At 36.1% G+C, this 72,089-nt stretch overlaps 1 protein-coding gene and 1 pseudogene across 3 annotated transcripts; one reads left to right on the top strand and one right to left on the bottom strand.

The window, feature by feature from the left end:
• Positions 1–21,347: 21,347 nt before the first annotated feature.
• Positions 21,348–23,010, bottom strand: LOC107179112 (annotated as a pseudogene).
• Positions 23,011–36,022: 13,012 nt separating this feature from the next.
• On the top strand, positions 36,023–60,112 carry SEM1 (SEM1 26S proteasome subunit). Of its 3 annotated transcripts, none has more exons than XM_042966807.1 (3): positions 36,023–36,209; positions 53,788–53,881; positions 59,943–60,112. In XM_042966807.1, exons 1-3 carry the CDS (start codon positions 36,134–36,136, stop codon positions 59,983–59,985), a joined length of 213 nt encoding a protein of 70 aa, XP_042822741.1. In that variant the 5' UTR covers positions 36,023–36,133; the 3' UTR covers positions 59,986–60,112. The 3 variants fall into 3 exon arrangements, with proteins under 3 accessions (XP_042822741.1, XP_042822735.1, XP_042822729.1); XM_042966801.1 differs by lacking the exons at positions 36,023–36,209; positions 59,943–60,112 and adding exons at positions 36,222–36,552; positions 53,246–53,358 and having other exon boundaries at positions 53,788–53,870; XM_042966795.1 differs by lacking the exons at positions 36,023–36,209; positions 59,943–60,112 and adding exons at positions 36,222–36,552; positions 53,243–53,358 and having other exon boundaries at positions 53,788–53,870.
• Positions 60,113–72,089: the final 11,977 nt, after the last annotated feature.

Genomic DNA, 72,089 nt, shown 5'->3' with positions numbered 1-72,089 from the left:
CAACCCCAATGCCCACTCCTTCACCAATAGAGAGGCACTCTGATTTGCTTAATATGTCCCTGGATATGCACATACCTTTGAAAACTGTGTCAATATGTGCATTGTTTTTGTCATTTAACATTATTTTTTAAAGATCTATCCATGTTGCTGTATGTACACCGAGAATATGCTTCTATTTGCTGTACGATATTCCAAATATTCATTTGCTACATTTTATTTATACATTTTCCTAGTGATTGCACCTAGGTTGCCCCAAGTCACTCTTATCACATACGATTTAATATGAACATCCTCATATGTAACTACTAGGGATCTCCAAGAATATCTTCTGAGGTATAGACTCAAGGAATGGGACTGATAGGTCAGTAAATAGAGAATATATATATGTATATATAAAATTAATATAATACATGTTTTTATATATCTGTATACATATGTGTATATCTGTACATGTATTTAAATATAAGTAGTGACAGACTACTCTCCAGAATGGCTATTCCTGTTTCCATTCCTACCAGCATTGCTCCGGTTTTCCTGTTTCCACGTACATCTCACCAATACTTAATATTATCCTATTTCTAGTTTTTGCATCTCTGATCAGTAAAACATGACATTTCATTGTTTTAATATTATTTTTTTTCCTCTTGATTATCAGTGAGGTTGAGCATTTCTTTGCACATTCATTGGCTATCTTCCATTTTGTGTATCACTTCTATAGCCACGGTTCCTTTTCTCTGTATTTTCATTTTTTTAGTTACTAGGCACTCTCTTTAGAGCCAGTAAACATTTTTCCCAATGACCTCTCTATTAGCCTTGTCTATGGTGCCCTTCACTGCGTAGTAATTCTTAAATTTTACATAGTTGTAGCCATCAATTTTGGGCAGTATTGTGTGTACTTCCTTGATCAAGAAGCCATTCCTCAGGATGAAGTTAGAAAACATTCCTTTACATCCTATTTATTAGCTTCATGGTTTAATATATAAGCTTTATACTTTATGGTGTGAAGGAGAGCTACTTTATTCTTCTTTATATGGTAAACCAGCACAGTCAGAGTCATATGTTAAAAATCTGTTTTTCTCTACTGCTTTGTAATGCTTCCTCAATCATATTCTAGTTTTTATATGTTTATGGTCTATTTATAAGCTCTCTGTTTGATCACACTGGTCTCTTGTTTATTCTTTGCCAATACCACATTGTTTCTATTGCTAAGAGTCAGAGGTATATCTTACTGTCTGAGGTGAATCATCCTGCTTTGCTCTTCCATTTAAAAATTGTCAGTGTGATGTGGGGACTTTTATTCTTTCATACATTTTATTACCAGTTGGTTAAATTCCTAAAAACACACTGCTATAATTTTATTAATATTTTCAGGCCAACGTTGAAAGAAAAAAATGTCATTTTATTTACTCAGACTTTCTTTTTACGTTCTTTTTTTTTTTTTAATTTTTTTTTTTTTTAATTTTTGAGAGAGAGAGACAGAGCACAAATGTGGGAGGGGCACAGAGGAGGACACAGAATTCGAAGCAGGCTCCAGGCTCTGAGCCACCTGCACAGAGCCTGATGCGGGGCTCGAATTCACAAACCGTGAGACCATGAATGACCTGAGCCGAAGTCAGACGCTCAACCAACTGAGCCACCCAGGTGTCCCTCTTTTTAATTTTTTAAAATATTTTTATTTATTTATTTCTGAGACAGAGAAAGACAGAGCATGAGTGGGGAAGGGGCAGAGAGAGAGGGAGACACAGAATCTGAAGCAGGCTCCAGGCTCCCAGCTGTCAGCACAGAGCCCGACACAGGGGTCGAACTCACAAACCATGAGATCATGACCTGAGCCAAAGTTGGTCACTCAACCGACTGAGCCACCCAGGTGCCCCTAGGTGTCCCTCTTTTTAAATTCTTAATACAGCTCTAAAATTTTCCTTGAAGATTTGTTCATTATAGATTTTAGTTCTTAGGCTCTACGGTTTTGAATGTTACTATAAATGGTATCTCCTTCCTATTAATGTTTTTTGGCTAATTATTGCCAAAATTGAAAGTTGAAATTTTTAAACTAATTTTGGCAAATTTGTCAAACTCTGTCAAAATTCCCAATACTTTTATATTTGTCTGCTAATCCCTTTGAGTTTTTTATACAGATACGAAAAATAATAGTTGTTGTTCCATTTTAATCTTATACCTCTTATTTTGTTTCTAATATTATTGTTTGGCCAGCATTTCTAGTATTACACCAAATAATGGTAAGCACTGCAGCCAACCTTCAAAACTTCTCTATTCAGGAGGCGCCAGGGTGGCTCAGTCGGTTAAGCGTCTGACTTCAGCTCAGGTCATGATCTCACAGTTCCTGAGTTTAAGTCCTGCATAGGGCTCTGTGTTCATAGCTCAGAGCCTGGAGCCTGCTTCAGATTCTGTGTCTCCCTCTCTCTCTGCTGCTCCCCCACTCATGCTCTGCCTCTCTCTCTGAAAAATAAAAATAAACTTAAAAAAAAACCCAACTTCTCTATTCAGTATAATGTTGGCTGTAGATTTTTAGTAAATAAGCTTTATTTAGGGAAAAAAATTCCTTTAGGTAACATTTATTAAAAATAATCTTTATCAAATTTTCCCCCAGCTATTGGAATAACAGATTTTTTTTCTTTTAGTCCCTTAATGTGTAGAGATTCTTATGCTAAATGACCTTTGTATTCTCAAGAGAAAAACTTACTGATCATGATGCTATTGTTTTTTAAAACGCCACTTGATCCCATTAGCTAATAATTTTATTTATAATTTTTTAATCTACATTCATAAGTAAAGTAGATATATTTTTTTTTCTTACACTGTTTTCACCTGGGTTTGAAATCAAGGTTTTATTAGCTTTATAAAATTACTTAAACAGCTTTCCCTCTTTTTATATTTTCTGGAATTACTCATATAAAGTTTAACAGTTCTTTAATAATTTAGTGAAACTCAGCTGTAAAATTGTAAAAATGCTTGATTACCATAAAGAAATGTAATTGTATTAGTCTATTAAGCTTTTCTATTTCTTTTTGGGCCAATTATTCATTTTATGTTTTTTCTCAAAATTTATATACTTTATCCAAGTTTTATTGTTGCTATTCTCTATTTCACTGCTTTTTTTCTTTTACTCCTTTGATTGAATTCTTAGCTCATGTGTTTTCAGACTTTCTTGTTTTCTGATAAATATATTTAAAATCTATATTCCACATTAGCTATATTTGATTGCCCTCTGGTAACTCCCTTTGGTGAGGGAGGGATTTTCCCACCTGAAACAGTATGAAATGGCCAAACATAAGACACCTGACATGAAACATATGAGACTGGCAGTTGTGTTAGTAATATACCTACAATCCAGGAGAGGAGGACACCACACACCATGGAGGGCTACAAGGGTTGTATGTGGGAACAGAATGGTCTATTTTTTTCCTACTGGAAAAATTTGTCCAACAGCACGTTTTATGGGAATCTTATGTTATCATTTTCTCAGCCTTACATCACTGAGAATATCATAAAACCCTAAGTTCAAAGATTTTTCCTTTAACACTTGTGTTAAACAGTAACACAAATATTACTCTATTGTCTTCCATCTGGGAAAAGTTTGATAATAGCAATAGTTAAAACTGACAGAATGCTTACTATGTGCAAAAGTGTTCAGAGCAATTTACATACATCAACTCATTTAATGTTGATAATAGCAATATCATTCTTGTTTCTTTATAGATATAATACCCTGTCCCCACACTCCACTTCCATTTTGGAAGCTTGTAGAATTTTTCTGTTTTGGTTGATGTTCTTAAATGTTAGTATATTATGCCTGGGTATGATTTTTTTTCATCCACTTTACTTACCAGGTCATGGCCTTTTTATTTTTATTTATTTTTCAATATATGAAGTTTATTGTCAAATTGGTTTCCATACAACACCCAGTGCTCATCCCAAAAGGTGCCCTCCTCAATACCCATCACCCACCCTCCCCTCCCTCCCACCCCCCATCAACCCTCAGTTTGTTCTCAGTTTTTAAGAGTCTCTTATGCTTTGCCTCTCTTCCACTCTAACCTCTTTTTTTTTTTTTTCTTCCCCTCCCCCATGGGTTTCTGTTAAGTTTCTCAGGATCCAAATAAGAGTGAAACCATATGGTATCTGTCTTTCTCTGTATGGCTTATTTCACTTAGCATCACACTCTCCAGTTCCATCCATGTTGCTACAAAGGGCCATATTTCATTCTTTCTCATTGCCACGTAGTATTCCATTGTGTATATAAACCACAATTTCTTTATCCATCATCAGTTGATGGACATTTCGGCTCTTTCCATAATTTGGCTATTGTTGAGAGTGCTGCTATAAACATTGGGGTACAAGTGCCCCTATGCATCAGTACTCCTGTGTCCCTTGGGTAAATTCCTAGCAGTGCTATTGCTGGGTCATAGGGTAGGTCTGTTTTTAATTTTTTTGAGGAACCTCCACACTGTTCTCCAGAGTGGCTGCACCAATCTGCATTCCCACCAACAGTGCAAGAGGGTTCCCTTTTCTCCACATCCTCTGGTCATGGCCTTTTTAAATCTAAGGTCTTATATATATCTTTAGTTCTGAAAAATTCTTGTTTATTATATCCTCGAATATTTCCTTTCCTCCACTTATTTGGATTGGTTTTGTGGGTTACATTTTCTAGTTTTATTGAGATATAATTGACGTATAACATTGTATAAGTTTAAGATGGACACTTCACATATGGAATTTAAGAAACAAAACAGATGAACATATGGGAACAGTGGGGGGGGGGAAGAGGAGAGAGGGAAACAAATCACAAGAGGCTCTTAACAACAGAAAATAAACTGAGGGTTAATGAAGGTGGGGGATGGGTTAGATGGGTGATGGGTACTAAGGAGGGGACTTGTTATAATGAGCACTGGGGTGTGTATGTAAGTGATGAATCACTGAATTTTACTCCTGAAACCAGTATTGCACTGTTTGTTAACTAACTAAAATTTAAATAAAAAGTAACAAAAAAAAAGATGGACATGATGATTTGATACATTGATATATTATAAAATGATTACCACAGTAAGGTTAGGTAACATATCCATCACCTCACATAACTACCTTTTTTGTGTGTGCTGAAGACATTTTAGATCTACTCTCAGTAACTTAAGTATATGATAAGGTACTGTTAACTGTAGTCACCACGTTGTATATTACATCCCAGAACTTATTCATCTTATAACTGGAAGTTTATACCCTTTGACCAATATTTCCTCCTTTCTGTCACTTTCAGGTCTTGGCAACCACCCTTTTACTGTTTCTATGAATTTGGCTTTTTTAGATTCCACATATAAGTGATATCATACAGTATTTCACTTTCTCTGTCAGACTTATTTCACTGAGCATTATAATCTAAAGGTACATCCATATTGTTACAAACGGCAAGACTTCCTTCCTCTATTTGTTTCCTCTTACCTTTCCTTTTATATTTTCTTGCCTGTTCCTTTCTAGGAGAGTTCTCCAGCTCATCTTCCAGCTTACTAATTTATTTTCAGTTTTGTTGAGTTCTTTCTTTATTTCAAGTCTCATGTTTTGATGCCCAGTTTCTTTCACTGTTATATTCATTCTTACAATGATTTGTGTCTGTTTTGTGTTCCTAATAATCTCTCTTATTTCTTTGAAAAATCTTTATTATGCTTAAAAATTTTTTTCTTCCATCTGGTACATTAAAGGTGCTTCATCTAGTACAGGTTGTTCAGTTTGTCTTTTTTTACAGTGCTTACACCTCAGAAAACGTCTACTTTGGCTGGTAATGTTTCCAAACTGAAGCAGCAAAAAGCCTAGGCCCTGTCTAGCACCATCAGAATGTTTTTGGTATTGGGGAGGGGATTCTCCTTGTAGAACAAGGTCTCTGATGTTATAATTCACTATCACTCATTCCACTTGTTTTCCTCCCCACCAACTAGGCAGCTGGCTTTGAAACCTTCCTATACCTTGGCCTACCATTTATCAAAAACTACCTCTCTGAACTACAATCACCTATTTCACACGGTATTGAAAGGAAAAGGGAAGAGAGTGTGATAAATTCTTAAGGGTTAGCCTTCTGCATGTATGGGTTTTGTTTGTTTGTTTGCTTGCTTGCTTTGTTTTTATCACTCTTCACCCAAGCTAGAGAGCTCTTCCCCATCGATTGATCCAGAGCACAGGATGGCCCCTTGCTTTGAACTGTCATGCACCTCATACCTGGACCTAACCTCTTTCTGTCTCCCAGGATCTTCAATGTCAGCTTCTAGGATCCCTCAAACTTTTGTCTTTCTCTTTTAAGAAAGAGGTTGAGGTTCTCTTTTTTCCCTTTCTCTCTTGACAGGACCAGCCAAGTATTGTCTGGTATCCTAGTCCTCACTTATAAAATGTGTCTAAGAAAACATGTCAGCCCAGAAATATATTAAGGCTGAGTTTTCACCCAGAAAGTTGTAGCTTTACAATGATAGAAGAAGGTATTTCAGACTTGAGGTGGCAGTTTTGTGCCAAGGTATGTAGCTTTTAGAAAGAACATAGCCAGGGTAAGACAGTATGACAGGCCTTGATAACTACATATACCTCAGTCATATTATTAACCTCCAGTAACTCTGCAGAGAATTTATCATTCATTTTCCTCTTTTTTTCCTCTCCTCTCCCCACTCCTCTTTCCCTCATTCCTGACTGACCTCTTTTTCTGCATGTGAAATGATCAGACGCTGCTTGCCCACAGCAATCGGAATCCACACAGTGGGGTGCAGGTAAAAGCCGATTTGCAGCAGGAAGTTTGGTGGAGGGACAGAGAAGCACTTTCCTCTGTAGTCAGAGGATTATGTCTAGACGAGGATGCCTGATTTGACTTACAAATTAAAATACTGCAATGCAATTTCCCCAACAACAATAGGTGATTCTTATAAGCAAAGCAGTATATGGTTCTTTGCTCTTCTAATTGTAATGTCCCCTCTGATTTCTTCCATTAACATGCTTCTTGCCAGAAGCAAGTCAGACAATTGAGTAAAGACAGCTGGATTAATCATTCCAAAATATCTATAGTCTACAAAAGAAAAATATTACCAGAAATCGACAATTTTTATTTTCTCCCAAAGTAAAAATGCAAAGGACTATTCAAAAAATGTTATTTTATTTGTATTCTATGTTTATGTAAATTCACAAGAATAAATGGTTTCCTATGACATCATCTTCCCTCCTAAGTAGATAATTAACTGACTGGTACACTTTCCAAAAGAAGGCTTTTACCAAATAAGGACTGTTGCAAATGCAAATGCACAAAGTGAACACTCGATGAATAGAAAAATAAGAGAAAGAGAAGAGAAAGAATATACCTAAGTAACTCCTTCTTAAGAATAATAATGTTATTCATTTACTTCAGAATTTCTTATTCAGATAGTCTCAATTTATTCAATAAAGAAAGAAGGTTTATGAGGTTATTCTTCTGCATTCTTTAACATCTAAATCTATTTCATTATGACCAGAACCTATTTCAGCCAATTAATTTATCCTTCAAAAGTATGTCATAATCATTCCCTTCCTTCTTTCTATACCACTGTCACATCCTTATCCCCTGTCCTTATCCTCTGTTTCAGTTACTATTGCTGCATAACAAACATGCCAAAACTCAATGGCTTAAAACAATTATTTAGTATTTATCATGTGTTTGTAGGCTGACAGGGGCTATTTGGGGCTCAACTGCTTCCTAACAATCTCTCTATAGTCTGTATAGACTAGCCAAGACATGTTCTTCTCTTGATGACAGCAGAATTAAGTCCAATCACACAAGTGCTTCTTGAGTCATACTAACATTCTAGCAGCCAAAACAGGTTACAACATCAAGTCCAGAGTCAAGGGGTGAGAGTGGTACGGTGGAAGAGAGAGGAAGTGAATTTTTGGAATTGTAATTTAACTTACCTTATCCCCTTATTTACATATTTTGATATATCAACCTCTTAGCCACTCTTGATGATCGTAGAATCACCCTTGTCCAATGCCTACTATGTATATTTTCCAGATTAGTCTTCCTTAAACAGCACTTTTATCATGTCATTCATCTCTTCTAAAATCATGAATGGATCTCAATTTCCAGCTGTACTTTGTCTAAAGTCTTCTTCTTGTCTTTCAAAACCCTTCATGATTTGGCTATTCTCCATTTCCTCAACACATAGCCTCCACTCTGATAAAGCTAGGCTCTCCAATATATTATGAACATCCTCATCTAGGTACTTTTGTTCATACAGATCCTCCCACCACAAATGCCACCTTGTTTTCCCCAGTCCTAATTTCATCTTCTCCACAAAATTCCCTAGGTAATTTTCCCCAATTTATATCCCTTTTACCAAACATTGCCTGGCATTATAGTAAGTGCTGGAGATACCATAGGGAAAAACACCCAGTCCCTATATGATAACAAATTGGATAACCTAGAAGAAATGGATAAAGTCATAGAAACACCCAACCTTCCAAGACTGAATCACAAAGAAATAGAAAACCTGAATAGACTGATTACAAGTGATAAAATTGAATCAGTAATTTAAAAATTCCTAAGAAACAAAAGCCCAGAACCAGACCATTCACTTCATAGATGAATTTTACCAAACATAAAGAGTTAGTACCCATCTTTTTTGAATTATTCCAAAAAATTGAAGAGGAAGGAATACTTTGAGGCCAGCATTACCGTGATATAAAAAGCAGATAAAGACACCACAAAAAGAAAATTATAGGCCAATATCCCTGATGAATGTAGATACAAAAATTCTCAACAAAACATTAGTAAAACAAATATATCGAGTGGGATTTATTCTATGGATGCAAGAATGGTTCAACATATGCACATCAATCAACATTCTACATCACATTAACAAAACAAAGCATAAAAACCATGTACGATTACATCAATAGATGCAGAAAGAGCATGTGACAAAATTCAACATTGATTTATGATAAAAACTCTCAACAAAGTGGATACAGAAGGAATGTACTTCAACATAATAAAGATCATTATGACAAATCCACAACCAACATCATGCTCAACAATGAAAAGCTGAAAACTTTTCCTCTAAGGTGAGGAACAAGACAAGGATGCCCATTCTCACCACTTCTATTCAACTTAGATAAGATGTCTTAACCATAGCAATTAGGCAAGAAAAATAAACAAAAGTCACCCAAGTTGAAAAGGAAGAAGTAAAACTGTCTTTGTAGATGACATAATATTATACAGAGAAAATCCAAAGGACTCCACCAAAAAGTTATTAGAACTAATAAATTAATCCAGTAAAGTCACAGGACACAAAACTAACATAGAGAAATCAGTTGCATTTCTATACACTAATAATATACTGTTAGAAAGACAATTTAGGAAAACAATCTCATGTACAATTGCATCAAAAAGAATAAAATACCAAGGAATAAATTTAACCAAGGAGATGAAGACCCATACACTGAAACTATAAGACATCGATGAAAGAAACTGAAGCCAATACAAATAGAATACTATTCCATGCTCACAGAATGGAAGAATTCAAATTGTTAAAATATCCATATTACCCAAAGCAATCTACAGATTCAGTGCCATCCCCATGAAAATACCAATGACATATTTTTCACAGAACTAGAACAAAGAATCCTCTAAAATTTATATGAAACCACAAAAGACCCTGAAGAGCCAAAGCAATCTTGATAAAAAAGAACAAAGCTGGAGATATACCAGACTCCCTGATTTCAAACTATATTATGAAGCTATAGTAATCAAAACAGTATGGTAGTAGCCCAAAAGCAAATATAAAGATGAGTAAAATAGAATAGAGAGCACAGAAGTAAACCCATACATATATGGTCAATTAATCTATGACAAATGGGGGAAAAGACATTCTCTTCAATAAATGATGCTGAGAATAGTGGACAGCTACATGCAAAAGAATAAAACTGAATCACCATCTTACACCATAAACAAAAACAAATTCAAAATTAGTTAAAGACTTGAATGTAGGACCTGAAACCATAAAACTCCTAGAGGAAAAGATAGGTTTAAGCTCTTAAACATATTAGCAATTTATTTTTAGTCCAGTCTCCTCAAGGCAAGGCCAATAAAAGCAAAAATAAATGAGATTATGTAAAATTAAAAATATTTTGTATAGTGAAGGAAACCATCAACAAAACTAAAAGGCTAAAAAACTAAAATATTTGCAAATCATACATCTGTAATGGCTTAATATAACAAAATATGTAAAGAACTTACACAACTTAATATCACACAACTCAACTAAACAATGGGCAGAAGACCTGAACAGACATTGTTTCCAAAGAAGACCTGATGGCCAACAGACACATGAAAAGATGCTCAACATCTATAATAATGATGGAAATGCAAATCAAAAGCACAATGAGATACAGCCTTACATTTGTTAGAAGGGCTATTATCAAAAAGACAAAAAATAGCAAGTGTTGGCAAGGAGGTGAAGAAAATAGAACCCTTCTACACACACTGTTGGTAGAAATGTACATTGGTGCAGCCACTATGGAAAACAGTATAGAGTTTCCTCAAAAAAACTAAAACTAGAACTACCATATAATCCAGCCATTCCACTTGGATATTTATCCAAAGACAACAAAAACACTCATTTGAAGAGATATACGCACATTGTAGCATCACTACAATAGTCAAGATATGGAAGGAAATTAAGTTTCCCTCAACAAATGAATGGATATATATATATATACATACATGCACCCAACACAATGGAGTACCACTCAGCTATAAAAAAGAATAAAATCTTGCTATTTGCAACAACATGGATGAATCTAAAGGGTATTGTGTTAAGTGAAATAAGTCAGTCAGAGAAAGACAAATACATGATTTCACTTACATGTAGAATCTAAAAAACAAAACAAATGAAAAAAAAAACAGACTTACAGATACAGGAAACAAATTCTTGGTTACCAGTTGGAGCAGGGGCTGGGGAGAGGACAAAGTAGGTGAAAGAGATTAATAGGGACAAATTTGCAGTTATAAAATAAGTAAGTCATGGGATATAATAATGTACAACATAGGGAATATAGTTAATAATATAATTTTGAATGGTGAGAGTTACTAGACTTATTGTGAAGATCATTTCATAATGTATAAAAATTGAATCACTATGATATACATCTGAAACTAATAGGATACTGTATGTCTATTGTACTTAAATAAAAAAAATAATGAAATAAATATAAATAAAAGTCAATAAATATATTAGGTAAAAAAAAATTTCCTAGTCCCTGTCCAACATGCTGGTTGACAATCTCTTCGGAAATAGTAAGGTGATAGAGCTGTAGAGAGGTGAACACAGAGGACACAGAAATGCATATGAGGAGCATTTAATTCCTATCTTGGGAGACTATGAAAAGACTTAGAGGACAAGTTCTCTAGAGTTAAGTCTATGTGGTAAGTGAGAGTTATTCAGCTGAAAAGGGATTAGTAGAAAGCATTAACAGTAGAAGGAACTAAGAAAGGAAGAAAGACCCAGCATATTTGAAGTGCTGCCCACAATCCTGCATGGCTGTGGCATTGAATGTGAGACAGAGAGAGGAAGGAAATAAGGCTAGAGAGGAAAGCCATGTATAAGGAATACGAAACTGAAGTCAGCAAGGAAGTAAGTAGCATGCTTAAGCAGGGACATGACATAATCAGATTAGTGTTTAGTTTTTTTGTTTTGTTTTGTTTCATTTGAGATATAATTGAAATATAACACAGTAGTTTTAGGTGTACAACATAATGATTCAATATTTGTATATATTATGGAATGATCACCACGAATCTACTTAACATCCATCACCATACATAGTTGCAATTTTTTTCTTATGATGAGAGCTTTCAACATCCACTCTCAGTAATTTTTAAATACACAATATGGCGTTATTAACTATAGTCACCATTCTGTACATCACATCTCTAGGTCCTGTTTATTTTCTATTTGGCAGTTGGTACCTTTTGACCCCTTTCACCCATTTCATGTCTCACAACCACCCACTTACTGCTGGCAAACACCAATCTGTTATTGATATTTGTGACTTCATTTTTTAATTCCACATATAAGTGTGATCATATGGTATTTGTCTTTCTTTGACTTATTTCACTTATAATGACCTCAAGGTCCATCCATGCTATTGCAAATGGCAAGATTTCCTTTTTTATGCCTGCATTCCATTTTCATATATTATACATCTACATATTATGATTACATATATAACAGTATTTATATTATATATTATAAATTTTATTATACTTATACATTATTTATAAATGTTATAAATATATAATATATATGTAATAATATAGTATAATATGACCTAATATAATAATAATATGTAATATGCCTATATCATTTTCTTTATCCATTCATCCACTGATGGACATTTAGTTTGTTTTTATGTCTTGGCCATTGTAAATAATGTTTCAATGAGTATGTGGGTGCAGGTATCTTTTTGAGTTAGTGTATTTGTTTCCTTTGGATGCAGAATTCCAGAAGTGAAATTGCTGGATCGTACACACAAGTACACAAGTGTTCTTTTTTCTCCATATCCTCTCCTGTTTTAAATTTTTTAACACAGATTAATTAGTGTGTTAAAAAGATCACTTTGGCTGCTTTGTGGACCATGGATTAAAGGGAGATAAGAAGAGAAGCAACACTCATACGTGGAATTTAAGAAACAAAACAGATGAACGTATATGGGAGGGGGGAAAAGAGAGAGGAAACAAACCATAAGAGATTCTTAACAGTAGAGACAAAATGGAGGGTTAATGGAGGGAGGTGGTGGGAGAATGGGCTATATGGGTGATGAGTACTAAGGAGGGCACCTGTTGTAATGACTGCTGGGTATTGTATGTAAGTGATGAATCATTGAATTCTACTCCTGAAATCAATATAGCACTGTATGTTAACTAACTGCAATTTAAATAAAATTAGAAAAAAAAAAAGAGAAGAGAACTAAGTCCAGTTCAGAAGGTTGTTGTAATAATCCAGGTGAGAGATGAGTATGGATCAAACTATAGTAGTGGAGAAAGTAGATTATTTCAGAGATACCTAGAAGTGGATTTAACAGGTCTTGGCTACTAAAATGAAATGAGGGTACAAGGCAAAGAGCAGTGCCACTAGTTTGGGGAGCCAGAGAGGGAAAAGAGGAGATATGGAGAAGTGGAAAGTAGTGCAGAGCAGGATGCAGAGGTGGACAATAAAGCAGGGGGGGGGGGGTGCACACCACACCTTGATGCTAATTAAAGAATGATGTTTGTTGTAGATATCATCAAGTAGGCAGATAAGGAGGTCCTTCCTAGCACCCCTGAATCACTCCACATAGGTGAACACTTATAAGTGTCCTGCTGGTGAGTGGAAGTAAGTTCAAGTTGGAATGGGCCTAGGAGGAGTGCTATGGCCCAAAGTTGCCTGAGATCCAGATCAGCCCAGTTGTGGATACCAGGGGTGGGGTACAAAGTTGCTGAAGGTAAGACTATGGGTCTATGTGTACTTTCTCCTTACTCGACTTAGAACACTGATAGTTAACAATTCCTCATTCCTTAAATACATATCCAGTGATAGTGTTCCTGAGACTTGCAGCTCAACCTTACTCATTTGATGTTGCTACACTAATAGTGTTCTACCAAACAAGAAATGAAAGAATTAACTCCAAAAAGTCAGTTTTACATTCAATAAAAATTTATATTCCTTTTAAGGAAAATGAAATTAATAATCATTTACATCTGGAGAAATAAAATTTCCTTTGCTGGAAGAATGGTCAAAATATACATATTGCATCTTAAAAACAAAGACAGACATGGAGTTTTTATGTTAATATCAGTGATATTGGAATGTTGCCCCAAAAGAAAATAGCATCCATAGGAATGACAGCTATACACTCAAGGGAGGGGACAGTGTGCTTGATGGTTTACAATGCGTTCAATTACTGGGTAGATCAGCGACTCAAGGCTTTTAGCAGTGCAAAAGGCTGTTAGATCACTTACCAACCCCTATTCCATACCCCCACCAGCACAGGATTCTTCTCTTTGGTATGTTCATAAGGACTCTGTTCAGTCTCGTTTTAAAGGTCTTACGCTTGGAGGTTTTAATCACCTTCTTTAGAAGACTCTTCCCTCCTATCATAGGAAATATGTCCTTAAGGGAAATTCACTGATACTTAACCCATATTTTACTTGTTATAATTTCCTATTACTCTAATTAATACCTTTCTCTGAGCTTTTCCTTGTGACTCACCCACCCTGTATCACCTCTTCCTCTGTGGTGTTTTTGCCATTTAGATCCCTTGCATGTGGATAGTCATCCTGAGTCTCTAGTCAGTCTTAATAGTTAGGAAATGTTTAAGCCTGTAGTACTAATAAATCAGCTCAAGGTATAATTAGAGGCTTAACTCTGCGAAGAGAAGATGTAACCCATTTGTTAATAACATCACTTAGGTCTTTTGAAAACATTCCTGCCTAAAATAACTGAGTCAAATAAAGAACTAGCCTTAAACAAAATGTCAAAATAATGGGCTTTGAGGACACTGAGAGCCCAATTCCTCTACTGAAAGTGTAGCTAAGAATGCGCTGCCACTTTCTGCTAGTTATTCCATAGGCAAGTTGACTTTTAGCTTCTCCAAAGTTGATTAAAATTCAGTTGTGATTAATATTCGCTGATGTACTAGATACTTTCATTTAATCCCCACATTATACTCATAGACAGTACACTACGGCTAAGAGATGTTAAGTAACATTTATGATACCATACAGTAGAAAGTGAAAGACTCAGGATATAAATCCACGTCTTTTGACTCCAAATCCTGAGCTCTGGAAATGTTATTCACCTGACTCGGAGATGATTACATTATTACTTAGTGGGCTTGAGTCTCTCCACTACACCCTGAGGCCTTAGCAAAATATCTGCTTTGTATTTTCTGCTGTGCCATAAAGCATCTGGGCACTAAGAACAAGCATGTTTATGGATGTATATAGAGCTATGGAATTCATATTCTCCACCTTGTAGTAATCCATACTTCCTTGCTCAACCTACTTCACATTTATTCCTTTTGTGTTCTTATACAAAATGGCCGCTGCCCCCTTTTATGGACAAGGTGCTCTGAAAAGTTTTCCAAAGAGCACAGAGTAAGTAGAAAGTGGCTGAGTTAAAAATCAAACACAAATCTCTCTGATTCCAAAGCTCTTCCTTCATTTGTTGAAAATAAATGAAGGAAGCCTACTTTGCTTCCTCATCAGGAATCTTTTGGGGGGGTGGGGGGGGCGGCGGATAACCAAAGAGTGATTGCAACATGTTTTGCAAAGTAAAATATGTCAGGGAAGAACTGATAGTATCAACAAGCTCCATAGGAATCGTGTAGATGATGAACTTTAAGACTCACTAAACTAGTTTTTCTGTTGTGTAATTCCTTTTCTTGTCACTCTCCTAAATATGCAATGTCATCTCTTATGTACTGTAACCTGTTCAGTGATAACTAGTTCTAATTTTATTGCTACTTGGGTAAATTATGTTTAAAATTAAAGTTAGTAATTTTTAATGAAGAGAACATTTTCTATGACTAAGTAAAATATCAAAAGAGCATGTAACCTGACAAAAACTACTTCAGCCAGGTAGTCAAGGTGATTATCAACAGTGATAAATCATGGGATTAAATTGGCACTTTATGTCTGTGGTCTTGCTTCCAAAGATGGTAACTTCCATCCAATTGAGAAAAAAATTAGAAAAATCTCATTAGAGGGACATCTTACAAGATACCTAATATAGATATAGCTAAAACCAAAAGTACTCCTCAAACCTGTCAAGGTCATCAAAAACCAAGAAAGTCTAAAAAATTGTCACTGACAATACAGGCTTAAGGAGAAATTATTAAATGTAATATGATATCCTGGATGATATCCTGGAACAGAAAAAAGGACATTGGGTAAAACTAAAAAAATCTAAGTAGAGTACAGACTTTAATTAAAAACAATATATTGATATTGGTTCATTAATTGTGACAAATATACCATACTAAGGTAAGATGTTAATGACAGAGGAAACTAGTTGTGGGTTATATGGGATTCTCCATACTATCCTCATAATTTTTCTATAACTCTAAAACTGTTCTAGAAAATAAAGTTTATTAGAAAAATAGCTAAAATGAAAGATTATGTAAATAGAATTTTGCTTTGAATAAATTCCTTAAAATATATATTCTCCTCCCATTCTCATGGTTTTGTTATTTTGTTAAATTTTTTCTAATATTTTAGAATATTCTAAATAAATAAATATTTATTTTTGGGAGAGCACAAGTGGAGGAGGGGCGGAGAGAGGGGGACAGAGGACCCAAACTGGGCTCTGCTCTGACAGGCTGACATCAGTGAGCCTGTTGTGGGGCTCAAACTCATGAACTGCCAGATCATGACCTGAGCCGAAGTCGGATGCTCAACTGACTAAGCCAACTAGGTGCCCCTCATGGTTATTTTTTTTTAATTGCAAGCACACAGGAAAAATAGCATTTTTTAAGTTCACAGTAAATGTGTTTATCATGGAAGTGTAAAAAATTACTTTTCCCTTGCTATCATGAACAGAGATGAAGAAACTCAGGGCTATTTTTCTTTAGCTTATCATTGATTAATTATGATCTTTAAAAAGTCATTTTTCCATTTGTAAAATAGATAAAATTCTACTTCATGGGAGGCTTATATAGTTTAGTGAAATGAAATAGATAAATAGTGCCTAAAAGAATTACTTTAGGGCTAAAGTTATAATATCAGAGCTTTTTAAAAATAATCAATGATCCATTTCACCCACTGACCAGAATATTTGACTTTCCTGTCAATGAATATGACTATAATGATTTTATTCCTTTGTTGAATTTTCTTCACACAAATCAGATGCACTTAAACTTGGCTTAAATACCAAAACATGCTGACACAAGTTGAGGACAGAATTGCATAGACAGTCCACACCCTGGCTCCTGCTCAGTTTTTAAAATCCAAGACACAGTATAACCCAGCAAGTCCCTGTTTCATGAATCAGCCCCTCGATGTGAGGGGGAAAGTCCTTGGCAACCTGACTGTGCTGTTCTAAGGTAAGAGAAGTGATTGCCTAGGGAGAAGACATCAAGGCCACCACATGTACAGACTTGCTCTGCCCAGGATATGGGGAATTTTGCTTTGCTTGGAATCAGCCCCAGAATTCAGAAGTAAGCTAACTATAGCTTGCTTCTCTAATATCCTAAAAATTCATGCTTTTCATAAGACCCTATGTGCTGGTTTTCATATCTGTCCTTGCTTTGCTCTGCTCACCATCCCTGAGCCCTTGGAGTTGACACACCATTGCTTGATCTAGTCAGGTAATGTGAACTGGAGTGAGGCAATCAGCCATTCAATTCAGTCACAGGTGTGAGTGTAGAAACAACCTCACATGTAATCAAAGGAAGTCACAAGACAGCAAAGGCAACTGCAGGTTTTGAAAAGAGACCTGATTAGGTCTATACCAGAATCTAGGTAGCTAGAGTGGGGTATGGTCACCACTTCTGTGGTGTCTGTTGTTGTTATGGTTTATGCTATCATTGCTTAATTCAAGAGAATCTCACCTGGTGGGACCAACAGGAGATAGAGAGGCTACTCTTCTGTGGGGTCCAGTCTCTGACCTAAGGTTATTTCCAACTGCTCCTTTTATTCCCTCAAGTAGGCCCATGGAACTCATGTGATTAGACTTAAGACTCATGGTAGTTACTAACAAGAATTTTATGGAACATAAATTCACCACATGACTTTAAAGTTGTAAGACTGAATTTCATAGCCTGCATTCCTTTTCTCTTTATTGCTGTGCCTACTGCATCTATCCCTAGAGATTCCTCTTTTTTCTCATCTCCAAGACTGGCTGTGAGTGGATCATGTACTCTCTAGTACTTAGTTGTTAACAGTATGGACATGCACACCATTTCTGCTTTAGAAGTTTAGACCAAAGTACTATAGGAATGCTGACACCAGAAAAGAAAAGAATGTAGTAAGCATGGGGGAAGTTGTAAAACAAAAACAAAAACAAAAACAAAACAATAAATTATATAAAAGTCTTCCAGTCATAATCCCTAGTCTGAAGTTGTGGGATAACACCCATTGGTATTCAGTTCTTGTTCATAAGGGTGAAGTTTGAAAGAAATAAACTTTTATTTCGTATCTAGGGGTAATGTTTATTTTTCAGAAACTTTCAACTAAATGTTACCAAATGTAGTGGGCATTTTCACAGGAATGGGTATTTAAGGAATTACTACCTCCTTAAACATACTGAGATACTTACATCCCTATCCAAAATTCTTTGAATGCTAAGGAGTTATTCAGTCAATATATTCAAAAAGAAGAACTTGACTTCAAATTTTACTTCTATCATTTGACTCATGAGGGTAACTAACCAGAATTTTATTGAATATATATGTGATTCTGAAACAAATGCAGAAGGCTCTGTGGCTTGGTTTCTAATTTCATTATCATCTCTCTACTCAGCAATGTTGCTTGGACTCAATGCTAGTCTAGGGTTTTTTTCCTCATTTAGATCCAGAGCTTCATCTGACAGAGTTTAGGCTTATGTTCGATAAAGTCACTAGAAAACTTTATTAATTTATAACACTAAGAACATTAATTTTTTTTCTCTAGATACTGACCTCAGAATTGAACCAAGGACAGACACAGGCCTAATGACTATGGAGGTAGGGAATAAAGCAAAGAGAACATTTTTTAAGCTGAAACAGCTTGAGGAAACTTCCCCTTACAATTATGGCACCACAGACTTATATCTGCCCAGGAGCCTAAATATTCCTGTCACTAGTCTGGGGGCCCTTAGTTTACAGACATGCCCCCAAATTCTTACTTTATAATTCCCATCTTTCTGGATGCCATATGTACCCACACTTTCTGTATCTTCACCCTCAATGCAACCCTCTTACAACCTTTGAACAATGTCTTCTACGTTCCATTTAGCTGACTTCCTATGGGAAAAAAGTGCCTATGTATATTAATTGCTGTCAGTCCCACAGTAGGACTTGCCTTTTTTTCTCTCCTTTTTAAAAAAAAATGTTCTAGCATTCATCTTATTTTGGTCTGTTTTGTATATCCAATTATTACAATTGCATACAGCAATTAACTCACCACATTTCAAATTTGTAGTTATATCATCAGTGACTAGGTACCATAAGCACAAACGAGAGCAAAATGGTATTATAAAATCGCAAAGGAGAATCATATAGGATATACATTCCTTTGTTCCTCATCCTATATATGTGAATGGGGGAATTAATATAGGTTGACATAATGGTAGGGATCTTGGCACTTTAATACATAACAGTAAATGAAGGAGTGTAATTGAACAATTGCCAATCTTGTGTTCAGTCATTACTGACTTGAGGTTTTATTTTTAAATGTTTATTCATGTTTGAAGGAGAGAGTGTGGTAGGGGAGGAGCAGAGAGAGGGGAACAGAGGATCCAAGGCAGGCTCTGTGCTGACAGCAGTGAGCCTGATGTGGTTCATGAACCATGAGATCATGACCTGAGCCAAAGTCAGCCACTCAACCCACTGAGCCACCCAGGAGCCCTACTGACTTGAGGTTTTAATTCAATGGACATTTGTTTTGTTCTAAATAGGAGTGTTTACAAATCTTTGACAGAATAGCAGAGAAGCATGCAGAGTGGGGAAATCGTATTGTAATTATTATTAATAAACACACTATAATTAATATAGCCTCTGAAGTATTTTTACCTAAACTTTGAAAGGATCCTGTGATTGGGATAACTGGATATGATAAAGAATAAAATTGGACCCTTATTTCACACCATGTATAAAAATTAACTCAAAATGGATTACTGACCTGAATCTTCATGACCTTGGATTATGCAATTGTTTCTAGACATAACCTAAAAGCACAAGTGATAAAAGGAAAAACAGATAAATTGGATTTCATCGAAAAAAATTTTTTTAAGTTTATTTATTTGAGAGAGACAGAGACAACGTGAATAGGGGAGGGGCAGAGAGAGATGGAGAGAGGGAAAATCCCAAGCAAGCTCTGCACTACCAGCACAGAGTCCAACACCAGGCTGGAAATCAAGAAACCATGAGATCATGACCTGAGCCGAAACCAACAGTCAGATGTTTAATGGACTGAGCTGCCCAGGCACCCCAAGCTTAAAAACTTTTTAATTGTAACTATGTGAGATGATATGTTAATTAGCTTAATTGCAGTAATCATTTCACAGTCTATATGTATACCAAATCATTATGTTGTACACTTAAATATATACAGTTTAAAATATATAAATTACAAGATTAAAAGCTTTTTGCTTCAATGGACACTGTTGAGAAAGTGAAAAGGCAACCCACAGAATGGGAGAAATTGCAAGTCATATATCCAATAAGGGACTTGTACCCAGAATACATAAAGAATTCTTATACCTCAACAATAAAAAGACAACCCAATTTAAACATGGGCAAAGATTTGGATAGGCATTTCTCCAAAGAAGATATATAAATGTCCAATAGCACTTGAAAAACTAAACATCATTAGTCATACAGCAATGCAAATCAAAACCTTAATGAGACACTACTTCACACCCATTGGGATGGCTATAATCAAAATGACAGACAATGACAAGTGTTGTCAAGGTTATGGAAAAACTGGAACCTTCATACATTGCCAATGGTAATGTAAAATGGTGCAATGCTTTGGAAATAGTTTGATAGTTCTTCAAAATGTTAAATATAGAGACACTATAGGAGTCAGCAATTCCACTCCTGCTGAACTCATTCCCAGTTATATCCCATGAAAAAATGAAAACAAATCCACACAAGTTCATAATAACCAAAAAGTGGAAACAACCAAAATGTGCATCAACTGATAAATGGATAAACAAAATGTGGTATGCCCATATAATTTTATATTATTTGACCATAAAATGGAATTAAGTATCCATACATGTTATAACATGGATGAACCTTGAAAACCTTATGCTAAGTGAAAGAAGCCAGACACAAAAGACCACATATTATATTTTCAATTTGCATGAAATGTCCATAATAGGCAAATCCATAAAGAAGGTGATTAGTGGTTACCAGGACCTGGGGTAAGGGGTAATGGAGACTGCTAATGGATATTGGGTTTCTTTTTGGAGTGATGGAAACATTTTGGAACTGGATAGCAATGATAGTTGCAAAACTGAATATACCAAAACCCTGGAGTTGCAGCCTTTAAAATGGTGAATTTCATGGTTTGTGAGGTAGGTATATGGAATATCCACACTTTAAGGTAAAGAAACAATGGTTCAAAAATGCTGAGGACTTTATTAGACTAATGGTTCTCAAAATGTGGTTTGCAAATCAGCAGCATCAAAATCACCAGGAAGCTTGTTAGCAATGCACATTCTCAGGTTACTCCCCAGGTCAAAGGAGTCAGAACTTTCGGAGGAGGAGCTCAGCAATCTGCGTTTTAACAAGCTCTGCAGGTAATTCTGATGACACTCAGGATTGAGAGTCACTGGGTTAGTTATAGCTTTAAAGCCTTATTGCTCTCCTGGTCACTAGATGTATAGCCTTTGGCAAGTTTCTTGACCTTTCAGTGCCTCAAATTATTCATCCAGAGAAATCGTTCTTCACAGGGTTATTATGAGGATAAATGTTTAAACACAAGTAACTTGCTTGGAAGAGAGTTTGCCACTCAGTGAGCTGAGTACTCAATAAGAATCAGCTTCTGTTATGTAACAGTACTGAGCTGATATAGGAAACAAATGTAGATCCCCTCACTTGGGGAAACTGAGTCACAGATATAAGTTTTCTAGTAGCCACATAAAAAAAAGTAAAAAGAAATGATAAATTAATAACATATTTTATTTAACTCAATGTGTTAAAAATATTAGCATTTCAATATGTAATCAACACAAAGTTTTTGGATAGCTTACACTTTCTTTTTCAAACTGAGCCATCAAAATCCAGTGTGTTTTATACTTAGAGCACGTCTCAATCTGAACTAGCCACATTTCAATTGCTCAGTAGTTACCCGTGGCTGGTGGCTGGTATACTGGACAACACAGCTCTTACTCAAATGCTATGCTCTTTTCCTTACCTAAAGTTCCTAAAAAAAATTCAGCATGTAGTCTTTGAGGATATTCAAAGAGTGGAATGATGAGGTGGGGACAAGCATAGAGCATCCTTTACTAACATATTCCATCTTAAAAGGTGATGTTGGGTTGCAGATGAGCTTTGAATCCATGTCCTCAATTGCATATTATTACACAGGAATTATCTGGTGAACTGCCTGAGAAGATTTTTTTTTTAAGCTTTAATTCACTTTATTTTTCTTACAGCTGAAGCCTGGGTCCTCTGCATGGAGACTCTGGTGTGGATCTTTACAAGATGGTCAGTAAATTCCTGATAAGGAGACTTGGTGAACACAGTCTCTTTCCAGAGGTCAGGGGTAGGTCTTGGAAATGGCATCAAAAGTGGCCTTGGCAAGGTTGCCCAGGGTGGCAGTGCAGCCCCTCGCTGAGGTATAGCAGTCGTCCATACCGGCCATCATCAGTAGCTTCTTGGGCACAGGGGCTGAGACAATGCCAGTGCCTCGAGGGGCAAGGATGAGGCACACCAGCACAGACCCACAGTGGTCATGGGACAGTGTGGGGCTTGCTGATCTTGTTCCCTGAGTAGCCTCCTTGCACAAGGACAATGGAAAGCTTGGCCACGATGATGGCCCCACAGATGGCAGTGGCTACCTCCTCAGAGCAGTTAACACCCAGACCGATATGTCCATTGTAATCTCTGATAGCAACAAATGCCCTGAACCTGATCAGCTGGCCAGCATGGGTCTGCTTTTGCACAGGTATAATCTTCAATACCTCATCCTTGAGGGATGCCCCCAGGAAAAAGTCAATGATTGATGGGCAGGGAGAAGACAGAGATTTCCTCCAGGGAATTGATCTTCATGTCCTTGACCAGGTAGCCCAGCTTGGTAATGGGGACCCACTCCTTGTCCTCCTTGAGGAGAATCTTACTGGAATAACATAGTAGACTGCAGACCTTTGTGTATTGTTTGTTCTTTTTCATTCTTGTATCCATAGAATCTAGAAAACTTGCTAGGCACATTGCAGGCACTCATCACACTTTTTTTCAATTAATGAATGAACATTGAAAGTGATTTTCTAACTTAACTTTTAATTTTATTACAATTTTTTTTTCAAATATCTGAAAACATCTAATAATTCCTTTCATATTGTCTTTACTTCTCAAAAGCAAAATCCACTTTTTGTCTTCTAAATTGATTTATGCTTTTCCTTATGTTTAAATATTTATCAAGTCCCTAGTAAAGATTAGATTTCAAGAACATGAGCCTGTAACAGAATTGCCAATATTAAGGGTTTATTTTCTGTGACAGAAGACATAGTTCATATATGTGTAAATATCGTACAAAGATCACAAATGCAATTTTGTTTGGATTTTTTTATTGCTGGTCTAAGAATAAATGGAAGCAAATATCCAGAGTTTCAATATTGATGAGTCTTCCTCATTCTCAGTAGCAGTAATTATAGGACATACTTTTACATTAAGGGCCCACATCCCTGGATAATGCTGACATTAGTAAAACTTGCAGACTTAAGTAACCTGCAGAAACACTATTGATATATGGGTGGAATGGTTTCCTAGGAAATTTGATACCTGGAATGAATTAGTTTCTTACTGAGTTCCTAGAATCCTAGAAGCAAGATATTGTGGGTAGTTAACTCAGATGGAGTAAAAGACAAGGTCGTGTTAACAACCTAGGCTTCCTTGACTCACTCTATGGTTTTCTTTATGCTCACTCCCCTCCAGCCACACTAGCCTCCTTCCCGTTCCTCAGACACACCAGGTTTGCTCTGACTTTCCTCCTATACTTAATGTTCTTCCCCCAAAATTCACCTGGCTACCTCCTTTCACTTCCAGTCTTGCTAAGATGTCTCTCCTCCATGAGTTCTACCCCAGTTGCATTATTAAATACAGTCACCTGCTGGGATTCCACCCCCTGTCCCTCATCTTTTTACCCCACTTAGCACTCATTACTTCTTATGATACACCATCCTGTGTTGTTTATTGTTCATTGTGCTAGAATGTAAGTTTCACAAGAACAGAGATCTTGTCTGTTTTGTTCACTGATGTACCCTACCCTAGAGTAGTGGTTGGCTTACAGCAGGCACTCCACAAATCTTTGTTGAATGAATAGTTCACTCATAGACCAGATTCTTTAATAGATTTCTTTTCCTTTTCACTTTTTAAGCCTGCTCTAGTATTAAGATCAGCTGGAAGGTTTTGCAAGCCTAACTGTGAAGCTGAACTCTCCCAGCCTTCTAGTTGGGCTTGCTCCCTGAAGGGTCCTGTCTCTGGAATTCATTTCTCTGGGCAGGTTGCCAGGAGTCTGAATTTGTCGTCTTTGGTGTATGATGCAAGATTTAGGGTTTTTGTTTTTCTTTTTGGAGGGGCGTGTTTCAATTTTGGCTAACTTTATTGTTTTGTCTGGAGTTTTATTCTTGTGTTGAGTTTTGTTTGTCTGGGTTGATCAAGCAATTTAGCAACTATTCTTCACAGAGCTATGGAATACTAGAAATTAGAGCTGAAAAAGACCTCATGGTTGATCCAGTCCATCCCCCTTGCCATTGAAGTCTTGCTCTGCACAATACAATGTCCACGGCTTTGTTCAATGAGGTTTTAAATGTCCTCAGAGATTCCTTTGGGCACCCACTCAACTAACCTAATACTCTCAACAACTAACAAAAATTCCTAGTGTATGTCTAAACTCTCCCTTTCTATTTTCATTTTATTTCTATGTGTCCAAGATGTCAAGCCTTTTCTCTTGTGGGATTTTATATCTTTCAAAGAAGTGTGGACTTATATTTCTGCTATATCAGTTCTTTAGCCAACTATGCATGCATTCCTACCTTCATTCTCTTCAATTTTGGTTTTGCTTAGTGAATTCTTTCAAACTCCTTACCTTTTTATTTAGTATGTGTAGTTTTACTAGTCATCCATTGAATGACTGTAACATAATGCTTTTCCTTCTGAAACCTTAAGACAAAGCACTGCCATCTACCATATGGAATTGCAAATATATCCAATTTGCTGCCATAATCAACCTAGGGTGTTTTTATTTTATTCATCAGACTATTAAACAAGTTCTATGCAATGCTCTTCCCTTGACTTTAAAATTTTGATGATAATTGTGTAATATCAGACATCTCACTTAAGCCCTTTGTACTTTTGTTTTTCCATCTGCAAAAGGAGAGAATATTGGCTTCAGCCTGCTTTGCTGTAATCTTATGAAAATAAAGATGTTATATTAGGGCTAAAGAGAGATCTTTCAGAGATAAAAACCTTTCACTTCCTAGCTTTCAGAATCAATGGAATAAATTATTGTCAATACTATGAAGTTCAAATGGCACTCTTTTTTTTCTGGTTTATAGTAATTTATGCTAGATCAATGCAGCTCAAACTAATTGTAGTAAAGGGCAGCTTTCAAAAATTTTCAAATGCCATGGACTGATTTTTTCAAAATACAAAATCACAGGGTTCAATGAAATAGGAAGAGTCAGTTTTTATATTTATCTTTTCCCAAATGGGCAATGGTTCATGGACCCTACTTTTAGTAGCCCTAACCATCATTGTCCTCACTTTCAGATAAGAATACTTTATAAATATTTCTCTTATGAAGATTAACATAGTACTTGCTTTTACCTTTCAGCTTGTTTTCTGCTTCACTTGAAAATCAACTTTTAGAAAAAAGAGCCAATTAATCATTTCCCCAAAATATTTGGTTACATGTTTCCCATTTATTTATCTTCACTTTTTTTGAAGTGTAATAATCCCTAATTTATTTCATAAAATCAAATCTGAATGAAAAATGTGTTTATGAAAGAAAAATACATCTCTTGGAGTTTACACCAAGTCAGCATCTTATAGGATAGTCTCTTGGTCACACAATGCCAGTTGCTTCACTGCTCAAACTGTCACTAGTCTCTAGCAATCCTGACCACGGCCAGGGCAACACTGTTGACAGCAGAAAACCACCAGTCCAAGAAGGTAAAAAACAATCTCGCTTATTCCACTTTGTCTGGCACTCTGCCATCAACCTGCACTTTTTGGATTTAAGACGCAGATTATATGTCACCAATAACTGGAGTAGCTATTACATAAGCTGGTTATAAGATGCCATGTGCTTTCAACCGGCATCTTTTATAGTTTGGGCATAACAAAAATTTAGTTTTAGCACTCTTTTCTGAAATAGGCTTCTCTTATTTTTAGTGGGTTTTAATTACTTTGAGAGGGAATTAAATAAAAATATACTGAAATATCATTTCTCCAGGGAATTAAAAAAATAAAGTTTATGGGAAAACATGAAATGTAAGGAAATATTAAATATAGTAAACTGCACAAATGTAACATAAGTTACACATTGGGCTTTTTATGATCTAAAAATCTATTCCAAGAAAAAGAAAAAATGAAACTTGAAGACTTATGAGCTTGTTTCAAAAAATACTAAAAATAAGTTCCAGCTGGTGTGAGAACATGGTAAAGGTATAACATGGTACTAGGGTAAATAATAGCACAGGATGGGTGAGGCATTGGCAGAGGAAAACTTTAAATGCATAACATTTTATACTGCTTTTTAAAGGAATTTTTACAAAAGTAAGAAAGCATATATACACACATCAACAGCAGAGAAAATGTATTGAAACAATATATCAGATATGTTTTCTTTACATAAGAGAAAGCACAAGGCCAATATGGATTAATCACTAATGAATTTAATAAAGTGAACAAATTATTAGCTCCTAAAGCTAGTTATTTTATTTTCTAATGTTTCAATGTGCCAGATGTTTCATAAAAATAGTTTTTATTATTTAAAATGATTTATGAAGCTAGAATGCCCAACTTTTATTTCTGTGTTAAAATTTAAGAGTTAAAAACCGTTAACAAACAGAATTTGCAGTTCAGTTAGCAGTCACTGAATGTGAAAAGAGTTCTTAAAATGCTCCTCTTTAGAGCCATTCTTGTTCCCATAGAAACCAATGTGAGATCCTGGAAAACAAGGTAAGTTCTAAAATAATCACCATTATAAATACCCATTATATAAATGTAAATACAGGCAATTGAAATGATTTAGATGATTTTGAAATTGCATATCATTTCCCAAACCATAATGATTCCTTCAGAGTGGTTCTTGTCTGTCATATAAATACAGCATTTACAAAATTTTTAAAATTCTTATGATTTACTTGTGAGACCATAATCGCCTTTTCAAACAAGACTTCGGCATGCAAATATCGATTTTTGAACATGTATTTTGGTGCAAGATGAGTATTTTGGCTGGGCTTTTCCTTTGGGTAGATTAAGTACTTACCATTATTAGTATTTGGATTTTATATAACCACTTCTTTATTCATTATTAATTGCCCTACAATGAGATCTAGATATTTTAGAGTTATTTTGCAATTATAAGTTTTCACATTTTTATTTATCCAAGCATTTTGTCATGTTAAAAGAACCAAGAAATCTTTTATTGGGATTGTAATTCTTTCCAAAGTCCAGAACCAATCATTGAGTATAGATAATAATATTAATAAAGATGTGTGAGTTGCTCACAGATATATATCCCTCTAGGAGATAAGCTTCCTAATGTTTAAGGAGCAAGAAAATTTCAGAGGTAAAGTTCCAATAGTAAGAAGCAAGCATTTTAATTTAGTATGGCTGTTGAAGGAGTTCTGGATATGCTACCCCAAAACATGCCAATTTGGTATAGTGATTATTTTGAGATGAAGGCACTTGGAAAACAACAAATGCAGGGAGAGGCTTTCTCTGAACTTCCCTCAGCTTCATAAAAAAAGAGCCTTCAAAAGTAATTCAATTGTCATAAATTCCCTCCCTGGGATTGACTCCTACCATTGGGAGGAGACCAGAAGTCAACACCACAGCCAGACAAACTTTGTCACAAACTATTATATCTCCCATCTATTCTTCTAACGGCCCATTCATTTTCCCTAAAAATAATTTACTGTCCCCTAAGTTGCCTATATCCTCTCCTTCCTCTGTTAAAGATGGCATATAAGTTCTCAAATCTCACCACTTCTTTGAGTATTCACTTTTTTTCCCTCTGTGATGTCCTAATAAACATAATATTAAAAATTAATAAATTACCTTTTCTCCTGTTAATCTACCTGTTGTCAATTCATTTTATAGACTCAGCTATTGAACCTAGTAGAAGAGTGAAAGTCTTTTCTCCCCTACACTGTTAAAGGAGCCACAAGTTATAGACTAGTCATGCAATGTTGTTAGCTGGATCAATGTTCAGAAACTCGGATATTTTCTCTTCCATTTCATCTAACCCTTGCTTCTTAAAACTTAGTGTCCAGAACAGCAATCTGAAAGCTTGTTAAAAATGTAGAATTTCAGGGGCACCTGGGTGGCTCAGTCAGTTAAGCATCCAACTCTTGATTTCGGCTCAGGTCATGATCTCACGGTTTATGAGTTTGAGCCCTGCCTCAGGCTCTGCCCTGACAGTGTGGACCCTGCTTGGGATTCTCTCTCTCCCTCTCTCTGCTCATGCACTCTCTCTCTCTCTCTCTCTCTCTCTCTCTCCCTCTCAAAATAAATACATAAATAAAACTTAAAAAAATTGTTTTAAAGATGTAGAATTTCAGGCCCTAGGTAGACTGATTCAAAAGCTGCATTTTAATGAGGTCACCAGTGGTCTGAATGCACATTAAAGTTTAGAAACACAGCTAGTCTCAAATATTTGCTCCAAACAAATTTTTGCTTTATTCCAGTTGGACTGATGGGAGCTACTAGGATATAAACTCTGAGAGGGGAGGGACTGTGTCTGCACGTGGCATCTGTCCATCATGTAGGTTTAGAATAAAATCCATAAACAACGTTAAGTAATTTTGAGAAAAGAGAATGAAAAAATATCCCTTTATTTCACAAATGACATATTTTCAAATTTTATCTTTTTAAAAGGAAATGTTCTTATATTTCATTTTGTTTTTACCCACTCACCACAAATCAAACCATTAAACATATATCATGTGCAAAAATCAACTCAAAGTAAATGGAATATTGAAATGTAAGACCTGAAGTTGTACAACTCCTAGGAGAAAACATAGGGAAGAGCTTCAAGACATTAGTCTAGGCACTAATTTCTTGGACATGATACCAAAAGCACAAGCAACAAAAGCAAAAATAAACTAGTGGGACTAAATTAAACTAAAAAATTCTGCACAGGGAAATAAACAATCAAGTGAAAAGGCAACTTACAGAATGGGAGAAAATATGTGCAAACTATAATGTAACTAATAAAGGTAATAAAGGGTTAATCTCCAAAATACATATGGAACTCCTACAATTCAATAGCAAACAAACAAACAACCCAATTAAAAAATGGGCAAAGAATTTCAATAGACATTTCTCCAAAGAAAACATACAAATAACTAATAGGTATCTGAAAAGATACTCAACATCCTGAATCATCAAGGAAATGCAAAAAACAAAACAAAACAAAACAAAACAAACAAACAAAAAAACCCGCAATGAGATATCGCCTCACATTTGTCAGGATGGCTATAATAATAGTAATAATAAAAATAATAACAACAACATATATTGGCAAGGATATGGAGAAACCGTAACCCTTACATACTGTTTTTGGGAACGTAAAATGGTGTAGCCACTATAGAACACAGTATGAAGATTTCCCAAAAATTACGAGTAGAACTACTATATGAACCAGCAATCCCAATTCTGGGAATTTATTCAAAAGAACTGAAATCAGGATCTCAAAATGATATCTGGATTCCCATGTTTACTCTGCAGCATTATTCACAATAGCCAAGATACAGAAACAACCTAAATTCCCATTGACAGATAAATGGATAGAATATTACTCAGCCTTAAAAAAAGAAAGAAATTCTGACATATTAAACAACATGGATGAACCTGGAGGACATTATAATAATAAAATAAGACACTCACAGAAGGACAAATATTGCCCTTACATGATTCCACTTACATGAGGTATATAAAATAGTCAAACTCGTAAAAACAGAAAATAGAAAGGTGATTTCCAGGAGCTGGGAGGAGAGGGCAATGGGGGAATTGCTGTTAAATGGCTATAAAGTTCAGTTATACAAAATGAGTAAGTTCTAGAGATCCTCTGTATAGCATCATGCCTATAGTTAACAGTAATGTATTATGTGTTCAAAAATGTAAGAGGGTAGGGGTACCTGGGTGGCTCTGTTAAGCATTTGACTTTGGCTCAGGTCAGGATCTCACGGTTTGTGGGTTCAAACCCTATGTCAGGCTCTGTGCTGACAGCTCAAAGCCTGGAACCTGCTTTGGATTCTGTCTCTCGCTCTCTCCCTGCCCCTCCCCCACTCACTCTCTGACTCTGTCTCTCTCTCAAAAATAAATAATAAAAATGTAAAAAGGTAGATATATTAAGTGCTCTTACCACAATTTAAAAAAAAATAGATCACAGCAGGGTTTAGAGCTAGCTGCACATCTTCAGAGTCTGACTTCATAATTATAGTTCACTTTTCTTAAAGACCTTAAAGATCTGTTTCAGGGGAAAGTGAATAAAATTTCAAAGTCCAGAAAGAATGAAAATGTGAACATGGAGCTATAGATTTATATGAAATAAGAGATGTTCTATAAACTATATCCCAAACACTTTCTAAATCTCATCCTTTCTACATTTCCCCTGCTTTATTTCCATTGCTGAAAATTACATATGGTTTAGTTTACCCCACCCTTTCAAATTTTCTCCTAACAGAGTTACACCTACATTTACCACAATTTATGTAAACTCTGTTGATGGTGTTGATAGTTGTCTAAATGTTGTGACCTGGTGTGTAGAGAAGGGTCCTAAAAGTGTGCTTACAGATTTAATTTCATCTAGGACCTGTCCCTCGGAGACTGAGAGAAAAGCTGAAACAAATAATTGTGTTCTGGATGTTAGAAAGGGCAGATAAAAAGATAGATAAGACATAGGAAAAGTTCAGTACTTCTTGATGACAAGCATGGATGCTGTTGGAAATAAACTCTTGAGGAGTTTTATGCATTGCTAGAGGGCAGAAATCAGCATTATCATTCTCTTTTCTACTTCAAACTATTACTATTTACTGCCTATTTACCACATGCCTTCTGAGTGTTTTACATGAAATAGTTCATTTAATCCTTGTAACAACCTCACAGGGAAAGTAATTATTCCTCCCATTTCAAATTTAAAAAATTGAGGTCCAAGAGGGAAAGTAATTTTCTAGGGCCCCTCAGCTGGTAAGTAGCAGAGTGTGAGTTGGGTAGAGTGACTCTAGAACCAAAGCTTTTTACATACCCTGAAAGGATGTCTTACAAACTTGATATGTAGACGTGCCTCTTCGGTCTTCATGGCTGGCTAATTAGCTGTGACCCCTGAAGAAAAAATGAAGGTGCATTTGAAATCATTCCTTCCTCCAGCTATCACTCACTTAGCACTCACCATTTCTTCCTGGATAGAGACAGATACAGAAAGGTCAATCTTGCAGAATCCATTCTGCCTCATTAACTAAATGGTCACTCTATAGCAAACTTAAGGATTCAGGTATTTGTGGTATAACTAAAACTATGTAGATCCCAAACGGAACTTTGGGGGGGGGGAGGATTTGCCAGAGACAAATGGAATCATCTACTAAAAAATCTGCTGCTAGCTTGATTTCTTCTGAAGTTAAATATAATCAACCAATTACAGATATGATATGTAAAGGCATAGTTTTGACTATAAACAATGCTTCTCTCTAACATTGTGAAGGGTTTCCTAGCCATACACAGCTAAGTCAACATTAAGATTTTATTTTATTTCTTCATTCTACCTCTTTGCCTTCTGCACTTCTGTCTACATTTACATCTTTGTTATTTTCCTATATATGTGTATGTTCAGCAGTGTAGAAATGGTTCCAAGGGTTCCTGTGTCAACTGTCTGACTCTCTACACACTGAGATGCTTTTTTTCTTATCCTTTTAAAAGCCCTTAGGAAATACAAATCAAAACCACACTGAGCTACCACCTTACACCAGTGAGGGTGGCTAAAATTAACAACTCAGGGAACAACTGATGCTGGCGAGGATGTGGAGAAACAAATGCAAACTGTTGGTGGGAATGCAAACTGGTGCAGACGCTCTGGAAAACGTGTGGAGGTTCCTCAAAAAATTAAAAATAGAACTACCCTATGACCCAGCAATAGCACTACTAGGAATTTATCCAAAGGATACAGGAGTGTTGATTCATAGGGGCACGTGTACCCCAATGTTTACAGCAGCACTTTCAACAATAGCCAAATTATGGAAAAAGCCTAAATGTCCACCAACTGATGAATGGATAAAGAAGACGTGGTATATATATATATATATATATATATATATATATATGTATATATATATATACAATGGAATACTACTTGGCAATAAGAATGAAATCATGCATTGGAGCAATGTGGATGGAACTGGAAGGTATTACGCTGAGTGAAATAAGTCAGAGAAGGACAGCTATCATATGTTTTCACTCTATGTGGATCTTGAGAAACTTAACAGAAGACCATGGGGGAAGGGAAGGAGAAAAAAAAAAAGTTACAAGCAAGGAGGGAGGGAGGCAAACCATAAGAGACTCTTAAACACAGAGAACAAACTAAGGATTAATGGGGGGAGGTAGGAGAGAGGGGAAAATGGGTGATGGGCCTTGAGGAAGGCACTTGGTGGGATGAGCACTGGGTGTTGCATGTAAGCGATGAACTATAGGAATCTACCCCAAAAACCAAGAGCACACTTTACACACTATATGTTAGCCAATTTGACAGTAAATTATATTCAAAAATAAAATAAAAAGCCCTTAGAATACAATAGGTCCGTCACTTCTTAGCACTGTGACTTTGGCCATATTACAACTTCTCTGTGCCTCAGTTCCCTCAAGTATTAAATGTATTTCATTCGTACTTAATACACAGAAAAGGCTTGGCACGGTGACTGATACAAAGTAAACACTAAATACATGTTAGCTATTGTTAACTTGTGGAGGAACTGACTTCTTCCTTGGAAGGAAGGGAAGGAAACAGAACCCACATTTATAGACTTTTACGGTTGGTATAGAGGGTCTGAGATATTTAAAATTTAAGTCCCTTATTTAATAAGAGCTAACATGTATTTATCAATTATCACATGCCAGGTATTGTGCTATGCCCATTATATATATCTATAATGTACATGTATATCTATATAGAGATAGATACAGTCATTTAATCTTTGTTATCTCTTCAAATCACTAAAATATATTTTGGAGAAATTAAGCAATTTGCCTAAACCCCCTATTTAGTAGGAAATGAGCCTAGATTTATATGCTGGTTCATCAAATATGTATTCTTATGCACTTAAGTTAGCAAAGCAATAATGTCTCTTACACTTTAATAGCTATCATTTTCCAGAGTTTTTCCATGTGCCATGACCATTTAAGTGAGAAGTTGCTCATTGTGGAATGTGCCACATGATTAAAATAAGTTTTCTCAGTGGTTCCAACATTCTGGACTTAACATCAAAAATTGAAAAAAAAAATTTTTAATTTTTTTTAACGTTTATTTATTTTTGAGACAGGGAGAGACAGCATGAATGGGGGAGGGTCACAGAGAGAGGGAGACACAGAATCTGAAACAGGCTCCAGGCTCTGAGCTGTCAGCACAGAGCCTGACGCGGGGCTCGAACTCACGGACCGCGAGATCATGACCTGAGCCGAAGTCGGACGCCTAACCGACTGAGCCACCCAGGCGCCCCTCAAAAATTGAAAATTTAACATAAAATTGTTATTTGTAAATTATTCCTTTACATTAAATATATTCAGCTTTAGGGGGGGAATCACTATATTGCTATTGATTTTTTCTTTTTCTAAGAATTCATACAAACATCAATTATATATCAAATAAATTAAATAATACACATAGGAGTTAGAATTTGGGACCCCTGACTTCTTGGCCAAATTTTTAATAACATTTACAAAAATTCAGATATACTTCACATACCATAAACTTTATCATTTTGAAGTGTACACTCAGTAGTTTTTAGTACATTCACTATGTTTTGCAACCATCATCACTATCTAGTTTCAGAATATTTTATTACCCCACAAACCCTATATCTATTAGCAGTTTGTCCCAAATTCCGCCCTTCCCCATCTCCAGGTAGCTGTTAATCTTTCTGTCTCTATGAATATGTCCTAAGGCAAATCTTTTATCTCTGCACAAAAATGGCAATCTCAGACCTGTGATTTTTTATTCCTTGCTGCCTAAATCAAACTGCCTGCCCAAAGCTTTACCTTGGTATGTTGTTCCCAGTGGCATATGTAATATATATGATAGAAGGCATGAGAGTGTGAAATTCTAAGATAGCTCATCAAGGTTAGCAAATGCTGCCATATGCATGGATTTTATTTTATTTCATTTATTTATTTTTGAGAGAGAGAGAGAGATGGAGGCAGAGAGAGAGAGAGAGAGAGCGAGCGGGGGGGGGGGGCAGAGAGAGAGAGAGAGAGAGAGAGAGAGAGAGAGAGAATCCCAAGCAGGCTGCATGCTGTCAGCAGAGCCTGACCCAGGGCTCAAACCCATGAACTGTGAGATCATGACCTGAGCCAGTATCAAGAATTGAATGCTTAACCGGCTGAGCCACCCAGGCGTCCCAGTATGGATTTTAGTATGAAGAAATATACTACATTCTTTCTACATTTCCACTGTCTACATTTACTTACAGTTTTAGTTTACTTCCAATTTACTTCCAATTTTAGATTTTCCTCATCTTTTCTCTTCTTTCTCTTCTTATGGCATCTATTTATATAATATGTCAAATTACATACACTTTGAACTTGAGGACTGCTAATGTTTTTAGTAATGAATAGAAATCAAAATAGTATTATAATACTCATCTTATTTTTCCTTTAATTTATATCTAATTGTAGGATCCCAAATTCTAGTCCAAATTTGTGCTATATTTAGTTGATCTGTACACCCATACACTCTGTTCATTTCTCAGATAATTTCCTTTTAAGGTAGACATTCAAACGTATTGCTATGTTCCACTGTGATTTATCTGTTTACATGTCTCTGAACTCCTGGAGGGTAAGGACTTTGTCTATACACCTTTGATTTCCAGTATAATGCCTGGTGCATGACATAAACTATTGTTGTTGAATGAAGGAATAGGATTTAAATATACAAACATTGTATCAAAATTTATAACACTCAATTACATGTTATATTACACAATGTCCATCTAGAATATTACATACCCATGTAACAGATCTATATAGTTCACAGCTACATTAAAAAGTTTTTAATATTTGAAAAATTCAAAATGATACATTTTGAACACCATAAAATGTTACATGTATCGAATTTTACATAGTATTATGTTATAATAACCTGTAAACTAGTTATTACACACACAGAAACACACTGTTTAACACAGTATTCACTGCGTAATTTTAAGATGGAGGCACTGAATAATGTAAAAGTTTGTGGAGATTAAAGTCAGGTAAACAAACCTGTATTTGGATTGTCTAGCACTGCCTTACTGATTTTGCCTATTTCTTTCTGAACCTGAATTTTCTGTGACTGGAAATATCTAATATCAAACCTCTTAGGGAATTGGTTTAAGGATGGAGCTAATCCATATTAAGGGCCTGACCTTTAGCCCTTCAGGAATTTTAGCGGCCACTTTATCCCTCAGACGTGAACTAAGTAAAGGTGTTTAATTTTTTAACACGAGTCTCTCTTCCAGTGAGGAAAACCTACCCGGACGCCAAATTTGTCAATTCAGAGAGTCCAGATAAAACGGTAAATGCTCAAAATAATCCGCCTCTAACTCTGACGGACTGCTAAACCCGCAGGTAGCGCTGGGCGGACTTCCACTATCCCAGCATTCCGCGCGCCGCTCCCGTTACTCTTCTATCCCGTCTCTATGGTAGAGCCGGTCTCAGAGGCGGCAGTGGTGTTGGCGACTTCGGTGAAGAAAAGTGAGAGTTCCAACTTTGCTCTTGGCCCGGGAGGGTTTTGGCGCGGAGCGTTGTCATGTCAGAGAAAAAGCAGCCAGTAGATTTGGGTCTCTTGGAGGAGGACGACGAGTTCGAGGAGTTCCCTGCGGAAGGTAACTGGCTGGGCCCGGGCCTCTGGGCCGCGCGGACGGTGACTCAGGCCTCCGGGTAGAGTCGGCGCGCTGGGCACGCCGGGCGCTTGGGCTCGGCCTCGAGGCGCCCACGGGAAGTCTGGACCCCTGCGGCCGGCTCTGTCGAAGCTGTGCACGCGCTACCCTCCGTGAGAGCTGCTTCGGGTTCGGAGTGTCACGGTGGGCCTCACCGGTGAGCGTCACCGGTGAGGCTGAATGCCTTCTGCTTCCTCTTTGGGAGGAGCCACGGTGACCTGGGTTAGCGCCGTGTCTGGGATGGTTGGTCCTTCTGCTCTTCAGTCGGGTGACCCGCCACCTCGTTCCTGTCTGTATAAATCTCTTTGCTCTTTATTTTCTCGCAGTGTAGCAGCCTGCCTTTGTCCTTAGACAAGCCAGAATTAAATTGTTGTTCCCGGTTAGGCCAATTTTGCTTACTTTTAGGACTTTAGAAATGAAGGCTGCGAAGAAGGATGGGAGGATCACGTGTTGGGTAATACACGTTATTGCCTTATCCTTGTTCCTTATTTTGGATCACTTCAAGCTAACAAGTTGAAGGGTCTGTAAGACCCTAAAACGTGTACGTTTTTATTAGTTTAATGGTTACTAAGACGAACTGTAGGTTTTTCATTGTAAATAATAGCAAATAGCTAACATTTATTGGGTGGTTACTTGTCTAAGTGCTTTGCTTGTATTAGTTCATTTTCATAGTTCTGGCAATTATTAGGTACTGGTGCTACCATTTTTCAGATAAAGAAATTGAAGTTTGGAACTATTTAAAGAAACTTGTCCAATGCCATAGCTGGCTAGAAATGATGGACACCTGGCCCAGTTGACTCCAGCGCTCTTAAATCTTTTGATGTACTGCTTCTGTTTATTTAGTAGATCGTTGTTACCAGGTGGGTTTTCAGAATTATTTGCTTAATCGGCTGGTTATGTATAGGATAAATGCTTGTAAGAAAAGACTACTGTTGGGTAGCCTTTCTGAAGGTGATGGGAAGAGAATTGGTTAATGGTGTACAAATCTGTTAAGCAGTTACTGCTTCACTAAAGTTGTGTTTAATTGTACCCCATCGTGATTCTATTGTGCATAAAACCGCATAGCTCGAACATTTGTTTTTTTATTTATGATGTACTCTATTAATTTTCCTTACAGAAGAAGACATTAGTGTGCATAGGACATAAACTAACCCAAGTCACATTTCAATTATGGGATTCATTATATATTGAGGGGATTGTTTTGTTTTTGTTTTGATAGTGGATTTATCTGTCCAGACATGTTTTCTGTACCTCACTTTAATGTTGGTTCATAATCTAACATAGAGCCATACAGTAACAAAAAACTCGCTTATTGAGGACAGGATCCACTTTTTACTCAAACTTCATATTTCAAATAGTATTTATCCATTGTTTATCACATACAAGGTAGAATGTTAGGCATTTTATTTACATTTTATAGTCTAATTATCACCATATCTGGGAGGAAACTGTGGCTTAGATTTAAAAAGTTTCCATTAAGTAGCCAAGCCAGAATCTGAAAGGTCTAAGTGACTCCCTAACACAAGCTTTTATTTTTACCTTTAGCAAAGTACGTGTCACATAGTAGGTGGTTAATAAATATTTCTTGAATGAATGAAGTTGAGAATTTACTACATTGCAAGCTCTAGAGATAACTGTGTACCTAATGATACACATGATTTTTCTCAGCAACTTTCATCAATTTTGCAGAATATGTAGTTTTTTCTTATTCTAAGTTTATGTTGTGTGAGCAGCAATTTGTTCAGTTTGGTAGTTACATAGTAAAAAGTCTCATTGAGAGGAAAAGCAGAGAATGTTTTTGTTTTTGAAGAGGAAGGCCTCTCACAACAGACTAATTTATTAGCATTAAGTAACTCACCATTTATTGGTCACCTTATAGAATATTTGCTGTCTTCAGGTTTGAATGTGTAGAACCTAATTCATTTAGGAATTTTTCCATTTAGAATGAGAAATAACATTGCAATGCCATTGTTCTGTTCAGTTTTCTATGTTTCTCTTGTTTATAATTTAGACAGGTTTTCTTTTCATGTTAATTTGAATTGAGATTTTGCTGGATACAAAATTACCCCACTAGGTGAAATCAATCAATATTTACTAATAAAAACTGCCCTTTAAAAAACAAAACTAAAAGAAAGAAAAACTTGGAGAAATATCATCAAAGAATTATTTCTCTTTTGAAACTATGTGTGTGTGTGGCGGGGGGGAAGGGGGCACTTAGCCATGGTTTAATCTCCATTGCTGCTTAGTGTGATCCATGCAGTTTTGGCATTACCTGGCAGCTTATTAGAAATGCAGCATCTCCGGGCACCTGGGTGGCTCAGTCAGTTAAGTGTCCAACTTCAGCTCTGGTCATGATCTCACTGCTTGTGGGTTGGAGCCCTGCATCTGGCTCTGTGCTGACAGCTCAGAGCCTGGAGCCTGTTTCAGATTCTGTGTCTCCCTCTCTTTCTGCCCCTCCCCCACGCACTCTCTGTCTCTCAAAAATAAATAAATGTTAAAAAAAGAAAAAAAAGAAGTGCAGCATCTCAGTCTAGAACTACTGAATTGGTTTAGACTTTTGCAGTCTAAATCTTCCTAAAAGATTTGTGTATGCATTTAAAGTTGGAGAAACACCCAAATGGCCTATTTTGAATATTTTAGTATTTAAGTTTTCAGTTCAACTATTATAATAGTCCACTTCTCAAGTTCTCTGCCTTTTTTTGGAAATTGTCTTTCTTGTGATTGTCCTTACAGTAAATGTACCATTGACAAACTCACTAACAGATACAACTTAAAATGGCCTGTAATCATCTTTTCTATGTATAGGAGGTCTGATTTTCAGGGGCCTCGTTTCCTGTCTGATCCAGAAAGTGGATGATAACCATTGTCTAGGGCAGAGACTGTTACATGAAAGCCATTACTGATATTTGACTGGTTTGACTAATGGATTGTCCATCTTTTTGGGGAGTGTTGTTGGCTACATCTCATCCTGGATAAGAACTTGTTTGGTAGAGTGTCATTCAGTCATTTTAAGAAAGGGGAATTTCTATTTTAAAAAGGAAACTAAGATAATATGTTTTCATGGAGGGCTCTTTGTTTCTTCTGAACAGTTTTTCAATGTGAGGTATAGCTGTGGGAGGAGGAGGGTAAGGGTGGTTCTCTGAAGGTACAAAGGAACAATTGCTTTTTTTTTTTTTTAACTTTTTAGTCTGTAGATCTGTGTTACATTGGCAGTTCACAGTTATTCTAATTGATGGGTGTGTAATCTGGTCCTTAAGCAAAAACCGTTTAAAAATCCTGTTTAGGGGGCCCCTGGTAGCTGGGTCTGTTAAGCCTCTGACTTCTGCTCAGGTCAAAATCTCAAGGTTTGTGAGTTTGAGCCCCATATCCGGCTCTGTGCTGACAGCTCAGAGCTTGGAGCCTGCTTTGGAATCTGTCACTCCCTCTCTGTCTGCCCCTCCCTCCCTCCCTCCCTCTCCCTCTCTCACTCTCTCTCTTTCTCAAAAAATAAATGTTAAAAAAATTTTTTTTTAATCTTGTTTAGGATCTTTGTGAAATGCATTCTGCAACTTTTTGACTGTTTAAACTGAGAATAGGCATATATTAAGAATTTCAACATACTGGGTGTGATTGATTATAATTAATTTTGAAGGCTTTGGCATGGTTAGAATTTTAGAACTGGAAAACAACTTAAAGTCTAGAGAAGATAAAACTTGTCAACCTTATACAGCTAGGTTGGTGGTAGTAGAGCAGGATCTAAAACTGAAATACTTTATAATTTATTTGAAACTTCAAACAATTTTTCATACCAGATATTGAAAGGGTATTAAAAATATTTTCATTAATCTCCTCCCTCTGACAATTTGAAGTGGGTGAGAGTAAAAGTGGGAAGAACAAGTGGGCCTTTAGGCTCTTTTATTCTCTTCTTTCTGTGCCAGAATTGAGAGGGGTTTTTTTTTTCTTTTTTTGAGGAAATAACTTTTTAGAATATTTAAAAGGAAACTGAGTTTCCTCCAGAAGCAATGATATTTACAAGAAAATTCTGTTAAATACTAAGTATTCTGTAATTTTTCTACAATCAGTGAAACTGCTCTATTATTTGATAAAATCAAGAGCAGTATACTACCTAACTTCCTACCCTCGAGAAATTGCTGACGAAGAGACTGTTATTGATGATGGTCCCCTCTGGAATAACTGAGGTACTTCACCTAACAAAGTAGAACATCTTATAGTGGTTCTTATCCAGGGAAATATTTTTGGATGTCACATTCACTTGACAGATGCAAATGTGAAATCATGATCATGACCAGAATTTAGGGGTAGAGATGAAGGATTTTAAAATGCTTGTTGTGCATAGACCAGTCCTGCACAAGAAGAATTGTCCTATGAATAATGCCAGTGAGGGGCACCTGGGTGGCTCAGTCGGTTAAGTGTCCAACTTCTGCCTGGGTCATGATCTTACAGTTTGCGAGTTTGAGCCCGGCATCAGGCTCTGCACTGACAGCTCAGAGCCTGGAGCCTGCTTTGGATTCTGTCTCCCTCTCTCTCTACCCCTCCCCTGCTCATGCTCTGTCTGTCAGAAATAAATAAATGTTAATAATGCCACTGAAAAATATTTACATGAACATTGGATACCAACTGGACTAAACCAGCGATAGGATTCCTTAGAATCTTTAAAAAAATTTTTTAATGTTCATTTATTTTTGAAAGAGAGAGAGAGAGAGAGAGAGAGAGAGAGAACCCAGAAGGGCAGAGAGAGATGGAGACACAGAATCCGAAGCAGGCTCCAGGCTATGTGCTGCCTCACGAGCCATTGGATCATGACCTGAGCTGAAGTTGGATGCTCAACTGACTGAGCCACCCAGGTGCCCCCTTAGAATCTTAAATGTAAAGGTAGATAGAACTGATACTATGTCAGATAATACACTAGTCAGTTAACTAGTGCCAAAGGGGCTCTGCTATTTTCAGTTATTAAATGTAATATAATGGACCTGTAAATAATACCATCACACATTTAAATTATTTACATGGTGGTAGCAAGAAATAGAGAAATCACTCCCTCTCTCTGTGCCCTTCCCCCGACTCGCACTCAGTCTCTGTCTCTCTCTCTGTCTCTCTCTCAAAAATAAATAAACATAATAATAAAAAAAAATTTTAAAAAGGGGCGCCTGGGTGGCTCAGTCGGTTAAGCGTCCAACTTCGACTCAGGTCCTGATCTCACACTCATGGGTTCAAGCGCCGCGTTGGGCTCTGTGCTGACAGCTCGGAGCCTGGAGCCTTCCTTCAGATTCTGGGTCTCCCTCTCTCTCTGCCCCTCCCCCACTCTCACTCTGTGTGTGTGTCTCTCTCTCAAAATTAAACATAGTAAAAAAAATTTAAATAGAGATATAATTTTTATTAAAAATTAAGAAAAAAGATAAACACAATGAATGGCGGAGAGCCTGTTGAGTGTCCATTCATGGTAATCATATGCAAGAAGAAAGTTTTTGAATCCTGAGATGGAAAAAGCACAATGAATCTAAGATCAGACCTAGGTTCAGAATCCGTCTTTCATCAACTTTTTTTAGCTTGTCAGCTCATGCTGGTTACTTAACTTCTTTAAAATACTTTTATAGTATAATATATAGCATAAAAGGGCATAAATTAAAAAATAAAAGCACTGTTTCTCCCTGCCTTTCCCCCAAAACATTTGTTATGCTCCAGGGTAGCCACTGTTAAATGTTTTTTTTTTTTTAGTATCCTTCCAGAAATTATGTATAGTGTGTTTTTATATATTTTAAAAATACAGAGGACTATATTATATATACTATTTTTCATTCTAGAGCAGTTCTCATTCTCAGTTGGTCTTTGACTTTCATGATTTTGACACTTTTGAAGTTTACAGGCCAGTTATTTTGTAGGATGTTCCTCAACTTGGGTTTGTCTCATGTTTCCACTTGATTAGATTCAGGTTCTACACCTTGGCAGGGATATCATAGTTGTGATTCTGTGTTCTCATTGCATCCTATCAGGTGGAACATGATTCACATTTGTTCCATTACTAATGATGTTCACTTTGATCACTTTTCTAAGGTAGTGTCTGTGAGACTTTTCCAACATGGCTCATTTCCCCTTTGTAATTAATAGACATTTTGTGAAACTACAGAAATACAATATTCATTAGCAAACTTTCAATTTATTCACTTGGTTATGTATATCCGTACAAACTCATGGATTCTCATTTAATGGGTTATGATTTTTTGCTATTGTCTATTTCAATCCTCAAATTGTCCTATCTTTGAACATGGAAAACCCCTTCATACTGTCTTCTGTGACCTTTTGACATATCACCATCATTTTTTGTGTGTTTTCAAGCATTCTGACACAAAAAGGTTCCCCTCCTCTAATCCTGGAATTAGCCATTTCTCCAAGGCTCATTTCTTTTAGTGGAGAATGATATTCAGAAGGCAAGATCTTAACTCCAGTTGTGGTCATTGCTTTGGGGAATGGAAGGAACTAGGAAATACACAAATGTGTGTATACATATATACACTTTTACATTTGTGTATGTGTGTATATAAAATCATGAGTTCACACGGTATCTCCATTTACATTTCAACACTACGGAGTTCATTCTCATTGATTTCCATATTTGTAACTCCCTTCCAAACAGTGAGAAACCTGGCTTTCTTATCTTAAATATATCTTGTATTTGTTATCCTCTTCCCTAGCCAATTTTTGTTGCCTTCTCTGCCCACAGATACCTTCCTTTTGTCACTTGGGCTTCAGCATTTTTTGCCAGGCCACCCACTTCCCTCCTAACTTCAGCACTGTATGACTTCTTCACCCTGTTCAGGTCTGACACACCAGTCACGTTGTGCTGCCTCTCTATAGGAATGCCCTCTTGGCTCTCCTTTGGGCACTGACACCTTACCTGAGATGAGGTGCATTTCAAATTTTGACATACATCTTCACATTGCCTTTTAGAATGGATATACCAATTAATATTTCTATCTACAGTTTCCCTTTTCCCTTGTAAGGTTGCCTACACTCCACATTAAGCGTTTTAGTCATTGTGAACATGAAATGAAAATGGATGAAAAATGAAATCTCATCATTTTGATTTGTATTCATTTGAGTGAGATTGACCATTATGTTTTTCCTTAAACTGTTACCATCTTAATCCTAAATTTCTTTATATGTAATTTGTGGATAATAGAGTCATATAAGTACTGCATGAATATGTTAATCTATTCAAACTACCATAGCAAAATATTGTAGACTAGGTGGCTTAAACAATGGAAATCTATTTTCTCACAGTTCTGGATTCTGGGAAGTCCACGGTCAAGGTGATGGCTGATTCAGTTACTGGTGAGGACTTTCATTTTGGCTTGCAGACTGCTGGCTTCTCATTGTGTCCTCACAAGGTGGAGAGAGAGAAAGGAAGCTCTGTAGTGTCTCTCCCTGTAATGGCACTAATCACATTATGAGGACTACACCTTCGTGACCTCATACAACCCTAATTACCTTCCAAAGATCCCATCTCCAAATACCATTACATTGGAGGTTAGGGCTTCAACATAAGTATTCTGAAGATGGGGAAAGGAGACACAAACATTCAGTTCATACCAGTGATAAATGTAGAATGCATAGGACAGAGTTTGGCACAAAGTGGTACTTATTCAATAAACATTAGTCCTCTTTCTTTTCTTCCCTCAGATCTTCTTGGGGAATTGGATTGAATATTTGGTATTTACTTAGAATTTGAATTGTTTTTGACATTTTATTTGTAATTTTAGGTATATCCAAAATTAAGCTTGTTTATTATTTAAAAATTGATTTATTGTTCAGTATTAAAAACTTATAATATTGCTAATTTTCTTTCCAAAAGTATGTTAAAAATAGTTTTATTATTCATATAGAATATAAAAATATTTATAAAACAATAGCATATATTGTTTAAGGATGCATACAGATGTATAAGAGGTATAAAGAAACACAGGGGAGTGAAAAACCCCCAAATCAAAATACTAGTGTTTCGCACGGGATAGTGAGAGGTGTGCCTCAGGGATATTAAACAGTAAAACTTACTTTGAAAGCTATCTGATTAGCTGTTTCACTGATTTTATAGAATGAACAAGCAATAAGCAATTGCGACTTCGGTATTTAACCTTATTACTGGTTTGTTGTTAAATATTTCTCATTGAAAGATGTGATGAATTGTTGAAAACACTGAGGGGAAAATAAAAGTTTTGAAAGCTATATTTACACTCTTTTTCTGAAGTATTAAAAATTCACCAAATATTTTTTTTTCCTGTTTTGTGTTGTGTTGTATATGTAACTATTTGGTAGAAATGGTATTGTCTTTATTATGGAACATATTTTTCTTACTTTCTTTACCCCTCAAGTTGATGTGAAGTGATTAGCACCCAATAAATGATTTATTCATTCAATATATGCTTGTTGAGTGCTTCCTATAAATCTGGCACTGAATGGTGCAGAAAGAATGATGTTAGCTGCCATTTATCAGTGGTAAGTGCTGTATATACATAGTTTTATTTAATCCTCATAGAAGCCTTTTGAAGGTTTTATGCTTGGGGCTCAGCAAAATTCAGTAGCTTACCAGGTCACAGTTAACTAGAGGCTGCACTGAGGCAAATTTGACTCCTTAGTTAGATACATGTCTTTGAACTTAGAAATATCAATGCCCAGGGAGATAGGGCACAGTGATTTTCATAGTCAGCTTGAGCTTTTTAGTATTGTAGAAGTGCTTATCCTGGGAGGTGGGGCTCCAAGCTTTTCCTTCTCCATCTCCAGTTAAACCAGAGCAACTTTACTTTTGCCTATCATTATCTTTTGGGCTTCTTCTGGGTGAGATTTTATTGAGTTTCCTTCCAGTGGTGGGGCAGGGAATTAGACAATGTGGTAGTAAAGTGTAATAGCAGCTAAAAAGAAGGGAAAATTATTTCCAGTTCTGTACAATGTGAGCGACATTTGAACAGAGTTTTCAAAAAATAGAAATGTAGAAAAAGGGTTTCCAAAGATAGAAATGTAGAACAGTGGTTTCCAAAAGAAGGGGAAAAGAGTAGATACTTGGAGGTAGAAAAATAATGTGTATGTGTTTTTAATCTGTCTGTGAAATAGTGATTGCAATTGCAGGTAGTTTGGGGCCTAATACTGGAAGGCTTTAAGCCAAATGGCCAGTTTGGACTTTATCCTTAGATACATGAAAAGACAGTTTTTTTGTTTTTTTGGGTTTTTTTTTTTTTGGTTTGATGTATGTGAACTTCCTTTACGCAGTAGGCAGTTTAGGAAAAATCAACCCAGCAGAATTAATTTGAAAAGATAGAAAAGAGTCAAGGAAGCTGATTAGCAAGTTGTTAAAATAGCTTAGCTGAGGACTAAGGGCCTGAAATAGGTTGTTATTAGGAAAGAAGTGAAGAGAGTGATGCAAGAATAGCAAGTGAGCTTTTTGGCAACTGGTTTGACAAGGACTGTTGGGAATAGGAAGAAATCGGAGATTGTGATTTTGCATTTGTGTGTCTAGTGGAAGACAGGTGGTGGGGTTCACATCTTAATAATATGGAGGATTAGAATGAGGGAATTGAGACGTGTTGGGCATGAGGGCTTGCAAAAAATGAGAATAATGGCTTTTGAGAATTCTGTAAACGTAAGAGACAAACACTAAGCACTAACAAAGAAACAGAGTCAGCATGACTTTGTAGTGGAATCATTCTCCCAGAGGTGTGTATTTTCAGATTAACTGATGAAAAGAATTGTGTCTGAATTTCCTTTTTTTTTTTTTTTAATGTAAGAAAAATTATAGAGGTGCCTGGGTGGCTCAGTTGGTAGAGCGTCCCACTTCGGCTCAGGTCATTAACTCATGGTTCGTGAGTTCCAGCCCCGCATCGGGCTCTATGCTGACAGCTCAGAGCCTGGAGCCTGCTTTGGATTTTCTGTCTCCCTCACTCTGTTCCTTTCCTGATCACACTTTGTCTCACTGTCTCTCTCCCAAAAATAATTAAGAAAAATAAATAAATAAATAAATAAATGTAAGAAAAATTATAAATGGTTATGTAAGTTATTTTGAGCCTCTCTTTGAGCTCAAATAACTGCTGACCACAGATAACTGAAAGCTCATGAGTAATCTGGTAGCAGCATCATTTATGACTTGCTTTTCACTGTTTGGTCTGAAGTTCCTCACTGACATTTTTGGTCCTTGTTGGAGAAAATACAGTAGTATTATGGTTCTCTCCTAGGTACTAATTTTTTAGCCACTGAATAGACATTAGATCTGTAGGGTATAGTTGTTTTTGTATCATGATAACCTATAGAACTTTTTTTAAGTTTTAATCTATTTTATACAGTTTAAGCAGGAACACATGTATTTCAAAATGACTAGATTTAGTGTAGCTTCATTCTCATATTCATAAACATAATGATGTTACTGTTGTCATTTACACTTAACCTATGATGGTGAGTATACAATTAAGAATTTTTCAAACTTTCATCTGTTTTTTAAAATATTTTTCTTCATGTAATGTTCTGTATATAGATGCACATTTTTTATTTGAAGAAACTTCATTGAAGATTAGTTTGTTTATAATCAGAGGAGTTTTACTATTAAGGAATGAATGAGAATTTGATCTTCCTGAAAATCGTTAATAGGGCATTTGCAGGGACCCTGGGTGGCTCAGCCAGGTTGAGCTCCTGACTCTTGGTTTTGGCTCAAGTCGTGATCTTACAGTTCATGAAATCGAGCCCACGTGGGGCTATAAGCATAGAGCCTGCTTGGGATTCTCTTTCTCTCTCTCTCTCTCTCTCTCTCTCTCTCTCTCCCTCTCTCCCCCCGCCCCCTTGCTTGTCCTCTCTTTGTCTCCCAAAACAAATAAATAAACTTAAAAAGGAAGAATAGGGCATTTGCGACACTATTTGCTGTGAATGTAATTTCTTCTTTACTTTTCTTCAAGGAAGTATATTTCATACTTTTAAGAAATTTTAGAATGTTTATTGAAGAGTAGGGAGAGTAATTTCAAAAATAATTGAGAGAAAACCCTTTTCCATGTCAAGGTGATACTTAGACTAAGTATGTGGGATCTTTGATAGTTCAGATTTGTGAAATTTAAAGCTAGTCACAGATGTAATTCTCACTGGCAAATGTGAACAAAGCCAAATTTGGGGGCAAAGTCTTAAATAATGTAGAATTCCTAGAAACTTATGTATTAGGCATCTGTTATTGGTTATTTCCAATTCTGACTTCTTAAAATATGGTAATTTTTTTTTTTACCATTACACATCTGGAGGCCTGCACACTGAAGTAAACACAGCTGTGGTTATTTAAACAATTAATCACAATCCTGGAAATGCATTTCATGTTGAAGATAAAGTGTGTATACTTTATAAAGTCATCTACATATTGAAGGAAAGCATTAGATATGAATCAGGTATCCTTTGATTTTATTATTTTGCCCTTTTCAAAAATGGTGTTTTGGAGTTAAGTCTTTAAAAAGGAGTGATTGAATAAAATTGCATAGTTATCAATGTAGAGTTATAATTGAAAATTAAAACACAAATCAGGGATATATTACACGAAATGTCAAATACCATAGATTATAACAATCATGGCTTTTTAATTTACACATTCATTTAGTATGAGCTTGCATACATTGTAGTTTACATATATTGTAACATATGTACAGTATAGGGAATTTATAAGTGTTGGAAATAATATTTGGGTGCATTACACCTTATCACTTAAAATTTTTAAATAATATTTTTTAAGTTTATTCACTTACAGAGCATGCACAAGTAGGGGAGGGGCAGAAAGAGAGAGGGAGAGAGAATCCCAAGCAGGCTTTGCACCATCAGCACAAAGCCCAGTGTGGGACTTGAACTCACGAACAGTTCAAGGCACCCCTAAACTTTTTATATAATATGTTCAGTACATTCTTTGTTAATAAAATATTTTAAAGATTTTAAAGAATCTCAAATAAATTATGGATTCTGGTTTGTCAATGTGAATGAACACATACTTCTTAATGGTGCTCTTGTTAATAATTTAAAATGCTTAGTAATAAGTTGTAATTCAAGAGGTTATTTATTGTCTTAGATTCTTTACCTGTGATAGTCAGAAGGCTAGTATGTTCAGGGCATTTCACTCCCAGGATAAGGCATTAAGGTTAAAGAGTAATACATTGAAATTCATATGATGATTAGTGAAGAATTTAAACAGCTTTCCCACTTTTTCTATCCTTGTATACTCAAAAGTGTCAATTATAAAGTGCTGTATAATACTACTAAAGAAATACAGAGTTATCATTATGAACCTTTTTGTGTGTTCTCTGTAAAATTTTGCTCACAGTACTGTCCCACTGCACCCTCATGAGCACCTTTCTTTCTCTTGGGACTTTATTTCTACCTTCCTTTTCCTGTCCTTGCTACATTGCAGTTTAATAATATAGTTGTATGTGATTTTTTTTATACTGGAAAGCCTTAGTAATTAGCACAAAACAAGAAGCATAAAATCCTGAGCTGTCCACAGCTCTAATAGCTAATACTATTAGATAGCTACAGAGCTATAGGTTACAGTAAGACTGGAGGGAATGTGGAGGAAATAGCATTATAGTCATTGTTTACTTGCTATAAAAGGGATTGTGGATTTAGTTGTCCCCATACAAGTTCAATATACAAGAATACACATTTTGGGAAAGTTAAATTTGAGATTATTTGAAGTGCTTTATTCAGCTTTAATCTTAAACATTAAAACCATTCAGTATCTGAGAGAAATAGATCTACTGTTTGAAATGAAGCTCCTTAATTTACAGTTTGATCTTAGCTGCACCCAGTACCACCCTTACTTAATGTTTCTCTCATGTACTTAACATTGCCATTTCTGTCCCCTTATTTGTTCCTTAGAATAGCTTGTTCTTTCTGAAATTTCTCTTATTATAATGTATATAGTAAATAGTTCATTATTGATTGAGATGGCAATATGAGAGTTAACAGTACTGTTTTATCCAAATAGCTAATGATCAACTCTTGACTTAACTAAGTCACTTGTCTAGTCTATGAAGGTACAAAAATGTTATTCTTTCAGTTTCTTTTAACTTTGGGAGTATATAGATATATAAAAATGGGTTGCAGTAGCTTTCTGATTACACTTCTATAGACTAAGGGAAATCCTTAATGTGATTCCTTATTTTTTTTTAACTATCTTTACTCTCATTATAAAGTATAGCTAGTTTCACAAACAGAATAAAAATTTTCAGCATGAGCTTCAAGTTACCATAAGAAAGGAGAAAATGTAAGGCTGTCTCTAGCCCAGTCAAAATTGAGATGTAATTAATACTACTATTAAATATTACTGTTGTTAACGACCTCAGAGAATAGTGTAGGATTTGAATTTAGGTAATTACAGTATTTTCTGTTTCAGAATAATATTGCTAAGGGATATAAGAAGATTTACATGGGTAAAAATACTTCTGATTATTGAGAGTTTTTATTAATGAATATACATTCACTGATTTATATCCAGTGATTAAAGTTGGGTATACATTGTGTGTGTGTGTGTGTGTTTTAAGTAAGCTCTATGTGCAACGTGGAGCTTGAACTCATGACTCCAAGATCAAGAATCACATGCTCTACCAACTGAGCCAGCCAGGTGCCCCTAAAGTTTGGTATATATTTGAGCTTCCTAGCAACCTGAAATAAATTGCCTAAGAGAAACTTTTTCATCTTTTCAGGTACTGGGATCTTAAATTTCCCATGATCTCTTTTTGAGGAGCATTGAATGAGGTGATCGCTATTCTCAAAAGAATTTATAATAAATGAGAATTCTACATGACCCATTCACAATACGTGATATCGTTTATCTCTTCTATCTTGAAATATATACTTTCGGCTTCACTGAAACTACACTGGCCGACATTGGCCACTTGGAGGGCACTTGAGAAATGTAGTTCCATTTACCCGGTGTTGAGTGTCTACTATGACCTCAGAACTCAGTGCGGGGCATCAGAGTTGCAGATTTAAAAAAATGTGGTTCCTACCTGAAGGTTTTGAATAGTAATGGACAAGAATGGTGGTGGTATTTTAGACATCAGTGGAGGATGGGTATAAACTATGTAAGACTGGGGAGGAGGGGACAGAAAGAAGACTACAGTAATATTTACAAGGAGAATAATTCTAAACTAACAAGTGGCAGTAAGAATAGGGAAGGGGAGACTTAACTCTGGAGATAATTGGGAGTTGAAATGGAAGGGACATAATGAGGAGAAAGTAGCTAAGATGCCGCCTAAGTTTCTGGTTTGGGGGACCAGGTAAATAAATGTACTTCTATTCTTAAATCATGATGATGACGTATACTGCATTTAAAAATTTTTGTCAGTGACACAACATAATACCATGCCCATATTATGAACCATTGTTGAATAGATTTAAATTTATATGTACATTATATAAGAAAGCCTAAATTATACCTTTTGTTACTTAGTTACTTTTCTTTTCAAGTTGAAATGTTCTTAGCCATGTTTCTAATAAGCAATTACTATGGTGAAGCTTATGGCTAGGACATACTTAAGAGAGAGTGTAACTCATAATTACTGTTTTTGAAAGGGAGGGGGTCATACAAAAATACACAAGGCCTGATTTAGAGTTTTGTTTCATCTTTCATAGCCTTTTGTTGTGCAAATGCTAGGTACTGTTTTTAAGAATACAAAGGTAAATAAAATAGCTGTTAGTCTTGAGCTCAGACACTAGTAATGGACAAAGACATACAAATTGATCATTATGATTGTACAGTATGTAAGTGCTATAATAGAAATAGACACAGAAGAGGGAACCTAATGTCTGAAGGTAAGGAGGAGAAATGGGAATAGGGAAAGCTTCCAGAGATGATTCCAAACTGATTTTTTTAAAAAACTATCTTTCACACCTTTTAATTTTGAAACTTTCAACCTACAGAAAAGTATAAAAAAAGAGGACAAGGTGGGGGATGAACAAAGTGGGTGAGGGGTCAAAGGTGTAGACTTCCAGTTATAAAATAAATAAGTCATAGGATGTAATGTTTAGCATGGTGCCTACAGTTAATAATACTGTATTGCATATTTAAAAGTTGCTAAGAGAGTAGAGCTTAAAAGTTCTTATCACAAGATAAGATTTTGTAACTATGTATGGTGATACATGTATACTAAACTTATCGTGGTTATCCTTTTGCAACAAAATGTACAATTGAATCATTATATTGCATACCTCAAACTGCTATAATATGCCAGTTGTGCTTCAATTAAAAAAAAAAAAAGCAACATGGGGTGCCTGGGTGGCTCAGTTGATTAAGTGTCTGACTTTGGCTCAGGTCATGATCTCACGGTTTGTGAGTTCGAGCCCCGCATCAGGTCTGTGCTGACGGCTCGGTACCTGGAGCCTGCTTCAGATACTGTGTCTCCCTCTGTCTCTCTGCCCCTTCCCCACTTGTGTTCTGTCTCTCTCTCTTTCAAAAATAAATAAACATAGAAATTAAAACAACAACAAATACCTGAGTTTTGTCAGTTGCTAACATTTTATTGTGTTTATTTTTATTATCCCTCATGATTAGATTAAGGGTCAACATTTTTAGTGAGAGTACTGTACTGAATGGGTGATGTTTATTTCTCACTGCATCACATCAAGAGATACATGTCAAGTTGTCACAATTTATTGGTGATGTTAAGTTTCATCATTGGTTAACATTGTGATTACCAGATCTCTCCATTTTCCTCTCGTAAGAAGTATGTAATCTATCCTGTAGTCCCAACTATTTTTTACTTACCAGTTTTAGTATCCATTGTTGACCCTTGCCTAAATTGTGCTGAGGGTTGCAAAATGGTGATTTTCTAATTCTGTCATTCTTTCTGCATTTATACACCTGAGAATTGTAAAGAGGATCTCCTCCCCAGTGTCCATCTCCCAACATATTGCTATGAATGCAAGTATTTTTAAATTTAATTCAGTGTGTCATTCTTTGTGATTATCAAGTTATTCCAGATTTGACCAGTGGAAACACCTGTAAGCCAGTTTTTGCACCTTTTGACATGTTTTCAGGCATTATAAAAAGGAATCTCATACTTACCTATTAATTGCCTTATTCCAGATCTGAGATCAGTCCTTTTAATGGGCAATGGTATTTTAACTAATTAAGGTGTTTTAACTAAGTACAAGTCAGTGCGAGTGGTAGGTTTGAAAGATGGCAAAAAGACGAAGAGATGAGGAACAGCATGTTTGATGAATAGAAATTTTAAGCCATTTCAAAACATGAAGTAAAGTTAGGCCTGAATAAAAATGAAGAGCTTGTGGATTGTTCTTCACTGTTAGTTTCACATTGAGGAAATGTGTGTGAGTGAGTACTAACACGAGTGAATTGTCCAGTGGTTTTAAATTTAGATAATTTAAAAAATTAGATAATTAAAAATACATATTTTAAATCAAATATGTTATATAAAATCATAATTTTTTTGTGATAAAACCTAAAGCTATGTCAAGATTATAGTAGGTGGTCTATCTTAAGTAAGAAAGCAGAGTATGCATAAACTCTCTTGCTTCTGGGATGGTTTGATGTATTAAAAAAAAAAAAAGTATATAATGATATTATTACCCTGGAGACTAGATTTTTATCAGGACCAAGAGAGTAGAAGGAAGAAGACCTGATAGAAGAATATTGCCATTGTATAGGTAAGAAATGATAATGGGAAGGTCTGAAGTAATAGGGAAGGAGATGTTAGTTTACATACGTGTTTTCTGAGTATACTAAATAAAAGCTAAAATCTAATCCATCCCCCTGTAACCAGAAGGGAAGGAAGAAAAAAGGAAATTGAGAAAAACTAAAAGCTACAGCATTACTCTTTGAGCATATTTATATTTGTGCTTCCTTTAAAAATAAAGATTTTATATTAGTAGGCAAATGTTAGTGATACTTACATGTTAGTGATACTTAACAATTTCTTTTACTTTTCATTTATGTATGAGTTATCCTTTTTTTTTATGTTTAGCAGTTTTGAATTCCAGGCTGGTATCTTCCTGCTACTCAACTTGCTTTAGCAGTGTTGGTGCTGTTTTGAAAGATTGTAAAATAGACCTTATAAAAATCAGCCCAAGGAAAAATCAGGAAAGTAAACATCCTCCTGAAATTATATTAAATTGTCATGGCAAATAGAATGTATTATATTAACTTCTGTTTTAGATTATCAGCCAATATAAGAATTGAGAACAAGACAGTAAGTATAAATTGAGATTTAAAGAGGAAGATTACCATTATTTTATAAATATAAATATTTATTTTCTATTTATTATATATTATTTATATATTTATATATTTTTTATATTTTTATATTTAGATGTTTTTATAAATATTAGATGTTTCAGATTGTGAGAGTCTTCAGTGGACAACTTTCTGAATATATATTTATATTTAGATGTTTTTATAAATATTAGATGTTTTGGATTGTGAGAATCTTCAGTGGACAACTTGCTGAAGTTTTTGTATATGGAAATAACATATGAGAAGTATTTAGACAGTGTCTGTTTCTGTTTTTAGACTGGGCTGGTTTGGATGAGGATGAAGATGCACATGTCTGGGAGGATAATTGGGATGATGACAATGTAGAGGATGACTTCTCCAATCAGTTACGGTAAGTTTTAAGCCAGTTTTTACATAGCTTAGTATTAATTATAAGGACGGAATATGTAGCTTACATATGATAGCTGACCTCTTTAAAAAAAGATAATCTTTGAAATATGTTTTTGAATTATGAAAAGGAAAACCTATTACCTTCATCTTCTATGTTTCTAAACATGAATACTTTGTGTAATTGTGCAGAATTTTTATTCTTTCTAGTTGCTTTACAAAGGTAGTTAAATAGAAGCATATTTGCTATTTTTAATTTCTGTAGGTTTAATTCTGTCAACGTTAATATTCCACCAATATTGAATAACTCAGCAGAAATTAGAATCACAGTGTTAGGACCTAATAGATTGGTAATTCTCAAACTGGAGTGGAGATTGGGGTGATGTGAGTGCACTTTTTCATATTCATGTACAAATTTACCTAATATGATTGATTGAAGTAAAATTCATATATCATTAATCATTTTAAAGTGTACATTTCAGTGGCATTTTGTATATTCACAGTGTTGTACAGCCATCATCTGTGTGTAATTCTGAAGCATTTCCATCACCCCAGAAGAAAACATCATACCTATTTTAAGTTTGTTGATTTATTTTGAGACAGAGAGAGAGAGAGAGCAGACATGCACATGAACAGGGGAGGGACAGAGAGAGAGAGAGAATCCCAAGCAGGCTCAGCATGAGGCTCAGTCCCGTGAACCGTGAGATCATGACCTGAGATGAAATCAAGAGTCATGCTCAACTGACTAAGCCACTCAGGTGCCCTGAAACACCATACTTATTAAACAATCACTTTGTGTTCCTCTCTTCCCCCAGCTCCTGGTGACTGCTAATTTGTTTTCTGCCTATAGATGTGTCTATTTTAGATATGTCATAAAAATGGAATCATATAATATGTGATCTTGTGTGTCTAACTTCTTAGAGTTAGCATAATATTCTCACATTTCATCCATGCTGTAGCATGTATCAGTACTTCATTCCTTTTAATGGCTAAATAATGTTCCATTGTATGGATATGCCATAGTTTGTTTATCCATTCATCAGTTGATGGACATTTGGGTTTCCAGCTTTTGACTACTGTAAATCGCTACTGTGAGCATTCATGTACAGGTTTTTGTTTGAATACCTATTTTCAGTTTTTGGGATGTAATCCTAGAAGTGGAATCTCTGGGTCATATAATTCTGTTTAACTTTTTGAGGACCTGCCAAACTGTTTTCCACTGCAGCTGCACAATTTTACATTATTACCAGCAGTGCAGAAAGGTTCTAAATTGTCCATGTCCTCATTGAAACTTTTTTATCTTTTTTATTATAGCTATCCTAGTGGGTGTGGACTGGCTTTTTCTTGTAGTTTTGATTTGCATTTCCCTAATGACTAATGATGAGCCTTTTTCCATATATTTGTTGACGATTTGTATATCTTCTTTGGAGAAATAATCTAAGTCCTTTGCCCGTTTTTAAATTGGGTTGTCTTTTTGTTGTTGAGTTGTCAGAGTTCTTTATATATTCTGAGGACTAAGCCCTTATCAGACATATTATTTACAGATACTTTCTCCTATTCTATTTGTCTTTTGAGTTTCCTCATCATGTTCTTTGCACAAAAGTTTTTAATTATTTTGTTTGTTTGTTTTTTTAGCATTTACTTATTATTGAGAGACAGAGACAAAAAATGAGCAGGGGAGGGGCAGAGAGAGAGAGAGAGAGAGAGAGAGAGAGAGAGAGAATGAATCTGAAGCAGGCTCCAGGGCTCAAACTCACAAACCATGAGATCATGACCTGAGCTGAAGTTGGGTGCTTAACCTACTGAGCCACCCAGGTGCCCCAAAAAGTTTTTAATTCTAATGAAGTCCAGTTTATCTACTTTTTATGAATTTATTGCCAAATTCAAGGAAAATTTATCCCTATGTTTTCTTCTAACAGTTTTAGAATTTTAGATCTTACATTTAGGTTTAAGATCCATTTTGAATTAATTTTTGTAGATGGCTTGAAATAAGGGTCCAACTTAATTCTTTTGCGTGTGAATATCCAGTAATAAATACCAGTACCATTTGTTGTAGAGACCATTCTTTCCTCCCTAATTTTATTCTGATTCAACCCATATGTATCTGTCTTGGCCACAAAGTTATCTAAGTGAACTGTCACATACTTTGCTCAAATCAAGGTCTTGCAGTTCTGCAGCCTTCTAATTTTCTAGTCTACTATATTTGTTCAAAAAGAAAGATGATTTATAATAAATTAAAAATTTTAGTAATGATGCAGTACCTTTTGTTCTATACTGCCTTTTCTGGACTCAAAAACCCTACATTCTGAAGATGTTTTAGTATTTTGCTGGAGACTAAATAACAATTGTATCTATCACCTTTCTCCTCTTTTTGGAAATAGCACAATTTACCTTTCACTGTTATTCTGATACTTTTACAGTTCCCCATGATTTCTCAAAATGGCTGACTGTTTTTTTGACTATACTTTTTGCTTTTTCAGTACCCTGAGATGTAATTATGCAGAGCCTAGAAATTTTAAACTACTTTAATGCAGTTTAGAGTTATCTCACCTGTCTTAGTTTTCAGTTTTGTGTTAATGATGTTTTTCCTGTTGCAGTTTTATGAGCAAGGTAGGAACAATAGCTGTTGAACAATAATTCTGCTTTTTCTCTAAATCTGTTAATATTGCATCTATTCCAAGCATTGGATGGATCTGTCCTCATTCTTGTTTATTCATGTATGGATTTCAAGGCACTTTTTGTTCTTTGTATAGCTCTTGATCCATTCTGCAATTAAATTCTGTGTGTACAAATTCTTGCCACTTTTCTATTTGCATGTATTTTTGGTTTATATTGTTTTAAAACTAAGCAATATCAGAGAACACTCTGCTACCTTTAAAAAAAGAAAAAAGCACATTCCCTCCTTTCTTACCTCATTAGAATCATATTATGCTGTTAGAATATTTTCAGGCTTCCCACCTCTGTTGATCCCCGTTCTGAGTTCTTAGTCATATATCAGTTTTTTTCTTTTCTGTTACCTAGAAATTTTTCAAGTTGAAGCTAAATGAGTTTTATTCCTTTGTTATTCACAAAAAAGTCAAATTTCTCCAAATTTTTTTTCTTTTTTGTCTTTCAAAGTCAGACCATAGCACTTTTCTCTTAAAAATTAAATCAAGATATTATTAAATACAATCATCAGGAGACTTTTAGTAGTAAATATATTGGTAATTGGAATTTTTGTCATTACTCCTTCTTGCCTTTTTACTGGTTTGGAAATAGAACTTTATTCCTATATTATTTGTGGCTTGTTGTTTGTATAATACACCTTCACAGTGCTCTTATGTTCTCTTGTGTTCTGCCTTTAGGTTTGTGGATTTCCTTAAGAGTATAAATCCTGATACTTTTATTAGTAAATAAGATATTTCTTTTTATTTTTCTGTTTGAGTCATGAGTTTTTTCTGCATGGGTATTGATACATCACCAGTGCCAAAAAATAAAACTTTCTGTACTGGTAAAAATGTTCTATAAGCTGCCCTATCCAATATAAAAGCCACTAGCCACATATGGCTATTGAGCACATGAAATGTAGCACAGCTGGTGAACTGAGTTTTTAGTTTAATACACATGGGACTACTGTATTGGACATTGGAGCCTCAGATATTTTTATCTTTGCTTTAAAAGAATTGTCATGGTTAACAAGTTTCCTGCAGAGATGGTCTTCTCAGTCTTTGTTAAACATATAGATGTTTAATGTGATATTATAAACGATGGCAAAGAAAATATTTTACTGTGTTCTGATATTGTATATAGGTCTTAATCCCTTTAACTTTGGAAAGGCAGTACATTTTCTAGAGTCTTTCTGGTTCCCTGGGTTTCAACTCCAGATCTGCCTTTTGTTAGCTGCATGCTTTAGCAAGGATTTAGCTTTCCACTTTCCATGTTTTTCTCTTCAGTCTAATTACAACTAACAAGTAGAAGTAGAGAGAAAAAGGTTACCTGTGTCTCCAAGTAACCAAAAGTCATTATAGAGAAACAAAGGTATCAGAAACACAAAACAGAATTACCTCTTGGAGTTACTTGGAGACATATTTAGTAGAAATAGGCAGGATTATGAGATTTTCCTAATCTTGCATCACATGTTGCATGAGAAATCCAAGAAGCCAATATCGTTCTTGATTTGCTGTGTGACATATAGCTACCCTCCTATAGCAGAGTCGTTTCTGGGATAATAAGAGGAGTTCTCAAACCTACCAGTGGCTACTTGTCTTGTTCTTGTTTTGTTGAAAAAGGTATGCTGCTGTTTTTGTTTCAAATAGTGTACATTCATAGGAGTGCCTGGGTGACTCAGTTGGTTGAGTGTCCAACTTCGACTCAGCTCATGATCTTGTGGTTCACGATTTCGAGCCCCGCATCAGGCTCTGTGCTGACAGCTCAGAACCTGGAGCCTGCTTTAGATTCTGTGTCTCCCCCTTTCTCTGCCCCTCCTCAGCTGTGTTCACTCTCTGTCTCTCTCAAAAAAAAAAAAAAAAATAGTGTACATTCGCTATGTGGGTTCTGTGATGATGTTCCAGTTGTGCTGGACTTCTTTCCTCTTTCATCTCCTTGTTGGATTTTTTTACTCAACAGGCTGATGTTGCTAGTGTGTTTGTGTTATTTTGTGTTTTGTACTTGGTGGCCTCAACTTACTTTCATTTCATTTTTTTATGTCCTAAGTTCTCGCAAAAACTTTTCTTCTTCTCTAAAAATTCAGCTAATAGAGAAACGTATCATAATCTCCTTTGTGTTTGTAAACAGTTTATAAATGTGTAGTTAGTCACTATCTCCTGACAGGAAGGCAGGTACAAACCTGGACAGACTTGGTATACTTGTTAACTAAATTGTAAGCTGAATTTCAGGGATGTTTTGTTGTTATTAAGAGAAAGTGAATAATCTACATCGATTCTGTTAAAGGCAGCAGAAAACTATTGTTTAAGAAACTTTTAAAGTTATTTCCATTTTCAGTAGAAAACATATAGTCTTCAATTTCCTGAAAAGGGGCAGAGGGCAAGGGAAGCATTTTGTGCTAATCTTTTGACTCCTCAACAGGTATTTTACCACCAGCCTCTATACCTGAGCAGAAGACAAAAATGTCTTATATTAGTAATCTCTGGCTTTAATATTATTCATAGACTTTAGATCAGTATTTGTATCGTTAATAACTGTACATTTATACAATGTTTGGTCATATTTTGGCCCTGAAATAATTTTGTTGTGAACTTCTATAAAATTGAATTGTGGCAGAGACATTATTGGTGATATTTGGAGTGGTAGTTTAAGTAGCTGAAATTGATTACAGGGCTAAACTTTTTTGCAGTTGATATTTTCGAAGTATGACTGAAACTTGTGATTGAATAAATTACTTAAAATTATAAAAAGTATCTTTTTGAAGTATGTATATTTGTAATATAAATTTTTGAGGTTTTTATCCACATTTAAAATTTAAAAAGTAAAGTGTTACTTAATATTTTATAACTTATTTGTTACATATATTTTGCCTATATATAGTTAATGCATAAAATTCCCATGTACCTTTAAATTTGATTGATAATATTTGTCTTGGTTAGCACAATGGATACATGTCAATATGGGAAGCAGTCTGTTTATTCTTTAGGTGTAAATAACAGTGATACCTATTATGATTATAAAATTCCTAAAAGTTTGGTACCAAATGTCTTATGTTAGCCATATGGCTGATTATTCTTAAAATTTGTTTAAAGATTTATTATGGATAGGATATCTGTATGGTATTTTGAAGACAATATGGAAAATAGTAGCAAATCTCTCATATTTTTCTATCAGAAAACTAAGGAATTTAAAATATAAGTTTACTAATGGGAAAGCAGAATTTTATTAGCATTATGTTGATTCACATTCAATTTTCTTAATACAGATTTCTTTTAAGGGAGTAAAGTAAAGCTATTTGGTAGTATTTTAAATTGGTGCCTAGGCTTAGCTCATTGTTTTTATTAATTGTATTATTTGTAAAAACTTTGTTTCTTTATCATAAAGAATGTATAGTGATTTTGTTGTTTTGTGTTTTCTTATAGAGCTGAACTAGAGAAACATGGTTATAAGATGGAGACTTCATAGCATCCAGAAGTATTGAAGCAACCTAAACTTGAACTGTTTATTAAATTCTAGGATGGAGAACCCAGGATGGGACACTTAAAAAAGAAATATGTTTATTTCATTAGCAGCTTGGATTTATTTTTGTTTTTGTAACACACAAAATAAATGTTTTGATCTAATCTTGATTTGGTTCAGAAGTCTTGATCTTTTGCTTCTAGTCATTAATTTTCTCATCCTCTTTATGATTTTCTAAGACTTTATTATAGAGAGACAGTAAATTCATCTGATCCCCAATTGAGTACTTTTATTTAACCACATCAATTTAATGTCGATCTTATTTATAAGGTTACTTCTTTTAAGTTACATTTAACCTTAATCTCATCTGTATTTTGAAAGCTTAGGAAACATTTGCTGACATCTCTAAGGTGACCCTTCAAAACCTATGTTTTAAAAATATTAATCATTTTCAATTGCTGTAATTAGCTCCTGAGCCATTAATAATAGTATTAAAAGTTGATAGAGTATTATTAGTACTTAAAATCAAGCGGCTTGATCACAGTTCTAAGAACAGTGTCCTGTGTCAAAATTGGGGAAGTATAGGGGCACCTGGGTGGCTCAGTCACTTGAGTGTCTGACTTCGGCTCAAGTCATGATCTCACAGTTCGTGAGTTTGAGCCCCACGTTGGGCTCTGTGCTGACAGCTCAGAGCCTGGTGCCTGCTTCAGATTCGGTGTCTCCCTCTCTCTCTGCCCCATCCCCACTCATGCTCTGTCTCTCTGTCTTAAAAATAAATAAAACATTAAAACAATTTTTTTTAAAAATTGGGGAAGTAGGATCAAGATACTTTGTTAACAGGCATATTCTCAGGTACTACATAGTAGATCCATTGAATATAATTAAGTTTCTACAAGATGATTGTTGTTGCCACATCTACTTTTGTGAGTGGGAGATACAATTTAGTTGGTAAAAGATTCTGTTAAGACTTAGAATGAAGCTAATGTACAATTTTTATTAGTAATATTTTCAAACTCGTATGTGTTACTTATTTAGAAGGAGAATTTTCAGAACTGTTGAGTAATTTAAAGTGTAAAATTTCTGTAACCTGATGTAGTATTGACACCAAAATAGAGTTGGGTGCCTGAAATATGCCTCAAGATGATTTTGAACCTAAGTAAGTTTTATTCTCCTAAGACAAGCATAATTCTGCCTTGCCTACCTTACACGTGGTCAGATAAAGAGTAAAAAGAACTTTGGAAAGTGTAAAGGCATCTTATATTTTTGTAATCCTGTAGTGTAGCACAGGAAATCATGCTATTATTGAGGCATGTGCATGAATACTTCAATGTGTATATTCTCAGTACTCTAGTAGGTGACTATCTTTAGACCCCGTATCAGTGGTCACCTTGACAGTGTCAGATAATTACCCCGAGGGATGACCACCTCATGACTTTAAATTGGTGCAAGGTACGATTTTGAAAACTTACAGGAATTGGAGAGAGGCTTTAATGGATTGTCACTAGTTATGTAGTGTTTTGTCCTTAATGAAATTTCAAAATTCAGGCATTTTCTTCTGTTAAGGATTGAGTGCCTGGAAATTGGTGTTTGGTATCAGGATGATGAAGCCATCAATGCAAAAAGTGAGACTAGTCAAGCAGCTGAAGAAAATTGTTTTTATGGGATTTTACAGTTAATAGACTTCTTGAACTTTTGGTCTTCACAGTAGTCACAGTAGCCCTGCCAAAGCAGGCAGGAAGGGCCTGTTGATTGTAAACATTTTGTCAAATAGAAAACAGCCTCAGAGAAAATAAGGAAGTGAATAGGTGTCAGATAAATACGAGAATCCAGGGTTTTCATTTTTCCTTCCTCATGTTCCATAATCACTTAATTCCATTTGAGATAGTTTTGAATTCAAATTGTAGATGTAATAATAATGGTCAGCATTTTTCATCAGGCCTTGGATCAGAATTGTTGCCATTGGATGCCATGTCTCTTTAGCCTATTTCCACTAAATGTTTAAGAGAACGATGATAGTGAGCCAACAACAGTCTTTTGAAAGACTGTAAGGTGTTAATAATGCCTTTTTATGAAATACCGTGATCTGCCCTGTACCTTTTGGCAGAGAGCCAAAATTTGCACTGTTCTCTGGCTACCCACACATACTGTGCTGGGGAGTTAGACTTGAGTTGTCTAGCTACCTTAATGACTCTGGTTGTATTCCGCCTCTAAATCTTGGCATGCATCTAGATTCTGTCCTGCATCTACTTCTTGCTCTATCCGTACTACAATCTCTTTAGTAATTTCATTCAGTCCCAGTTGCATAAAAAAAAAAAAAAAGCTCTATATGTGTGATTTCATTCTCTATTTTCAGTCTTGCCCTCTCCTTGAAATTGCAAACTTTTATATCCACTAACAACTTGATCACCTCCCCAGTATCCAATGGATATCTTAAAGTTCAGTGAGTGAAAACAGAAGACTTATTCTCAAACGTGATCTTTCCTCCAGTCTCTCCCATTTCAGTAAATACCCCACCTCCTTCCCAGTTGCTGAATCCAACACTATAAGAACTGCTCTTGAATCTTCTTAGTATTTAATTTATTGGCAAGCCTTGTCAACTCCACCTTCAAAGCATATCCCATGTCATTGATATCACTGCTTGTTTACCCACCATCTGTTCCCCCCTTCCTCTTTTCTAACAAATAATCATTTTTTCCCTTAAGTATCCATCCTCTTTTCACATAAGCCATGTGACTCAAGGCAAGTCAACCCCATTCCCAGTTAGGGAGGGCTCTGCTTGATCTTTAGTCCGTTTTAACTCCATCTCTCATACAAATGAATGGATGAGGGATGGGTAGGCTTAAAGAAATATGGGTCAATGAACAGGGCTAGGGGCATCTGGCAAGGACGAATCCTGGCTTTTGAAATAGCCACATAAAGTAAGCGTCTCCCTCTAGGTATAAATAAGGAGCATATAGTCTCAATTGTTAGTAGCAGTCATCTAACAACTATTCCACTCTAAGGCTTAAGATGATTAGAAAGTCTGGAAGAATACACTTCTTTGATCATATCATTGAAGCTGCTTTGGCCCTAAGCTTCCTGTAAAATAAGCATACAATTGTCCGTATGTCAGAAATCTTAGGTTGGGTATTTGGTTACTTGTATCCAGAAATAACTGATAAATTCAGAATCTATCTACTACTACTTACTAGCATCTTAATCTGAACCCTCGCCATCATGCACTAGGATTTACTGCAGTGGTCACCTAACTAGTTTCCTACTTTTATTTTTTTCTACCCTACAGGTTTTTTTCTGTAAAAAACAGGGATCTTGTTAAAGTTTAGGTCACGTCACCCCTTTCTTGAAATGCTGCTCTCAGGTGCTCCTTAAGGCAGCCTAAAACTGCTTATAAAGCCCAGTATGATTGGCTTCTGCCTATTTCAGGTACATCACTTGGTTTTCAGTAATGTCTTATTTTGGTGACTTCTGAAGAGTAAATTAAAGCGAAAACACTAAGCAGAAAGCATTATACTCAAATGCTTGAACACACCAGTGGTCTTTCCACAGGTTGGTCCTTGGAATGTTTGCCCTCATCTCCTCACAGGTCTGGGCTTCAGAAGGATTGGCAGAGCCAGTATAGACCAGGAAATAGAGTAGAGACTGTTTTTGTTTGTTTGTTTTTTTAAAGCAAACAAAAAAAAACCAATGAGGACTTCTGCCTTCTTGGTTATAAGGCACAAATCCATGTAATAAGTCATGTCATCTCATTGGTTGTACCTGGACAATTCAAACCTTGTATCCTGCCAGAAGAGGTCAGTAGGGTCACCAGTGATTGTGAAATACACTTTTTTTGTTGTTGCCTGCAGTGAATGTCTTGCAAAAAAATCTTCATAACTCTTGATTTGACCAAAATATGGCACCATTGTTCAATAGCTATTCAGTAAACCAATCACGTGAATCTTGTTTGTATTTTCAAGAGTTATCCTTAAGGTAAAATGATTTGCTTTTGTATACATTAGTATAAATAAGTAAGGATAAATTAGAATGTTTGAACTTTGCACATCTCATACTCAAAGACTCATGGCATTGTATGTATAGAAACGTGCGTTCCAAGTTAATAGGATAGGTCTTCATGATTTTGACGGTGATATCTCCAAGTAGAGGAATGGACAGATTTTATGAGAAGAGGGATAGCTTCTTTTTGCTAGGGCTAAGAAGGTCACTATCATTAACCACAAAGTTGACAATTTGTGTTTATGTCATTGAATATTTTTCAGTAATTTCCCCTTTGGTGATTAAGAACAGAGCATATAGATACACTAAATTTGGCTTTGGAGACATGTATCTTTCCTCTGAAGCAGGACTGCAGGAAAAAAAATCTTACAAAGGTGTCTTGCTAAAATGTGTAAAAATTATAAGCTAAGTTTTAAGTGCTATTGATTTATATATGAGAGGTTTCTTCATACTTTCAGTTTAGTTTGTTAAATAAGCTTAGTAAAACTTTTGGTGGCTAAGTTTTCACTGATACAATAGTCTCAGTCTATATATTACTAATTGACAGTAGCATAGGGGATTAACTGCTGTTAGATTTTATTTTGTTTTTCAAGTTAAAATTGTTGATAGACTAAAAATTGTCTCTTTTTTTAAAGCCATCGAAAGAGAGTTTATGTACTTTTCCATGTAAAGTTTATTCCTTAATTTTTCTTGTCTGAATGAAATTGGTAATCTCAAGGTACAGAAAAGTCAAAATATTTGGGAATTTGATGAGTAATGTCTAATAGTATTCCTAGGGAGCTTGTGGATGAATGTGCAAAGATGGCGTCCATACATCCCTCTTTGTTTCATTTGAAGCTTTTTGACCTTTATTTGTGTTAGAAATTCAGATTCAATGTAAGATTTCATTTGAAAAAATCGATGTGGCTGCCTTTCTTTAAAGTTTGATAACAGTGATCTAGATTTTCTATGATATTGGCAATTTCTCCTAAGTACTACCAGGTAAGTTAGGTTTTGCTTTTTGTCCAGATTCAGGGTAAAACCACTACATACTGTGAAAATTATAAACATTTTTTTTTCTAAATTTGCTGAGTCTTTGTCATCTATATATTTGTGATCATGATGTTAGATTTATAGAAGTGGATATATTCTTAAAGAGCATCTACCTCTACCACTTCATTTTGCAGTTGAAGAAATAAACCCAAAGCAGGTTTGACCTGCCCCCAAGGTCACATAGGGCAAAAGCAAGAAGATTCTATTCCAGTACTCTTTCTACTGCTTTTAACTTTCTCTTTTGGGGGTTCTACTTCATCAATCTAGAACAAGGAATATTTGTTAAATAGTAGGAAATATAAATGGCATAAAGGAAAGGATAAGAACAAATAACATTGAAGAAGAAATTCATTTATTCTAAAAAACATTGAGCAGCCACCATATATCAGGTACTGTATATTTATTGAAAGTAAGCTGTTAGCTTACATACAAAATCTGTATGTGCCCTATACAGTGTTAATGTAAGTTGAATAGATGGTTCCTGGCCTTTAGGATTAAAACAATTTCTGTTTTAACACCATAGTGGACATTGGTTGCAACTCAGCCACCCACAATACATTGCCCCTTATGTTGATAACAATATCCAGATATCCTTATGGGTAATGAACACCACCACCTCCGCACCACCCCCATCCACTTTCATTTTTCTGCAGTCTTCATGAGGCCAAAAGTTAAGGTTCCCTGTTCAGCCCTAACCAAAAGGATGAAAGCATATGGCCAATTTTAAGTCCAACTGTTTTCTCTGGGACTTGCTGTCTCAAGCAGAGAGATAAAAAGATGGGGAAAACTGTCAGAATTCATTTCTGCTTCTCAGACCATCTCCCCTCCCAGAGCATCTTGGATTCTTTTTCAAGCTTGGCACTTAAGCATCATCTTGGATTCTCTTAACTTCCGTTAAAGTCCCTTTTCACTTAAGCAAAGTTGATTTCTGTCATTTACAACCAGTTAATCCCAACTGGTATCTATGTCTGTGAAAGATTCTGCAATTCTTTATTGAATATGACAACACAAATTGCTAGAGAAGAACAGGACCCATGAAAGTTTAGGCTTTTTGTCTCAAAAGTCCAAAACATGAGTCACTTCATTGAGAGAATGTGACCCTAACGCCTAAACAAAACTTTTAGCTCTTTTAACAAGCTTGGTATCAGGAGACCTGTTACATAATAAAGATAATTTCCTTCCTTCGATCATCTTCTCCCTTCTTGCTTAGAGGCAACTTCCTAAGAAGCCACGCTGGACCTCTTAGAACTGTGAAGCACTGCCATCTTTTTCCCAGTCTTCATTTTGATCTGCTGAAGTACCATTGCACTGGCCCTCTGTGGAGTGCTAGTGACTTTACTCGCTGATTACTTTTAGTGATTCCTTTCAGTGGTTGATGAAATGACTGTACAGTAATGAAAACAGAGCTCATTCACTTTCTCTTATCAGGATTAAAACTGAAAACAAATCTAATTTTCTTTTATGGGGAGGAGAAGTAAGACCAAAAGGTTTGATCAGCATCTTAAAGTAACATGAAAAGAAGACTGCAGGATTTAAGATGGTAAAAGGAAAGGACACATAACTGTTAGGTTCCTAATGGAAGAACTGGTGATGCTCTGATTTCCTTGTTAACAATAAATTCCATTTACATACCAGGCCCAGTATACATATTAGCCCACACACCCTCCAGATAGATTTTTAATCTAAGTTGGGGGAAAAAGACATGCGGGAAATGTAAAAACTCATGGGAAAATTGAAGAGATTAGAATTAGAGCTTTGGACAGTGCAATTTAAGATTTTTCCCTTTCCACGATATCTGTCTATCAAGTTGGGAATATTTAGTTTATAGGAAATTAAAGATACTTGGAAAGTTCTTGACTTCTTTGAGATTTTCTGCCAGTGGTGAATATGAAGGGTTAATTTAAAAATTATTGCACAGAATGTTAGATATTTTTAAATTAATTAATTTACATATTAGAGAGAGAGCACATGTGGGAGGGAGGGGCAGAGGAAGAGGGAGAGAGAGAATCTTAAGCAGGCTCCACTCTTTCACGACCCTGCAATTATGACCTGAGCTGAAATCAAGAGTTGGACATTCAACCAAATGAGTAACCCAGGCACCCCTAAATATATTTTAAGTTAAAATTCCAACCTTTTAATACTTGAATGCAAATAGGTTGGTGCAATTATAGAAGGATGGACTGTACACTAACATTCCTTGTTCTTTCACATTTTTTTCCTGAAGGAATAAATACGTGGTAAAATCTATAGGTAGAGAGAAAGCCAGAATAGCTCAATGTAGTATCAGTGCATTATTGTAATCATAGTGTATATGTCAATGACTTAATCTCTAGACCTCTGTTTTACAACTGAAAAATGGGGTTTTATCAGTCAGGGGCAGGGCCACTGCCCACCTATAAATGTCACTATGGAAATTGGAAAATGCCACCCCTTTCTTCAGCAGAGTGTAGCCCCACAAGTTTGACAAGTGAAGCACAGGCTAGATTTCAGCCACCATAGTTTCTTTTGCTGGGTTCTCTTTTACAATGTACAACTCAACTGCATATAGCTGCCTTGGTCTGAGTTCTTGGTTGCCTGCAACAAAGACCAACCCTAAATACCTTAAGCCAAAGAAGAATTCACTGGCAGGATATCTGGAGCTGTAAGAATATGAGAAAATGACAAGATGTGGGGCATCTCCGGCATCAGGACCTTAGTTAACCAAGGTTTCAACTCAGGAGCTGCCTGGTTCTTGGGCCCTGAGTGCTGCTGCAGTGAGTTTGGCCTCTGCTTGTGCCCTCTTCCTTTGTATTCCTCACCCACTGGGATTTACAGTCCTAGGGGTGCTGTTTGCTTGCCTGGTGTTAGGGTATACTAGGGAGCTAGTGAAGGAAGGAATGAAGGAAGGAAAATGCTCCCCCTTCTGAAATTGGAAATGGTAGTGAGAGGTGGCACTTGATACCCTCCCACTAAGACTACACACCACTTGAATCTGCAAGAGGAGATGCTATGAGGAAGGTGTGTGTGTAGACAGTTGGGTGCAGGATAAATAGAAAATGTTAAATATCTGGTATAGGACTTAGGTATTTATATTTGCTGTTTTTACTTAATGTATTGTCTAGTCCTAGTTCCTATCAGATCAAGAGCCTTCTACATGACCCTGTCCCCACTCCTTCCTGCTGTGAAGGACCACTGGTGCTTCTGGACAGGATTACCAGAATGGCAGAGTATAATAGTAATTCTGGTTTTCAGTTCTTGTCCAAGACTTTGCTGATTTTCCTTAGATGTGAATTTTTTATGCCCTTGAGTTTCTTCTGTGTACAAAACTTTTGTAGTCAAGTCTGTGCAGATTTCTAGCCTAGCAATTAGTCCAGTGGAATTTGTCTTTCTCCTAATGCTATTGTCTATATTATGGAACAATAAACTTCCTTCTACTTATATGTAGTTCTTTTGATGGATCAATGTTCGTTCATTAAAGAAATAATACACTATTTTAAGACCTAGTGATGTTCTAAGCCCTAGTTTATCTTTTTTTTTTTTTTTTGGTAAGTGAAACTTAGATGATCTTATAGATTCCTTGTGTGTTACAGACAAGTGGTGGAGACAAGGAAAAAACCAAATGGACATGTTTGTAAATATGTAATTATAAATTATGAGAGAGAATCATTTTAAAGAAAAAACAGAGGGTAGCAAGGGTGACACCTACTTAAGAAGGGATGACTATTAGGCTACTCTGAGGAACAGATGAGTCATGATCTGAAGATTGACAAGAAACCTGTCAGACAGATGGGTGGGGAGGTGGAGGTCAAGGATGTAGGAAGTAGATTTAGGGTGGGGTTGGGTGTAAATGGTGTATGTTACTCAGGATGGGCAAGGCTTAAGCTGTGGTAACAAGCAGCCCCCAAATCATAATGGCTTAACATTTAAAGCATTTCTTGCTTATACAAAGTCTTTTCTCTGGAGCAACTATACTCTTTTGGTGACTCAAGTCCATCACATGGCCCCTATCTCCACACACGACTGCCATATTCTCCACCAAAAGGAAAGAGTAAAGGGGAATGTTATGCAGTGCTTTTCTCCACTATTAACAGACATTGACCTGAATGAGTTCACAGCCCTTTCTAACTGCAATGAGCTGGGATACTGAGGAAGGAATGGAAAGCTGTATATTGTTGAGCACTAGTTATGCCTTCCTCGAGGAGTGTGGGAGTGAAAGGGGAGCTAAAGCATTCCAGGCAGAGAGAAAAGCCTGGAGGAAGGTCTGGAGGTAGGATTATTATTAGCATACTGCAGTACTTTGGGTTGTAAGAGATTATGCCACCTTCCGTAGCCATGTAGAAGATGCACACTTGAGTGACACCATTTATTGTTCCCGTTACTGGAGTTCAGTGGAAAGTCATGTCTTTCATAGAAACATATGGCTTCCAGGACTTCTGGGGAAGATGTCAGAGTAGAAGGATCCTACGCTTACTTTGTCCACAGATACACCTAGATAACACCCACATCAGTGTAAATAACCCAGAAAATGACCTCAAAACTGGAAGAACAGACTTGACAGCTAAATGTAGAGAAGAAGCCATATTAAGAAGAGTAAAAAGGGTGGAGATAGTGGTTGGGAACCAAGCTGGACTGTGAGAATATACAAGGGAGGAGGGACACCACAGGCACAGAGAAAGAAGATGAACAGACACCACACTGGGACCCCACTCCAGGAATACCTGTATTGGGAAGATGAATCCCCGTAACGTCCAGGGATTAAAAGACAGAGGGGCTTCACATCACAAGTTCTTACAATCAGTGGGACTTAACACCTAGAACTTTAAAAATTAGCAAGCTTGGTTCTGGGAAGGCCTTTAGGAAGCTGAATCCTGCCTTTAGAGAGACAGCAAAACAAACAGCCCCACTGAGATACAGCATAGAGGCAGCAGTATACAGGAGGGAGATTTGTTTACTCATCTTAGACTATGTGTTGGAGGGGCAGGGATCATTGGGAGACTTCTCCAAAAACAAAGGAGGGTTCCATTTCCCTCTTCCATCCCCAGGCTAGATACATGGACATCTGTGGGAACAGCACAGTGCAAAAACTTTCTACCTTGCTTGCTAACAGCGTGCCCTGCCCCTGCGCTGTTCTATGGACCCATCCCCTCCAACCTAACCTCAGAAAGAGTTCTCCAAAGCAGCTACAGGTCCCTTCCTACAACAGACCTGCTCAAATCTTGTTAACGCATGGTGCCTTCCATCAGTGTGTTCTTCTGTGGACTTGCCCCCTCCAACACACCCTTGGCAGGACACACCCAAAAGCACAAGAGAGTTCCAACACACCCAATAAAAAGTGGTTCCTCAAGCCTGGCAGTGTGCAAGCAGTTACAACAGGGGCCAGCACCATTCCAATATGACTCCTGTCCTGGGGGAAAGAGAGGATAACCACACACCCCATTTTGACTGTATTGTGGCCCCAACAATGGGCTGGAGCAGACATCTGGTCTGACTGCAGGCCCCGCCCACTCACAAAAGCTTTTCAAGGTACAACACAGGGAGAGCAGTTCAGTGCGATGTCAGTTCTGGCCAATGCCTGTTCTGACCTAACTCAAGCCCAAGGCAGCCCCAGACTGTCCCACTAACAGCACAGAAACCAAACCCTGGTCACAACAGATAAAAAGAGCCATTGTAGATTATTGAACTGAAGGCAAACGCAGCTCAGCCACAGCAATAGGGCACATGTAACACACACAGGAGATACCTTGAAGTGTGAGATTCTGGTGAACAGGGGATATTGCACTGCAGGGAACTACAGGACCTCTATTTCATAAAGCCGCTATTTTCAAGAGCAGGAGACAGAGCTGATTTACCTAACACATAGGAACAGACCCAGAGAGACAAAATGAGGAGACCAAGGAATATGCCCCAAGTGAATAAAAACAGGATAAAATCACAAGAGAGTTAAATGAAATGGAGATAAATCATATGCCTAATATAGAACTTAAAGTAATGGTCATAAATATACTCACTGTACTTGAGAAAAGAGTGAAAGATCTCAGTGAGACTCTCAACAAAGAGATAGAAAACATAAAAGAGAGCCAATCAGAGATAAAGAACTCAATAACTGAAATTAAAAATACACCTAATGAAATAAATAGTAAACAAGAGGATGTGGAAGAACAGATGAGTAACCTAGGAAGATAGAGTAATGGAAAACAAAGAAGCTGAACAGGAGACAGAAAAAGAATAATAAAAAATGAAAATAGATTAAGGGAACTCAGCAACACCATCAAATGTAACATTTGCATTATAGGGATTACAGAAGGAGAAGAGAGATAAAAGGGGGCAGAAAATTTATTTGAAGAAATAATAGTTGAAAACTTTCCTAATCTGGGGGGAAAACAGAGATCCAGATGCAGAAGGCACAGAGAGCTCCCAACAAAATCAACCCAAGGAAGTCCACACCAAGACACATAGTAATTAAAATGGCAAAAAGTAGTGATAAACAGAGAAATTTAAAAGTAGCAAGAGAAAAGAAAACAATTACAAGGGAAACACCATAGGACGATTAGCTGATTTTTCAGCAGAAACTTTGCAGACTAGAAGGGAGTGGCATGATAAAGTGCTGAAACTCAAAGAAAAAAAAAAACCTGCAACCAAGAATACTCTATCTAGCAGGGCTATCATTCAGAATAGGAAAGATAAAGAGTTTCTCAGACAAACAAAAGTTAAAGGAATTCATCACCACTAAACCAGCTTTATATGAAATGTTAAAAGGGACTCTGAGTGGAAAGGAGAGACCATAAGCAGGAGTAAGAAAAATAGCAAGCACAAAAGCAATTAAATGAAGTATATCTATAAAAATCAGTCAAGGGGCTCACAAAATAAAAGAATAATGTATGACACCATATATTTAACACATGGGGAGGGGCAAAGAAGTAAAAATTTAGTACTTTTAGAATGGATTCAAACTTAAGCAACCATCAACTTAACATAGGCTGCTATATCCATAAGATGTTATATATAAACCTAGTGATAATCACAAATCAAAAATTGGTAATAGAAATGCAAAAAAATAAAGAGAAAGGAATCCAGGTATATCACCAAGGAAAGCCAACAAACTGTGC

This window comes from Panthera tigris, chromosome A2 (assembly GCF_018350195.1).
Source record: "Panthera tigris isolate Pti1 chromosome A2, P.tigris_Pti1_mat1.1, whole genome shotgun sequence".
NCBI classification, from domain to species: domain Eukaryota; kingdom Metazoa; phylum Chordata; class Mammalia; order Carnivora; family Felidae; genus Panthera; species Panthera tigris.
This window is presented reverse-complemented; position numbering and strand designations above follow the sequence as displayed.

Coding starts and splice junctions, on each gene's coding strand:
- SEM1 (XM_042966795.1), top strand. CDS start 36,444: ATGCCTTCTGCTTCCTCTTTGGGAGGAGCCACGGTGACCTGGGTTAGC. Junction 36,553..53,242: donor TGACCCGCCACCTCGTTCCT/GTCTGTATAAAT, acceptor TTTTATGTTTAG/CAGTTTTGAATTCCAGGCTG. Junction 53,359..53,787: donor TCAGCCCAAGGAAAAATCAG/GAAAGTAAACAT, acceptor TTCTGTTTTTAG/ACTGGGCTGGTTTGGATGAG.